At 45.9% G+C, this 72,089-nt stretch overlaps 2 protein-coding genes and 2 non-coding genes across 5 annotated transcripts in view; 3 read left to right on the top strand and 1 right to left on the bottom strand.

Annotated features, from left to right (window-relative positions):
- The window catches only part of LOC147018489 (PRA1 family protein 3-like), a 22,656-nt gene extending 20,600 nt beyond the window's left edge, over window positions 1-2,056 (bottom strand). Inside the window, exon 1 of the mRNA XM_085898216.1 lies at window positions 1,796-2,056. Within this exon, the coding sequence (XP_085754342.1) occupies window positions 1,796-1,974 (179 nt within the window). The 5' untranslated portion in view covers window positions 1,975-2,056. The remainder of the gene's footprint in view (window positions 1-1,795) is intronic.
- A 6,340-nt stretch (window positions 2,057-8,396) lies between these two features.
- On the top strand, window positions 8,397-8,537 carry LOC147018488 (U4 spliceosomal RNA). The gene has a single exon (XR_015049003.1). It is a non-coding gene; the product is annotated as a U4 spliceosomal RNA (small nuclear RNA).
- A 2,525-nt stretch (window positions 8,538-11,062) lies between these two features.
- LOC147018487 (U4 spliceosomal RNA) lies at window positions 11,063-11,203 on the top strand. Its single transcript, XR_015049002.1, has one exon. It is a non-coding gene; the product is annotated as a U4 spliceosomal RNA (small nuclear RNA).
- A 21,545-nt stretch (window positions 11,204-32,748) lies between these two features.
- LOC147018486 (ADP-ribosylation factor-like protein 8B) lies at window positions 32,749-52,560 on the top strand. Of its 2 annotated transcripts, none has more exons than XM_085898181.1 (7): window positions 32,749-33,138; window positions 33,606-33,686; window positions 33,855-33,928; window positions 42,257-42,350; window positions 49,686-49,753; window positions 49,918-49,988; window positions 50,103-52,560. In XM_085898181.1, the coding sequence occupies exons 1-7, from the start codon at window positions 33,016-33,018 to the stop codon at window positions 50,150-50,152; spliced, it is 561 nt and encodes a 186-aa protein (XP_085754307.1). In that variant the 5' UTR covers window positions 32,749-33,015; the 3' UTR covers window positions 50,153-52,560. The 2 variants fall into 2 exon arrangements, with proteins under 2 accessions (XP_085754307.1, XP_085754306.1); XM_085898180.1 differs by lacking the exon at window positions 32,749-33,138 and adding an exon at window positions 33,230-33,358.
- Window positions 52,561-72,089: the final 19,529 nt, after the last annotated feature.

Genomic DNA, 72,089 nt, shown 5'->3' with positions numbered 1-72,089 from the left:
ATAGCCTGATCGACACCAAATTTTGCAGACATGTTGGTATTACCCAGGGTTAACCCCCCTGTGAGTCAGCATGTGCCCATACGAGTGCTCCTGGACCACCTTTTTACGGTCGGCATGTGCCCATACGAGTGCTCCTGGACCACCGTTTTACGGTCAGCATGTGCCCATACGTGTGCTCCAAGACCACCTTTTATGGTCAGCATGTGCCCATAAGAGTGCTCCTGGACCACCTTTTTACGATCAGCACGTGCCCATGCAAGTGCTCCTGAACCACCTTTTTACGGTCGGCATGTGCCCATTCGAGTGCTCCTGGACCACCTTTTACAGTCAGCATGTGCCCATACGAGTGCTCCTGGACCACCTTTTATGATCAGCATGTGCCCATACGAGTGCTCCTGGACCACCTTTTTACAGTCAGCATGTGTCCAGACAAGTGCTCCTGGACCACCTTTTTATGATCAGCATGTGCCCATAAGAGTTCTCCTGGACCACCTTTTTACGGTCAGCATGTGCCCATATGAGTGCTCCTGGACCACCTTTTTATGGTCAGCATGTGCCCATAGGAGTGCTCCTGGACCACCATTTCACGATCAGCATGTGCCCATACGAGTGCTCCTGGACCACCTTTTTATGATCAGCATGTGCCCATACAAGTGCTCCTGGACCACTGTTTTACGGTCAGCATGTGCCCATAAGTGTTCCTGGACCACCTATTTATGATGAGCATGTGCCCATACGAGTGCTCCTGGACCACCTTTTTACAGTTAGCATGTGTCCAGACAAGTGCTCCTGGACCACCTTTTTATGGTCAGCATGTGCCCATAAGAGTGCTCCTGGACCCCCTTTTTATGATCAGCATGTGCCCATAAGAGTGCTCCTGGACCACCTTTTTATGGTCAGCATGTACCCATACGAGTTGCGTATGGGCACATACTGACCGTAAAACAGTTGCGTGTCACGTTTCAGTAACGTTTCAACAGATGTCACGCACCGAATGGAACAGGCAGGATCCAACTCAATAAATTCCCACCCTCTCTTGTGCAGTGTGTGCCAATGTTAAAGAATACGGGACAACCACACTCCACCGCCCCGAGATAATCAATGACCTAGCTCCGTTTTCAATCGACAATTCGAGAACAACATTGGAACTATGTGGAAACCATCTCGGTTTCCAGAAGCTTAGAAATCCAGGGCTGCCTCAAGCTGGATTTGAACCCACAACGTCAGGGATGCAAAGATGAGGAGTGCTAAAATGAGGAAATTAAAAGCAAAGACAAGGGAAGAGAGAAAGGTGATGAGGGAAAGATCAGCAGGCAGGAGTAAGCGAAGGAACGTGAATATGGAGCATTGGGAAACAGAGGGCCAAATGGGGGGGGAAAAAAGGGGGTTGGAATTGCACCACTTTTACAGACGTAATAAATGACCTAGTTAACGTAACTCCACGCTTTCCCACAAGATCAATTCATTTGAATATTTGTGAAAACATTGTTCCAAACCCCCAGCAGCTACATTCCGTTTCCATCGGTTTTCACTTGTTCGCAATCGGTGTTCTCCCTTCAAGCCACGTGGTACTTGGGAGATTCAAAACCCCATTTATAAATAATTCATGAATGCTCCACCAGGAGTAACACGAATTGTTAACGTGAACAAAACAAACATTAACACGCACGTGCTCTATTCAGTAAACCATTAACGAGAGTCGACAATAAGCAGCGCAGTCACTGCAAGCCAATGACGATGAAACCGCTTGTGGGTGGTGACAAAACGGCCCGTTGTTGCGTCGTGTTATCCTCACCCAACGAGCAAGAACACGCAGATCGCCAGCACGAAATAGTTGCTTTGATAGTAGTGCAAGTTGTTGATGACGCGGTTGTTCCACTTGTGAACATCTTGACTGTCCGGAAGACCGAAGCGAGCTGACGCCGAGACGAAGTCGTGAACGGACCGAAGCGGAGGAAAAATCATGTCCGGCATCGCCTCGCGAAACACGCCACCATCGAGCCGCCGATTTCTTCACCACGCCTCCCTATGACCACGCCTCCCTATGACCACGCCTCCCTATGACCACGCCTCCCTATGACCACGCCTCCCTATGACGTGTCGCTCGTTCCGTCCGCAGCCTTCATTACATGAATGGCCACGCCTCCCCGGGGCCATCCTCATTCCTCTATCCCAGTGACGTCATCTTTCCTCAGCTTCCCGTGAACGTCGCTCATTACTCCGTGCGCGTGACACTATCACTCGTTGGAGTCGTTACTCCCTCCTCCAATGGAAACATCGCAGCTTGCCCCGCCCTCCCAGTGACGTCACGGCATGTTCGCAAGGAATCTCAATGATTATTATCTTGCCAAAACGAAGTTTTTGCAAGATATGTTAGTCAGCTTGTATGTTTTTTTTGTTTGTTTGTTTGTTTGTTTGTTTGTTTGTAATCACGTATAAAAAATTCTGCAGAGCACAGTTATCATTGGAAATTTTTGTAACTTCGCACATCAGAGGCCTATAGAGGTCCCTTTCAGCGCATAAAATTTTGAATGTCAAGGTCAAAGGTCAAGGTCACTTTGTCGCAAATCAGGGGAGTCGACGAAACCCTTATTTTTTGAGTAATTTTGATCGGATCGTCTTAAAACTTCATGGGAATATAGTTTATGGTCTGGCGCTCAGCTGATTAATTTTGTCGATTTGATGTTTATGATAATGGTAACCATCAGAGTGGCCAGACCAATAGTAGGTGTAACAACCCGCCATGATCTCGCCACTATCCGGTCTCTGAACCTTAGAGAGAGCTGCAGTACCGATGTTCAAACGCTTGAGCTCAGATGATAACAGAGACAGGTGATCATCCTCTCTTGGGGATAGGACATTCCAGGCACCCACCAGAAGGGACCGCCTCAGGTTAACCCAAGAAGACCGCCGCCTGGTGGACGACACCTTGACCTCGGCACCACCCTGACACACACTACCACAATCTGACCCGGGAAGGGTACCCCGTGGTTTTCATCCTATCATCAAAGAGTGGGGGTCCCGAAGGCTTTGCCCCAATCCCGTCATCTGCCCTGCGGGGGAAGCTGCACAGGAGTTACCCCCACGGAGTGGGTTGTTCAGATTTCTTTGCGTTTTTGTGTTTTGCAGAGTGAAGGGTTTTCTGGTGGCCAGAGTGCAAATTGGGGTCATGCTGATCCTATGTAGCAAGTCTGGATGTAATCGGCCCACAACTGTAGAAGGAGTAGCGCAACATTGTCCAGTTGCCAGGTTGAGTACCTTGTTGTTGCGAGAAGTGTATTGTTTTTTGATGGTTTCGTACTCGCATGGGTCTATAGAAAAAATTTAGCTTGGTTGCCGGAGTGGTAACCTTGGGGAACTCCGATAATTTGTATAAATCCAAGATGGCCACCGCGGACGGAGGTGGAAAATAACTTTTCAACCAATCAACCTGCAATCACGTGTGATACATTTTTTCCGTATAATTTCGAGGTGAGGAATCGATTTCTGAGGTCAGTTCTGTGGTTCGGGGGTCAAATTCAGGGTCAAAGGTCAAGTTCAATGTCATTTTTGGACTATTGAGGGGTTTAAAACTTTTTGACCCCTGCATCAACTGCAGATCACTCCTACTCAATAGTTGATGAACGATCCCATTGATTCTCATCTCACCTCTTCTTCTTCTCAGAGAAACGTATGATGGCTGACTCGAGGTGTCTTCTCCCAGAGTGTCATGGAGGTGGAGAAGAAACGAAATTCACTGAGATCGGGATCAAGAAGCTCATCTCGTGCGCCAAATCCCATGGAGATGGGGACCTGCAGGCTAAGCTACAGAACATTATTGATGTTGGTGGAGATGCGGCAAGCATCGCCTGCCACAAAGGTTGCTACTGTACTTATACATCAAAAGAGAAAATTGAGAGAGTGAGAAAGTCACAAAAAAGAATGGCTGAAGATGAGGATATAAGGACAACTACAAGGCCTCATACAAAGGTAGCTGACAAAGGTGTGTTTGAATATAAACGTGATTGTATGTTCTGTAGCGAGGAATGTTTACCCATTGATGATAGACACCCAGAAAGATGGGACCACGTTCACGAGTGTATGACCAAAGAACGTTTTGACACAGAACGTAACCCACTCCCAACTATGAAAGATATGCTCCTTGATGGTGCTGAGCAGCGTAATGATGATGTCGCGAGAAGGGTCAAGTTGCACCTTGCTTTTGTTTCTGATCTACCTTCTGCTGAGAGCAAGTACCACGTCCGCTGCTGTAACAGTTTCACGAAAGTCCCCACATATTCCGATTTGCCAACTGGTAGTGCAGATTAAAAAGCTCTGAAGGAAGTCATTGAGTACATGAACCGAGACAGGTCCAGAATATGGAGTAGTGTTGAACTGCATTCCCTGTACTCGGATCGAGGTGGCAAGCTCGCTCGACGTGACATGTTAAGCAAGTTGACTGACTGCATGAGTAAGGATGTTATCGTTGTTCAGGTAGATGGCTGTGCTACCATTGTTGGTTTCCATGAGTCCGTTGCTAAAAGTCTCAAGATAGTTAAGGTAGATGATACGGATGAGAGGAGCATTGCTTCCGTGGTGAGGTAGATCAAGCATGAGGCACGGTCGGTCAAGTACTACAGTGCCAATTATGACCTATCAGAGTTTACACAGGCCAACACAATCAAGGCGACGAGCCCAAGTTTGTTGAAGTTGGTTTCGGACCTGGTCTCCTGTGGTAATGTGACAAAGAAACCTCTGAGCCTGAGCCAGTCAATTCAGAGTCACGTTACAGGAACCAGAAATCAGACAACATTAGGACTGGCCGTCAAACTGTTGCACCGGCACGGCAGTTCCGAACTTCTCAAACCCCTTCATGAACAAGGCTTCACGACCTCGTACGATGAGGACCTGAGATTCCGAAAATTGGCTGCTCGTCTACTACGTGACATATATACCTACACACATACAAAATACATACATACATACATACAAACATCCACATACAAACATACACATGCACACATACAAACATCCACAGACAAACATACACATACATACACAAACATACATACTCTTCTTCTTCTTCTTCTTCTTCTTCTTCTTCTTCTTCTTCTTTCGGCTGCTCCCGTTAGGGGTCGCCACAGCGGATCATCCGTATGATCCGCATAGTGATTTGGCACATGTTTTACGCCGGATGCCCTTCCTGACGCAACCCTGGTCGCCTCTTACGACACAGGGATATGGTACACCTATTTTAACCGGGGTATACACCGGCCCAGTATACTGGTACTCACTTCGCCGACCTCGGAAGGATAACAGGCTGAGTCAACCCCCTGGTGTATTAATTCAGTGGCCCAACGGGGCTTGAACTCGGGACCTTTTGGATCCCAAGCCGCTACCCTAACCACTGCGCCAACACCAGGCTCATATATACATACATACATACATACAAACATCCACATACAAACATACAAACCTCCACATACATACATACATACATACACACACATACATACACATACAAACATACATATATACGTACATACATACACATACATACATACAAACATACACATACATACATACACACATATATACATCCACACATACATACATACATACACACATATATACATCCACACATACATACATACACACACATATACATCCACACATACATACATACACATACATATATACAAACATCCACATACAAACATACAAACCTTCACATACATACATACAAACATACACATACATCCATACATACATACATACATACACATACAAACATACATCCATACATACATACACATACATACATACATACATGCACATACATACATACATACATGCACATACATACATACATACATACACATACATACATACATACATACATACATACACATACATACATACACATACATACATACACATACATACATACACATACAAACATACACATACATACATACACATACAAACATACACATACATACATACATACACATACATACATACACATACATACATACACATACATACATACACATACATACATACACATACATACATACACATACAAACATACATACATGCACATACATACATACATACACATACAAACATACATACATACATACACATACATACATACATATATACATACATACATATACATACACATACAAACATACATAATCACATATACTTGCTCCATTATGTATATCGATAGAGAGATATATTAAGCCTGCTGTCACTGGTCGAATCAGTAGTAGGCACGTGATAGCACTGGACCAATCATGTTCGGTGATGTATCTCGGGCTGCATAGTTTAAAGTTGGCGGCTTCGGCTTCACTTTCTAAGCCCCCCCCCCCCCTATTTTTGCTTATTCGTTCATGATAGTGAGATAAAAAGTACAACGATCCAGTCATGTATACTAAGTATAATATCGCTGAATTTCGTGTGCCGTTGACGCTTCGTTTATGAGGAGATAACAAACACTTAGCTCCATGATAGTATAGAAGATTATTAGTTTTTCTTCTGGCGCAGGTTGTCCTTGATATGCCTTAAATGTGTGGTGGCATTTCTGATCGTTCATAACCTTGAAGTACAACCACACACCGAGCTGGGGATCCTTTGGTCAGGTGTATGTGACAAAATAAATAGACGGTTGTGTAAGATCCTCTCACACAAGAGTATTTGTACGCCGTTGAAAGCCCATAATATATGGTTTTATATTCTTATTAAAAGATAATGCCGATTTGGCGGTAACTGCACTGATTGGTCGGTTATTCCTCTCGTCACTCGTCCACCGCTATTTTGCGGTCATCCAATGAAAACGCACCACCGTATCATTGTGGAGGCCACGGGATCAGAAGGTTTTTGAGTGTTTTCGAGTTCTCGCGAGTTTGAGAGGAATATGATCGTGACATGAGCTTAAGAGTACGCCAAAGGTCAAAGGTGCAGGGCCCGTGGACGCGGACCGAGAGCATAAACCACACCCCCATCTGCCAGGGGGCGTGGTTAGGAGGACAACCTTCACAGCTCGCCCCGCCTTCCACAACCGACCAATGACAACCACCAACTCATGGAAATTACGCGCTAATACTTTCACAGCATCGTTAGAAAATCCACGCTCGAGCGGGATCCAATCACATTAACGGTCTGCTGGTCTCTCTCTCTGCTGGTTGCATCATTACCGAGTTTTAATAACTGTGCTGCCGAAACAGTATACCCCAATACGTTATAGGGCAGCGATTTGGAAACAGTTTTAGTGATGGTATATGATGGTGTACAATAAATAAACAAGTGGTTGTGTTTGTTCAGGATTGACTGTTCATAGATTGTCTTTCGTCATTTACACACCACGAATGCACACCCTTTCGATGACGGGGATGTAGAAATCAACTTATACTGCAGTAAATAAAACGTCGATTGCCGATATACACTCCCCACCCTCAGACCCGACCTCCCACCTCCCCACTCCCATATCCCCACCTCCCAGTTCCCACACCCCTACCTCCCACATCCCCACCTCCCAGTTCCCACACCCCCACTTCCCACATCCCCACCTCCCAGTTCCCACACCCATACCTCCCACATCCCCACCTCCCAGTTCCCACACCCCCACTTCCCACATCCCTACCTCCCAGTTCCCCACCTCCACCTCCCAGTTCGCACACCCCCACTTCCCACATCCCCACCTCCCAATTAGTACACCCCCGCCTCTCACGTCCCCACCCCTCCACCCCTTATCCCTCAATGTCTCCATAGCACCTCCACCCACCTCTTATCTTCGCCCACCATTACTACCTTTACCCCAACCCTCACTCCACCCCAACCCCACTCCCACTCTCATCCCCAACCCCACTCCCACTCTCATCCCAATCCCATTCCCACTCTCATCCCCAACCCCACTCCCACTCTCATCCCCAAACCCATTCAGCACCGGTTCACCACCCGTTTACCCACTTCCACCTGAGCTCCACCTCACAATCCTCTTACACAACCACCTCTTTATTAAATCACTCTCATAAATTAATTATCTCGCACGTCGATGAAGAGCGACAATAAATATTTATTTAATTCCCACCTTCGAGAGAGTGCTCCAATTGGAAACCTGGAGATCCACTGAGTTGTGTGTCCATCCTCACGAGGTAAGGGGTGGAGTTATGTTAATAATAATACTTGGAAAGTGGAATTCGATCAGAAACACTTAAAATCTACTCAAATAATATAACACGGAGTTTATTTTGTACATCAACTTGTCGATGTTAAAGGATTAAAAGTAGAGAACAATATCGAGTGTGCTGTAGATCGAAACACACAGTGCAGTGAGTGAATTTCCGTTTACTCACCACGGATGTACGGTTGGATCCTCTGAACTTAAGCAACGAAGACCGATCAACGTCAGCTTTGCGCAGTGGCAGTATCGTAGCCAATGAGGTTTATCCGAGGCGCGATTATTGCTAATTGAAAACTTTTCCCAATACCCCGCCGTGACGACCTGAAATATGGTCGGCGTTGGCAATTTTTGCTCGCTTCTACGGAAGCTCCTTTAATGAATAAATGAAAGAACAAACGAGGTCGTCAAGCTTCCTTTTGGCTTGAAGTCACGTGAATGCTTTGCCAGGTGCTTTTTTTCCACTTGGGTCTTTCATTTTAACATCTTATTGAATGAACTTCGACAGCAGCAGCTGAGTTCCTCTCGGGCAGAATCAGGTTCTCAGCGACGATCATGAATGATCACTATTGTTTCTTTGATTGTCAGTTCAGCCTGGTGTAGACTCAAAGGTAAAGGTGACTGCTTGAAGATCTTGGGGTCATGAGTTTGAAAGCTCTTGTCTCTCCAGTTAAATAACAGCAAGGTGGGTTGACTCGGCCTTGTCACCTCTCTGAGGTGAGCAAAATGATTGGAAACTGGGACACTGCATCAGCGGCACAGCTGCGCCTCCAAGCAACCACAGGCTGCATACGAAATAATAATAATAATAACAACCTGATTATAATTATCAGTTTATATTTTTCGAGAAACAAAGTTAATTTTTGAGCCGAACAAGGAGGGCAAAAAGTTTTTAATTTTTTTAGATCCTCTTGGAGGATCTGTAAGTCGAACTCACGTTGTTGTTCTTCATCTTCTTCTTGTGGACTTTTTTGTTTCACAGCCTACTTACTGTTTCAATCGAAACTTCCTGAAACTTGACATATATATGTAAAAATACTCTGCGCAGACACGAACCATCTCCAATTTTGAAAATTCCTCCTCCTTGAAAAAAAGTTATGACGTCAAAATATCTCCGCAAATGGAAAGAAACCGCCTAAAAAATTATCTCCGAAACGAGGAAAGCTTTTTGAATTCTGTTTCCGTGAATCGAACAGGGCATTCGCAGAGGTTAATTACCGCACATATGATACATCACTATGACGTCATATCAATTTTTATGAAGTCATTCCTATTTTTTGACATTTTTTGTTTCACAACCCAGAGTTTTCATCGGATCTTCGTGAAACTTGCCATGTATATGCAGAAAGCCCACGCGCAGGCAGTGACCCTCTCCGATTTTGGAAATTCTTACGAGAAAAAAAGTTGACGTCATAATATCGCTGCTAATGGAAATCGCCTATACCATTATCTCCAAAACTAGCAAGCTGTTTGAATTGTGTTTGCGGGAATCGAACAGGGCATAAGCTGAGATGAATTACCGCACATATGATGCATCACTATGACGTCATATCAATTTTTATGACGACATTCCTATTTTTTGACATTTTTTGTTTCACAACCCAGAGTTTTCATCGGATCTTCGTGAAACTTGCCATGTATATGCAGAAAGCCCACGCGCAGGCAGTGACCCTCTCCGATTTTGGAAATTCTTTCGAGAAAAAAAGTTGACGTCATAATATCGCCGCTAATGGAAATCGCCTATACCATTATCTCCGAAACTGGGCAAGCTGTTTGAATTGTGTTTGCGGGAATCAAGCCGGGCATTAGCACAGATAATTTATCGCAAACCTGATACATTACAATGACGTCATATTCGTTTTTATGACGTCATCATTAAGAGGACGAGGATCTTAGCTCATTTGAGCTTGTTTAATAACGAAGTTGTTTTTGTGTTTTTAAAGGAGTAGTTTTCCATCCATGATACGTCAATCAATGACAGTTCAAGTTCAGTACACTTTAATCACTACCATGAGCATCGTATCATGAAGCACTGCCAACATTCAATTCGTCTCCCGCTCTACGCTGCGATGTTTAACATCTGTGTGTGAGTGCAAACGGGATAGCCAGCTTAATACCTGCACGATGTGAATGCTCCAGGACGGCGGTTTTAAAGCGGAAATCTCAACGCTCAGGATTGATCATAATATTATCGTGGTGGAGAGATGTCGTTGAAGGACGAAAAAAACGACATCGCTTTGTCGCTCAATGCTACGAGTGACGTCATAAGGGGAAACACAACCGGAAGTAATTCCCGGAAATGTTTTTTTTTTTTTCATGACGCGTCACCTTTCCCTCTTTCCTCGAATGGAGATGTCCTCCAGGAAGGGACAACGGACACGCGTTGTTGTACATTTTGTTTAACATTTAAAATGCATAATCGAATTGGAAAGTTGGAACAAATATAAAATAATTTCAGAATGACGCGGTGAATGTACCGCCGAAAGACCAATTGTTAAAACAACGCCGTATATTGTCTTCACATATTAAAAGAGGCGAGAGAGTTAAATGAAGCTGGAACCGAATACTGTAAATGTAAAGCCAAGCGCTGTGAACGTGACAACGGAAATTCAAACGACGGAAGAAGGAGCGTAAAGCGGAAGTTGAGCTCAGTTTTAGAAACCACGTGCTTTAGCTGAATGACGGGCGCGGGCGGAGTTAGTTCTTTAACGAGACGATCATGTAATATCGAGCAAATTAATGTCGTCAACGAATATACATATACATATATATATTTCTATAGCAGTATAATAATATATAAAATCACTCCTCGTGCGATACAGTGAATTTCCGTTTACTCACCACGGATGTACGGTTGGATCCTCTGAACTTAAGCAACGAAGACCAATCATCGTTAGCTTTGCGCAGTGGCAGTATCGTAGCCAATGAGGTTTATCCGAGGCGCGATTATTGCTAATTGAAAACTTTTCCCAATACCCCGCCGTGACGACCTGAAATATGGTCGGCGTTGGCAATTTTTGTAAGCTTCTACGGAAGCTCGTATGTTATCAAGAAAAGATATTGAGTTTTGTGTCGTTATGATTTACTGATCAAATTAATAGGTTTATGTGAGGGATGAGGATGGGAAAGATTTGCGATGGGGTGGAGGATGGATGAGGCTGGGAAGGATGTGACATGGGGGGGGGTGGCGGAGGAGGGATGAGGCTTGGAAGGATGTGACATGGGTGGGTGGTTATTAGGGTTGGTGGTGGAGGAGGGATGAGGCTGGGAAGGATGTGACATGGGGTGGGTGGTCATTAGGGTTGGTGGTGGAGGAGGGATGAGGCTGGGAAGGATGTGACATAGGGTGGGTGGTCATTAGGGTTGGTGGTGGAGGAGGGATGAGGCTGGGAAGTATGTGAGATGGGGTGGGTGGTGGTGGAGGGATGAGGCTGGGAAAAATGTGAGATGGGGTGGGTGGTCATGAGGGTTGGTGGTGGAGGAGGGATGAAGCTGGGAAGGATGTGAGATGGGGTGGGTGGTTATCAGGGTTGTTGGTGGAGGAGGAATGAGGCTGGGAAGGATGAGATGGGGTGGGTTGTGGAGGAGGGATGAGGCTGGGAAAGATGTGAGATGGGGTGGGTGGTCATTAGGGTTGGTGGTGGAGGAGGGATGAGGCTGGGAAGGATGTGAGATGGGGTGGGTGGTTATCAGAGTTGGTGGTGGAGGAGGGATGAGGCTGGGAAGGATGTGACATGGGGTGCGTGGTTATTAGGGTTGGTGGTGGAGCTTTGTGATAAGAAAAGGGGTGGTTATTGAAGAGAAGGCCATGTTTGTGAGCTGTTGAACTTGGTAGAAAACAACGGCCTGGTTATTTGGTGGGAGGGGAAAGTGGAGATCACGGGGAATGAGTTGTGGACAACGGAAAAGACCAATCGGGGTTTTTTTTATATCTTCTTACGAGTTATACCCAACTACCAAGTACAATATGATACAACACCACACACAAATGTACACACACGGGACTACAACTTAGCCGACACACAAAGTACCCTCCGAGTGGGTTTCTATCTCAAAATATTTTTATTTTCCATCTCCAGGGAATCTCCACATTTTCAAACCCTTCAGTGATACAATGGTTCATCCAACAGCACAGCATCCCGCCATTTTAATATGAACAAGTGTGGGCCCGAACGTGCAAAAAAAAACAAAAAACTTTCAAACCGCGTGCCAGAAACAAACACACAGGCTGTTCCTTCACTCTCGCGTGCTCGTACGTGCGTGGCCGAACGTGCAAAAAAAGAAAAAAAAGAAGAATCATTGTGACGTCATTCGTGATGTCATAGCACCGTGTCTTGTCATTGGTCGACAGATAAATGGCCGTTACTTGGGAACTGCCCGTCCGATTGATATCAAACCTCGAAAAGGCACATCCACTGGTCCCTGACAATATTCCTGGCAAGTTTCAATCAGATCAGACCGGCGGTCGTCGAGAAACGGCGGTCGCATACAGACAGACAGACACACACACAGATATCGCTGGAATTATAGAGACTATTGCGTGCCCGTAGGTGCGTGCCAGAATGTGCAGCTTCGTTCCTTCGCTCTCGTAAACGACGACTGGATTGGGGCATTTTTTCAATTAGATCAGACCAAACGTATCATAAATGGCCATAACTTGGGAAACACCTGGGAAACATACTCAGGTCCCCAGCGTCAATTGTGACATCATATCAAACGAAGAAGAAGAAGAATTGTGACGCCCCTCTTTCTCGCCCCCCCTCTCTCCCCCTAGTCTCGCCCCTCCTCTCTCCCCCTCTCTTGAATTGTGACACCCCCTCTCTCTCGCCCCCCTCTCTCACCCCTCTCTACCCCTCTCTCGCCCCTCCTCTCTCCCCCTCTCTTGAATTGTGACGCCCTTCCTCCAACGGTCAGGTACCCAGCTGGACTCTGGACCTCCAGCTCGTCTCTCTCCTCGGCTGTGAGGGTCCAATAAAGAACTCTGGGTTTATTTTCATTTGTGTGTGTGTGTCTGCATGTGGGCCTGTCTTTAAGTATAACTGAATAAGTGTTTTTGGATCATTGTAAATATTCCTTGCTTGCATATTCGCGTTAAGTCTTGCTTTGTGTCTTCATTTGCTGTAAATAAATCATCACATAAATGTTCCCAGTCCGTTTCCGTCCCTTCTTGCATTGGTCCAGCATGGTTTGGATCTGAGTATAGGCGGGGTTTTATCCACGGTAATCGGACAATTGTAGCCGGGACGTCCTGGGCAGGCCCGCTCGACTGCATCCGAGCCGGAAAGGTGGGCGTCAGAGTGGTAGTCGGAAGGTGTAATTTTACTGCTGCCGGTAGAGTGAATCCGGTTCGGCCAGACGTTCCGAGAGCGTGGATCCCCGGTAGCCGAGACCGCGTGGTTACTTAGGTACATTGGATCGAGACAAAATAACCCTACGCCACGCGGTCGAGATATTGGCGTTCCACGGTCGGTTAAATGACCCACCAGCTCGCAGAGTTATCCGAGCGACGGCCTACAATTCCGGAGAGTCTGGTGGAGATGACGTAGCATTCCCCACCTTGTGGTCGTTCTCGCCACCGAACCCAGGCCCGCAACAATATAATGGGCGTAAGCCTGGTATTTCTAACACACTTTTCTCCGAACATATTCTGTTCATACTTCCGAAATCTTCACATGATGTGTTCTATGTATTTACGCAGGTGATGGTCAGGTCAGGTCAGGTATGGGAGCATGTGCCAGAACAGTGCGTCGCTGCGTCCACTTTCCGCCGGTACTCCAGGGACCTTCGTCTGGCCATCCCCCAGGCAGATGCCAGGCCCATCCCCATCTCCTTGAGATGATGGTCAACCTGCTGCAACCACGAGGCACGTGGTCGGCCCACTGGCCTCCTCCACTCATGAGACTCCCTCGCTGAGAGAATCTGGTGAGCAGGATCAGCATTAGGAAAAACGAGCCACATGTCCATACAGCCGCAACTGATGCTCACGGACTATGCAGGTAACAAATCTCATCCGAGTCTCTCTCAGCAACCGCTCGTTGGACACAAAATCCGACCAGCGATAGCCAAGGATTCTCCGAAGAGACCTGGTACCAAAGGAATTAAGTCTCCGTCTCAGATCCTTAGTCAGAGTCCAAGTCTCGCATCCATAGAGCAAGACTGGAAGTACCAAGGACCTGAAGACTCGGACTCTCATCCTCCCGCACAGGCCCGTCGCTAGGGGGGGGCATTTGGGTGAAATGCCCCCCCATGGTGCATCTGGTGCCCCCCCCCACTTGTACGCCACCCATTTATGCCCTGTTGCACCGTGTGAACAACTTAGTGTTTAAGGATGAGCGCCCACTGTGAACGTGCTGTTTAAGAGTTCACCTGTGTGAACTAAAGCCCTTATTCCAGATGTTCAAAATGGTGACTAATAAGGCCTTCTTGGATAAACTGTTCTTTAATAATATCCTTCTTTGAATAACAGTCAAGAGATAAGTGTGCGCTTCCCAGCGCATCTACAAAAGCAATTGGCAAGACAATACAGTCCAAGACCACAAGAGAAGAGATAATAACACAAGCACCAACGCCAGCAGCCAAGACCTCGTGTCGAATGTCGATGTTGTGGGTGGTGGTTATATATCGTGGATCATTTAGTTTTAAGGAATAGCCAATCAGCGTATTCGATATGGAGACCCTATTGAGCAGGTTACCTGATTGGTTGTAAGTTAGGTATAAATGTAATATAGTCATAATATGATAATATGATTAAGGAAAAGACATAAATTTACATAATTAAAGATGAAGTGCACGTGCACCACGTGACCTTCACAACCCGTCAACCCTCCATGTTACAAAAGTAATTTTATAATAAAAATTAAAAATACGTGTGTTTGCAATCGTGCTTACATTTCAAATTATGCAGATAAAACCTGTTTTTGATGGATGGATCATTTAATAAATAAAACCGTCAACCGTCAAATGTCGCGAGTCGCGAGGGACGAATCACAGAGCACGAGCTCGCAGCAGGAGAAAAAGACGTGGATGATGGATATACGAAAATGGCTCAGAAAAGTAAAAAATGCAAGCGACGAAAATGAAGAAGATGATGAAAGACATGTTGTGGGAGGAGTTGGAGGAGGAGGAGGAGGAAAAGACGATCATGTCGATGAAATACCGACAGAAGCTGGCCAACCTGGCCAAGCCAGCAACGTCAGCCCTGCGGTGGAGCCCCAGCGCAGACAGCAGAGTTTCCATGCTCGGCGGCGGCCTCGGGATCGGGTGTAACTGTCAAGCCGCTTCCCGATGATCTTGGAAGTGAGAGACCGAATCAAGTTGTTCTACAGCGGTACCCTGGCTATCTGTTGCAGAACAAGTCGCTTGTTTGTGTCCTCGTGGTACCAGACTAATGAATGGCTGGAATACAGTGTGCAGACAGATGCAGCATTCTGCTATCCATTTAGGAAGTTTACCACCGCACGTGGCGCAGTGGACTCTACTTTCACAGTGCGAGGCTACCGGAATTGGAGACATGCCGTTGAGAAAGGCAGGGGGTTTCACAAACACACAACTTCAAAGGAACATTTAACTTGTGTTTTGAGATGGAAGGAGAATGAGAGGCGCATTGATTGTGGTAAGGAGATTTCCACACTCCTCAATGCTGACCAGCTCAATAGAAACCGGTACTATGTGTCTGCTTTTATAGATGTTGTGGGATTTCTCACCGAAAATCAGATACCTTTTAGAGGGAGCCTTGATAATTTTGAAGATATGTCAGACGGGCACAGTGGGCTCTTCCTCTCGCTTTTAAACTACACACTCAAAAAAGACACCAAGCTAGCCGAAATAATAAAGCATATCCCACGAAACGTAAGCTATACTAGTCCTGAAATGCAGAATGAACTGATCTGCACATTGAGTAATGTTGTGACGGATGCCATCGTGGAAGAAGTCGGCACATCGTGGTTTACCATCAAGGTGGATGGGACGAGGGACCCCACTGAATGTGAGAACATATCAATCATCATTCGCTTTGTATCCACATCAAATGAAGCAACAGAGTGTCTACTCACAATAGCTACTGCCGACGCTGGTGATGCAAAAACATTGACAGACCTAATAATTGCAGAGCTGACAAAAACAGGACTTGACGCATCAAAAATATTAAGTCAGGTGTACGACGGGGCTTCGGTAATGGCTGGGAAGCACGGTGGGGTGCAAAAGTTGTTGCAAGAGATATTGGAAAGAGAAATCCCCTATGTGCACTGCTTAAATCACCAACTCCATCTGGTAGTTATCCACGCACTGGCAGCAGAGAAAGCTGTCACTGATTTCCTCGAGGTTTGTTGTTGCCTGTACAAATTATTCAGAAAGCCCACTGTTGCTGCACAGTATAAAGGTGAGTGGTTAAAACGACTTCTTGATCAAAGGTGGATGGGACATTTAGCCACCGTGTCTGTGATCATAGGATCTTTTAAGGATATCACATCCTTACTGTCGGAGATTGATGCAGAGCGTGCCTACGGTGCAGAGATGAGGATGCAGGCTATTGGGCTTTTGCGGGAAGTCTCTGGGCCTGCCTTGATGTTCATTGCTGTCTTTGTACAAAAACTGCTGATGTTGTTAGATGGCCCTTACAGACTCTTGCAGGCAGAGGACATGGACTTGCTAACGGGGTTGGAACTGTTGGCGAGTGCTACAGAGTGTGTGAAGAAACTCCGCTCTGAGGATGAGTTCACTGATCTGTGGAACAAGGCCAACGATGCTCGCACTTCTACACCTGCACCACCAAAACGGAGACTCACAACGAATAAGAACTTGGAACAGTTTGTAGTTTTGGAGACGACAGGACAAAACAACGACAATGACAAGACGGAACTGCAGAGGGTTTTTTACAACACAATTGACACTGTGCTTGGAGAGATCGCTCAGCGCTTCTGTGAGCGCAACACACAACTCGCCCGTTCACTCGCTGCCTTGAATCCCGAAAATGGCACGTTTTTGGATCCCCACTTGCTCCAGCACATCATGACATTAACAAAGTCAACCATCAGTGAAATAGAGTGTGTGGTTGCAAAGCAGTTTATTCGCTCACAGACAGAAAAGCAGCCAAACGAGAGATTCACAACACAAAAACTCCTCTCAACTTACCACAAAATGCTGGAAGCCATGCCAAGTGTAGTGACTGCTATGAGACTTGGACTAACATTTGGTGCGTCCACTGCCATGTGTGAAAACTCATTCTCAACATTGAGGAATGTCTTCACTGACCATCGACGGTCCATGCGCCATGCACGCAAGGCACAACTGGTACGGCTGGCCTTCGAGAGAGACCTCACACGTAAATGCCTGAATGAATGGAAGGAGAAGGTCCTCAGAAGATTCCACACCGAGACGCGTCGCCTGCAGCTCTTCTGACAGTGAGTACAGCGGTATAAAAACTATACGAGGAGTTCAGATTGTGTGTGTGACTGCTGGCGATGCGTGTGTGGTTGTGGTTGCAGTGTGGTTGTGGTCAGCACCCGCCGTGGTCGGCTGCTTTGTACTTCTGATGTTTAAGTTAAATGTTGTGTTTGGTGCTTTGCATATCCCATATCTCGTGCTTTGTGCATAACCTTACCTCTGTGTGATTGACTGCTTTGAATGCGGACCTTGTGCTATCTTCAGGCTGGTCGTATTTGCTGTTGATAGTTTAACGTGATGATCGCAGGTCATAGCCTACTGTATCTTATTTGAAATTGCACTGATTCTGGTCCCAACCTCCCCCGTTTAGTCATTGTATCTCTGGTATATTAATTTTCTAATGCCAGTTCTTCACAACACCTTGTATAAGTGCACCCGAATTGGTGCCAATTGTCTTATCATTGAATATTTGCATTGTGAATGTGCCAGTTTGTTGCGGCTCTCCTGCATTCGAATAATTTTAGGCCAAAAACATCGGAACATATTAAATCTAGCTGAGATCAATTTGGTTCGTATGTGACTGCAACCTCAGTATAGATGTGTCAATGCTGCATGAATACAATAGTATACTGGGTTATCAAAAATATTAAATATAATAATTGTGCCCCCCCATCCAGTTCATATGCCCCCCTTAATACTGAGCCCTGGCTACGGGCCTGCTCCCGCACAGGTACCGGCAGCGCCACACCCCATGATCCAGTGAATCCATGACTTCCCAGGCCCGACCCAGACGTCTTTTGACCTGACTCGCAGCCAGCAGAGACATGAATATCACTGCCAAGGTAAGTGAATCTCTCCACGACCTCAACATCCTCACCAAAAACAGACACAGACAGGACAGCAGCATCCAAGATGTCACTGAAAGCCTGGATCTTAGTTTTGACCCAAGAAACCCGTAATCCCAGCGGCTCCGACTCCTCATTCAGCACCTTGAGGGCCCCCAAGAGGATGTCTAAAGTCTCCGCAAAGATGACTGCATCATCTGCAAAATCAAGGTCCGAGATCTTTACATTCCCAAACGATGCACCGCAGCTTGATCTCTCCGACATCCTCCCTAAAATCCAGTCCATACAAGTGCTGAAAAGTGTGGGGGCCAGTACACACCCCTGACGAACTCCAGTAACAACTGGAAATAAGTCAGAGATGGTATCACCACATCTCACAGCACTCTCAGTACCAGAGTAGAGTTCAGACATCAGATCGATCAGTTTTGGTGGCACCCCAAGAAGACCAAGAATCCTCCAGAGGACATCCCGATTCACTGAATCGAACGCTTTACAGAGATCAACATAGGCTGCAAGCAGCCCCTGCTGAAACTCTCGTCTGCGTTCGGTGAGGACACGAAGGGCAATGATATCGTCAATCGTTGACCTCTTTGGTGTAAAGCCTGACTGCTCTGGACGCTGGTGCTCAAGCAGATGGTGGCGAACCCTATCAAGAATTATCCGAGCAAAGACCTTGCCCGGCACTGAGAGCAGCGTCACCCCTCGGTAGTTGTTGCAGTCTTGGCGATCACCCTTCCCTTTCCAGAGAGGGACAACAAGGCCCCTCTTCCAGTCAGTTGAGATGATGCCTGTGTTCCAGGCAGAGCACAAAACTGCATGCAACGACACGAGTGCAGCACTTCCACCAGCCTTGAGAAGTTCAGCATGGATGCCACAGATCCCTGGAGCTTTGCCCCGTTTCAACTGGTTCACCGCAGCCCGTGTTTCCACAAGCAAAGGTGGACCACAGTTGATTCGAGGGTCAGCAACAGGGATTGTAACACCCTTGACGTCCAACTCGACAGCTGGGGGATCAGCCTGGTACAACCGCTCAAAGTAACCGGCCCAGCGGGCCTTCACTTCAGACTCCTCTGTCAAGAGCCTACCACTCTCTGCTCGAACTGCAGTGCTCCGAGGGATGGGCTTGGATGAACGCAATGCGCAAATTCCCCTGTAAGCGGGACGAGAATCACCTGTCCACAGTTGATGCTCTACCCTCTCACAGATTCCTCGCACATAGGCCTCCTTGTCCACCCTCAGTGCACGTACAGTTTTACGCCTCAGCTCCCTGAACAGCTCAGCTCTGCCATTCAGCCTGGCCCTGCGACTCTGGTCAATGGTATCCAGTGTCCCTTGAGAGACAAAATTCTTCTTTGCCCTGTGGTGAGCTCCAAGACATCCACTGGCAACATCAAGGACGGACCCCCCAAGTGTCCACTCAGCCTGTTCGCAAACTCCTCAGCTACTCTCTCATCCCTGAGCTTGGCAACATCCAGCCTAGGCTGGGATGGTACCATTCTCCAGGATTTAAGGTGCAGCTTTAGAGTTGCTACAACAAGCCTGTGGTCAGTATTGAGGAACTGAGCACTCCGGTAGACCCTGCAGTTCTGGATCATCCTCCAACGACCGTCAATGAGGACATGGTCAATCTCCTTTGCCACACCGCCAGCGTTGGAATACCAAGTCCAGCGATGAGCTTGAGGGCGCTGAAACCATGAACCAGCCACCCTAAGTCCATGACTTCTTGCAAAGTCAAGGAACTTAGTGCTATTCTGGTTCATAGTTCCTGACCCATGGGGACCAACACACACCTCTTAACCATCCCTATCAGTTCCAGTCGATGCATTGAAATCCCCCAAGACTAGAAGTGTATCTTGTCTGGGGCACTGATCAACCACAGACTCGAGCGTGGCGTAGAATGCATCCTTCACGGAGAGATCACTCGCCTCAGTCAGAGCATAAACAGAGACCAGGGAAATGACACCTAAGGAGTGACGAATCCTTAATCTCATAATACGCTCGTTGACCGGTGTTACCTCAATTATCATTGGGGTCATCTTATTGGACACAGCTACAGCAACTCCTTGGGTATGGTAACCATCAGAGTGACCAGACCAATAGTAGGTGTAACCACCCACCATTATCTCGCTGCAATCCTGATGTCCAAACGCTTGAGCTCAGATGATAACAGAGACAGGTGATCATCCTCTCTTAGGGATAGGACATTCCGGGCACCCACCCGAAGGGACCGCCTCAGGTTAACCCAAGGAGACCGCCGTCTGGTGGACGACACCTCAGCACCACTCCGACACACTCTCCCGCAATCTGACCCAGGGATGTTACCCTGTGGTTTCCCTCCTATCATCAAAGATTGGGGGTCCCGAAGGCTTTTCCCCAATCCCGTCATCCGGTGAGCTGCCCTGCGAAGGGAAGCTGCACAGGAGGTACTCCCACGGAGTGGGTTTTCAGATTTTTTTGCGTTTTTGCGTTTTGCGGAATGAAGGGTTTCACGGTGGCCGGAGTGCAAATCCTGCCACCAACCTCCTAATAAAAAAGTAACCCAACTGCAGGAGGACGTCCGCAGACACAGTTGGGCACTAGATATGGATGGCCGTTGGCTCACAAGGAGCTCCTCCGCCCTTTGACAGGTTTTGTTTTTAATCCTGCTGGGTGTCCATATCCAAACACCCTCCTCACCAGAAAACCTGGTGGGGGAGACGGTTTAGTCGCCGACAACCCGACCATGGAACAGGTTAGTACAGGTTTACATGGTACCTGTAGCAGGTCACAGATCGAACCTGACCTGACATAAAATGGTGATGGTGGATTCAAAAAATCGAATACAGATAGAAATTTCAGAGGGAATTGATGACCTCGCAATCAGCAGCATTCGGCAGCAAACCGACGGCCGGGTCCCAGACGTCGTGCTTTGCTTAACTAAGTCCATGAGTTCAGGACATTTGTTCAACTCAGCATTTACGACTTTTATCCTGCAATGTCGTTAATCTGTTAATGGAGGTAATATAGAAATGATATGTCAAATCGTTTGTGTTACTCATCCGGCACTATCTGTCAAGGCCAACACTCTAAAGCAACCGGTCTCAAACACTACCATGGGCACCCAGATGTGCCGCCAATATGAACTGAGCTGTTTATTACAAAGGCGGGGAAAAAGAGGAATGAGGGAGTGAAGGTGAGCAATGATTCATGATTTTGGTATTTTTTACCAAATGGGGGTTGCTGGTGGACCTTGAGCACCTGGCAGAAATATGAGGGGGGGCGTCATATTGCAGACAGAGTAGGGGGGGGCGACACCGGAGAGGAAACGGAAGAAGACAGAAAAACCACCGAGCTGCTTGCGGTGAGAGAGTGAGAGGCCCAAATACTCAGCCTCACCGCGGAAGATACCAATGATCCTAAATGCCTTTGTTTCTACATCGTGAAGCCGAGAAAGGTGACAGGCAGGAGCACCAGCCCAGAGGGGAGAGCAGTACTCCATCAGGCTGTGGACGACAACTTTGTACGTGGTCAGGAGTGCCAAGGAAGGACTTTGCACGATGGAGGATGCCCTGTTGGCGACTGGTTTTGGAGGCGAGGTTGGAAATGTGACTTTCCCAGGAAAGATCAAGGCAGATAGTGAGACCCAGAAGCTTGAAAGAAAGGACTTCTTCAGAGGATTGTTGAGAAAGTAGATAGAGGAGTTTTCCAAACAATCCTTTCGGAGAAACAGAGTGTGAGATTTGTCAGGATTGAAAGACATGTTCCACGTGTTGGACCAGTTTGTGATTTTTATCCAGATCTGCAGAGAGCAAAGAAGCTGCTGCTTGCTTGTTGCTGAGGGATGACAGATGGTACGGCAGAGGGTGGAGTCATCAGCAAAGAGATAAAGAGGATTTTCCAGTGTCGGAGAGATCATTGATTAAAACTAGAAAAAGAACAGGGCCCAGAACGCTACCTTGAGGAACTCCAGCCTGGACAGGAAGGGGGGATGAAAGAACTCCATTTCGGGCCACACGTTGACTGCGACAGGAGAGGAAGTCTGCGAGTGGTGAGTGGAGATGGCCTTGGATACCATAGGAAGAGAGTTTGGTGAGCAGGGCAGGGTGCCAGACCATGCCAAAAGCACATGATATGTCGAGGGATATGGCTGTGATTTCATGCCTGGCATTGAGGATCTCCATCCATTGTTCGGAGAGCAGAAGCAGTTTATCTCGGGGAGAGTGCATGGTCTGAAACCAAATTGATGATCGGAAATCCAGCCATTGGAGAAGAGGAAGGATTTTGATGTCTGAAGCAATGATGGATTCCATAACCTTGCTGATGATTGGAAGAGGGTTGATTGGTCTGTCGTTGCAGGGATGTTTTTTGCACCTTTTTTATGCAGGGCACCTTTATGTTTTTACTGCTTTCCAAACAGATGGCAGATGACTTTGAGCAAATGAGAGGGTGAATAGAACAGAGAGAAGGTGAACAAAAGGAGAGGAGCAGGTTTTTTTTTTAGGACACGTGCTCTGATGCTGTCTGGACCGGTTGCAGAATCTGAGTCGAGGTTTGACAGCAAACTGGGGTGTTCAATGTCAAGTGGACACATTTTTCAACGAATTTTTCACACATCGTCTCAGATTTCACTGTTTTTTTGTGTGCAAGTGTTTGTATCCACAGTAAAACATTATGTGTCAATTTTCAGACCTGGGGGCCCATTGGGGCCCATTTGACCCACAAACTTCCAGTGGTCATATCACAGGTTGTAGTGGTCCGATTTGGATGATCTTGGTATCAAAATGCTCGAAAAAGCGAGATCTTTCGAATCGTGTAAAGTAAAATCACTCCGAAACAGTAATTCAAAAAGTTTTAGTTTGGGCACCCTTTGACCTTGGGCCCCTGCCCCCCAGCCAAACCGATGATCCCGATGTCATTTTTTTTGTGTGTGAGAATACCCCTTCATATACTCCAACACCTCAGCATAAATTAAAATGGAATCTCAATGGGTTCAAGTGTGATGATGGTTTTATTGTTCGGGGTCCACATATCACTAATTCTTGATTCGACATTGGGTGACGTTTGCCGTCATCGTTCCAATGACGTCACCTGCTGGCAGGCGACTTTATGTCTGAAATTGACAATCATCATCTCTGGACTATCATATATATATATATATATATATATATATATATATATATATATATATATATATATATATATATATATATATATATATATATATATATATATATATATATATATATACACTGAAACGCAAAAGAAACTTACCACCTTTTAAACCTATAAATATCAACAATAATACTGCGTGTAGTAAATGTGTGAACTTATTTGTGGACAATAGTGTCCTCACTGTCAGACAAAAAGGTCACAGATGGTCACTTGAACCTTCAGTTGTCACTTCATAGCACAGCTGTTGAACAGCCGTTTTGACTGTCAGTCATTCGCCAAGGGGTACGGGATGATTTTAATGAGCTGCACGTGATGTCTTGATATTGGCTGTAAAAAGGCCGGTGCAAAATGGGCATTTCAATCAACATGCCACGAGAACCTTTCAGCATGACAACGCTCGTCCCCATGCTGCTCGCTTTACCACTGCATTTCTCCAAGGTGAGAACATCAACACCATGTCGTGGCCTGCGCTCTCCCCTGACCTGAATCCCATAGAGCACCTGTGGGATGAGCTTGGGAGACGCGTAGTTGGCAGGGCCAGGACATGGGCAGAGCTGCTTCAGACATTGAGAACTGAGTGGGACAGAATCCAGCAGCAATCCATCCAAAGACTGGTAGGCAGTATGCGCCGACAACGCACTGCCTGTATCCAAAACAATGGTGGCCACACATGCTATTGAAAGGGGACTGACATTGCACCCTGTGCTGTTCTGTATTGTAGAACAAACTGATGAGATGGTGTATCTTGGTCAAAAACTTGACATGTCATCAATAAAATGCCAATGTTTCAATTAGCAATTGTTGGTTTGTTTTATTTTGAACTGTTACAATTTTATTACATTTCAAACAAGTGGTAAGTTTCTTTTGCATTTCAGTGTGTGTGTGTGTGTGTGTGTGTGTGTGTGTGTGTGTGTGTGTGTGTGTGTGTGTGTGTGTGTGTGTGTGTGTGTGTGTGTATATGTATATATATGTATATATATATATATATATATATATATATATATATATATATATATATATATATATATATATATATATATATATATATATATATTGTTACAGATTCGCGCCCGCCGGCGTGCTGACGGCCACGTAACTCGAATCGTGGCACGTCGCCCACCGGACGGACAATCCAGTCGTGACCCTCTCGGACTAATGCCAGGAACCAGTCACGGGTGGACCTTTCGGTCTCACCGCGATCGAGCCAATCGGCCCCCGCGTGGGATAGGGTTGCTCGCCAAATTCGACCTACCTCAGTACCCACACGGAGGGGAGACCGGGCGATCGCACCTCGCCGCAGGTCGACTTCGGACACGGGCCACTTAAGCGACCCGTTCCGTACTATCGGGATAACCGAGCGGTGTTATTCGTCGGCCTCGACGGTTCGATTAATTATCGGGCGTATTCAGCCCACTACCAACCCTTTACGTGAAGCAAGATGAGGATTCAATGAAAGAAATGACGAAGCGAAGCGGGAAACAGTTCAACATTAAGCACATTTATTCGCGATGAACGGAAAGCACACATATACAATTCCACCAAAAGCACATAGAAAAGAAGACAAAAAGCAAATGCGACAATGCAGATCTAATACCGATTACGCGAGCACACGGCAACACTTATACAATTTTACTTCACAGACGGCGCCGACAACACACATTCCCAAAGCAAAAGAAAAGAGAACCACCCTCCAGGATGAGGGGGTAGGCGGGCCTGGGGCCGAGACCGTGTCGGGCCTACCCGTCTGGTGATGAGACGCGGAGCGGCGGTGGTGCCTCAACTCCGCGGGCCTCGCGGACAGTGTCTGGTAGGGGGTGGGAAAAGGGGCCCCCTTGGTCGCACTATCTCAGCGCGGGGGGAAACAGGAGGGGGTTGCTGATGCTCGGGGAAAGGAGGATTTTTACTCTGTCTCGGGTCCCGCGACGAGCGTCTCCACCTCGACCAGGTCGCGCCGTCGGCCTCCCGCCTTCAGCTCCTGGCACCGACGCGAGCACCCCCTCGTCTGCCTTCGCCGCCGCCGCCTCTCCACAGCTCCGTCCTCTTCGCTCCGACTCCAACTCCGAACTCTTCCTCCTGCGAACTCCTTCCAACACACACACGACCCTTTTCTGACGAACGCAGCCGCTTATATAAGCCCCGTGGCTTCGCCTTTGACCCCCTGCCTTCGACCTTTCACCTCGCTCCCCATTGGCCCGAGAAAAAGTGGGCGTGAATGCATTTTGATCCATGAATTTGCATATAGCGACCGCCCTCCAACGCCCTGGAGGCGGGGCCAAATCGCCCCTCGCTCACCGATTGGACGGAACAAAAGTGGGCGTGTGTCGTTTTTGATCCGTTTTTGGAGCGGAAAGTCCGTGGTTTTGTACACGCTGTTCGGCGCGCGCCCTGCACGAGTCCAATACCGGTACCCACAAGCGGCGCAAGAATGGTGGCGATGCGACGGTTGCGAGGTGTGACGTGAAGCGGCGCCGCGGTGGGTGGTTGATGTTGTGATGACTGTTGAGACGCGGTTGGCGGTGGTAATCATGGCAGTTGGTCCAAAATAAAGATAGTAAAAGAAAAACGGCTATCCTGAAGAGTCGCAGCACGCATGAATGACATGTATTCCCACTAGACAACGGGTTTGGGCCTAACTACACATATACTTACCGAGATATCTCACCTAAGGGACCTGAATGGTGGTTTGCGAATTTGGTAACCACAACAATATATATATATATATATATATATATATATATATATATATATATATATATATATATATATATACATATATATATATATATATACATATATATTGTTGTAGATTCCCGCCCGCTGGCATGCGAGCGACCACGTTTAGCCAATGGCGGCCGCCTCGCCCACCGAACGGACAATTGAGTCTCAGCCTTCCGGATCGAACGCCGGAATCCCGCTACGGGTGTGTTTTGAGCACACCACAGCCTAGTCAACACTCTACCCGCGCGCTGCAGGGTCAATCGCGAAGCGTCGATACACCTAATTAATCGCGTGGGTAGACTACCGAGAGACTGTACCTCAACGGGGCCGCTTGGAAACGAGCCGCTTCAGCAGCTCGCTTCGTTTTGTTATAACCGAGCGGGGTATTTATCGCGCAGACCCGTTGGACCCGATCACTTCATCGGCTTTTTAAAAACCAACTATATTCCGAACGCAGAACGGCAGTTCAATTAGGGAAAAGGACGCAACGAACGGGTTAACATTTAAACAAGCACATTTATTGAATAAGCGGCACATATGCAGTCATGCAGTTATGTAATCAAGCAAGGCAAGACACGCATGCAGTTTGCAATCGACAAAGGCAAAAACAAAAGCACGCATGCAATTATGTAACAGGTAAGGGACAAACCACGAGCAATGCAAAAGAGCTACTACCGTCTATCTATTATGTACACACTTAACAATTCTACTTAAAGACATGGCGCCACAACGTTCACGCAAAGAAAACCAAAGGAAAACCCCAGGACAGACGAGGGGTAGACTGGAACCCTTGGGGTCTTTATAAACACGGAGCCGTGTAGACCGGGCTGGCTACCTGTCCCTCGTGGTGACTCGCTCGGGCGACCCTCGACGTCCCCTTGTCAGCGACACACGGTCCGGCAGGCCACGTGCCTTGGCTCCGCTGCGCTCCTCTCTCTCCAGCTCCTCACCGACTGCAGAGACTCCCGACTCCAGGCTGATTCAGCTCACAGCGCGGCTCCACACAACTGTCCACAACTCTGACACGACACTCTTTCCTCTCCTCCACACTGCTCCAAACCCCGACCGACTTGACCACCCAACTTGGCGCTCTGCACGCTTTTTTATAGGGTTCATGAGGCGAGATTTGATCTCCGCTCTTTCACCTCTGACCCCCACTGGCTCCGTCCCTCTCGATCTCCTGATCCGAATTCCGAGGCGAGGTTCGGGGCGAGCGGACGTGGTCGAGATCATCGACGCTGCAGGGAGAGTGGACGTGGTAGAAATCACCGTCGCTGGCAACGAGGAAACCCCCGCGTTTGTTTGCAGCGATCTTGCCGTGGCCGGCGCAAAGATGGCGGCGCCCGCGGAGCCGAAGGTGAAGCGATGTTGTTCGTTGTTGGGTATTGGGGAAGATGCGGTTTAGGAGATGGTGGCTGTGGTTGGCGTTGTGGAGAAGGTGGTTGTGTGAGGGTGGTTGTGGAGGAGGTGGTTGTGTGAAGAAGTGTAACTTTGTAATTGCAATTGCAATATAATCACACACCAAGTTTATTGGCCTCGGCCTGTGTTAAATTGTCGTGATTCTGATTATTTCAGAAAAAAACTATAAGGGCACTCAGTGGAGCACATGCCTCCTCCACATAATGCCTGATCCATGAGAACATATCGGACCCAATACATTTTTGAAGGGTTGAAGCCGTAGCCAGAGGTATTCCTGGGGGTGTGGGGGGAGTGAAGGTAGTGCATGGAGAGTGAGGAATAGAGTTTTTGATGAAGAGAGCAACTCCTCCATCAGGACGAGGCGCAGGTCTGTCATACCGGAGGAGGGAGTAACCAGGGAGAGATACTTGGGAGTCAGAGACGCCTTGAGGGAGAAAAGTTTCTGTTAGGCAGATTATGTCTGGTTTGTCAGTGGCAATGTTTGTGGAAAGATCTGTAAGGTTTGAGCGAAGGCCCCGGATATTTGAAGTCCACACTGTTAATGAAGAGGGAGGGTGGAGGCTTTGGGTGCAGGGTATGGGAGTGGAGGGGGAGGGTCGTACAAGGGAGGAGGGGTGGAGGTAAGGAGAGTTGTTGAAAGAGTGTGGGGGATTGCAGAATAGCTCAGGGAGGGGCCGGATGAGAGGGAGAAAAGGCTCTGTGGTGATGGAAGAGAGTGGGCAGAAGGCAGTTTAGGATTTGAAGAGGTGGAGTGATGAGATGGAGGTGAGAGGGCAGGGGAAGGAGGGAGCTTTGTGGATGCGGGGGGGGGGGCAACTTTGAAAAGAGTGAGTGAGGGGGGTGAATGGTGGGGAGAATTGAGGGAGAAAGGTGAGGGGGGAGTTTTTGAGAAAGGTGAGAGGGAGTCATGAGAACCGAAGGTGTGCAAGAGGAAGAATGAAGCATTATAACAGATCGTTATTATTATTATTATTATTACTAGTACGTGCCCATAAAAAAAAATCATAATAATAATAAATAAATAAACCACACAGGCCGTTTCTTCGCTCTCACGTGCCCGTACTTGCGTGACCCGGAAGTTCGATATTATTCACAGTGTCGATTATATTCGCAATTTATTTTTAATACCCAATTATTCAATTAGCACCAACGTATTTTATCTTTTCGCAATGTCGTGGCAAGGAAAAACAAGAAGAGAAGAGAGAGAAAAAATTTACTTCCTGGTTCCGAGCATACCAGCACTCTGATGTTCCAGAAATTTATACACCGTCTAATATGAAAACGATCATAACTTGGGCCATTGTGTTTATCTATAAATGCGCAAAAGAAATCGAGAAATTATTAGAATACACGAAGTCATCACTCTCCGGAAGCCCGTATGTTGTAACCCGTAATGGGGAACGTGGCTGTGCTTCCCTTCCCGATCGGCCACGCCCACGCAACAACGTGTCTTGTCATTGGTTTGGTAAATAAATGGCCATAACTTGGGAAGCACTTGTCCGATTAATATCAAACCTTGAAAAGGCACATCCTCAGGTCCCCAGCAATATACCTGGCAAGTTTCAATTAGATCGGAGCAGAGGTTGTTGAGAAACAGCGGTCACACACACACACACACACACACACACACACACACACACACACACACACACACACACACACACACACACACACACACACACACACACACACACACACACACACACACACACACACACAGATTGCTGGAATTATAGATAGATAGATTTTTTTGTTGAGAGAGAGAGTTTTCATCAGATCAGGTAATGGAGTTCTGCAAAAGACTTCTGTGACTCATTGGGACTGACTCAATTGGAAAAAAAATCGGGAGATGAATGGTGAATTTGGATCGGGAAACGCAGATGGTGGAAACAGTTCACGTGGTTGCAAGGGAAGCACGTGGCCAAGGGTGGTGTGTTGCCAAAAGTAAATTTATTTATTTATTTATTTATTTAAAATCAGGACTGCGTAACATTCGTTAACAGGAAGGTTGAAGTAAAATCGTGGAGTTGTTTGGTTAATTTGGAACGGTAAACGTGGAGTGAAGCTGATGGATCGATGAATAGTATCAGAAAGAGGGTCGAGAGACACATGGTTACAGGAGGTGTATTGACAGAAAGGATACAAGGAAGATTCTTATTATTTTTTGATGGAATTTTGAAGATTAGGTAAGATTCGGGAATGGAAGGTTGTCGGAAGAAATTGTGAAGCTAATGGTGAGACTGGGTCAGCCCAAGTATAAGAAAGATGGTATGCTGGCAGAATGAGGAGGAGGAAGAAGAAGACGAAGAAGGATCGGGTCTCATGGGTATGCAGGGAGAAAGGTTGGGGTTTTTTTTCTTTCTTTTCTTTTGAATTTTAGACAAGAAGCAGTGTTTAGTTGGGAGGGATGGGGGCGTTGGGAAAGTGGGGAAAATAGGATTTGAAGGTAACAGGGAGAGAATACAAATAAAAACGATCGTACACCGAGACGGGTAGGCCTCAAGGAACCCGGTAAGACAAGGTCGACGAAAACTCACAAAATAGCACGATTTTTGAAACAAAACCGAACTAGGAACACACTAAGATGTAGGTGAGAAAATAAACAGTTAAAACGGGAAAAATAATGACAAGAAACTTAACCTTGAGAAAGTCGGCAGAGACGCCTGAGAGAACCTGTTGTTGCTGCAAACCCAGAACTGGAAGTGGAAGTGGAGAAGTGGAGCGGAAGTCGAGGTTGGCAGACAGAAGACCGCAATTTCTCCTTCACTGGGTACGTCGGTTTAAAAATTGAGCGTGGCGGCTCAAGACAATGTGTGCATGCCTTCTCTCCTGTTCTTTATCTCCTTCACCTCCCATTCTAAAACTCTGCCTTTGCGTGGTGGAGGGTTGTAGTTGTAGTTGTAGTGGAGGAAATCCGTCCGCAACTTTTTAAGATATCCTGTTCACAGACAGACAAACAGACAAGAAGGCGTCAGGTGGTAGCCTGACAGGTATGACTAAAACCATGCAAATGACGTCACTGTCACCTTGACCTTTTGACATCTACAGTGAAAAAAACATCGACAGTCTCTCTTTTGTCCTTCGGAATCCTCTGGTAAAGTTTGATGAAGATAGCTGAAAGCGTTCGCGAGTTATCGCGCTCACATACATAATACTTACATACATACATATATACATACACTCAGTGCCTAAAGAAAGTCTACACCCCCTTTCAAAATTTTCCCCATTTGTTGCCTTATAGCCTGGAATTAAATTCATCAAATCAGACTTTTTCCACCTTTATTTACACATTGTAACCCACAACTTCCAAGTGAAAAACAAATCCAACAAATTTCAGAAAATTCATTAAAAATACAAAACTAGAATATCTTGATTGGCTAAGTGTCCACCCCTTATATGAGCAATTGTAAAATATCTCAGGTGTAACCAATCACCTTCAAAATCACACACCAAGTTTATTGGTCTCGACCTGTGTTAAATTGTCGTGATTCTGATTATTTCAGAAAAAAAACAAAAAGGGCACTCATTGGAGCACATACCTCCTCCACATTATGCCTGATCCATGAGAACATATCGGACCCAATACATTTTTTAAATATCATGCTATATATCGTTTTTGGCACTTTCAATGGTGAAGAATCACGTTAAAAATTAAATAAATCTCGTATCCAGATCCAGATTCGGATCTTCACCAAAATTGAATCAATTGGTCCTTGCGACACACCCAACCTGTCGACCAAGTTTCATCCGAATCTGTCCACAACTTTTTTGATATATCCTGCACGCAAACAAACAAGAAGAAGACGTCGTGCATAGCATGATAATTGCAAAATCCATAAAATAAATTTGACCTCAAAAATAATTGGTGGTTGAATTCATGACCAAATATGCAAATCCTCTTCAAATTTCAAGTCAATCGGATGAAAATTGACAATTTTAGAAATTCAACCTATGTTGTCATTTTGGCCTATGTTGTCCTTTTGGCCTTTTGACCTCAAAAATAAATGGCTTGTTGAATTCAGTGACCTGAAATATAAATCCTCTTCAAATTTCAAGTATATCGGATGAAAATTGAGGATTTTAGAAATCTCACCTAAGTTGTTGACCTTTGGCCGATGTTGACCTTGAAAATAACTGGTGGTTGAATTCAGTGACCTGAAATATAAATCCTCTTCAAATTTCAAGTCAATGGGATGAAAATTGAGGATTTTAGAAATACCACCTTAGTTGTTGACCTTTGGCTGATGTTGGCCTTTTGATCTCAAAAACAATGGACTTCTTCCTTATGACAAACTACCATGTGGTGAAGTTTCGTGAAGATCAGTTTAAAATTGCAACCTGTCGGCGACAGACAGAATAACAGAATGGACTGACCAATATCCTTTAAAAACCTTCGAATTTGCAAGTAACAAACAGAGAGAGAGAGGGGGGAGGGTGAAAACATCACCTCTTCACCTTCACCTTCGGTGGTGGAGGTCATTATCACAAATCAGATCATCATTCCCAATAGGTAGCGTGCAATGTTCACACGGGTACTGATCATCCACACGAACACTCTTACATGGACAGCCAGCACGACCACGAGGTCTGCCTTCATGGCTTCATCATGAGAACAAAATGTGAGGGTTTTTATACATGATCGAGGCTCATGGAAGAATAGAATGTAAAAGGGAGCAAAATGAGAAGGGGGAAACATCAACATCAGTGTTATAGAAGTGAGAGTAAGATCAAGGAGAGAGGAAGAAGGACAGATGGGGGTGAACAACCGAAATGAAACACAGCACAAAGAGGAAGGGGAAAGCGAGGATGAAACAGAAAAGGAACACAAACAAAAAGAGGAGAGGGGTGGGGGCGATCACAATAACCTGGGAAGAGGGTGCTTTTGGGAATTGGGTCACTTTGATTAAAAAAAAAAAAAAAAAATGTTTTGATGAGATTGGAATGAAGTGACATAAAAAGAAAGATACAATCCATCCATCTCCATTCCGAGTGCACAAAATAACCCCTTCGAGATTACCCCGGCTTTTACACCGCTTCATTCTTGTGCGCCACACCTTAAGATCTACGACAGAGCACCAGTTTTGGGTGGTGCAACCCGTCAACAAAGTGTTTCGCCATTGGAAGCATCCCTCTTCGTTTCTCACAAGCTCGACAAGTGACTTAAGATATAATTAGCACGACTGCGGTCTCCATAGACACGAGTGCGGGAAAATGTGCCTTTGGAACGCTCCGTGTGCACGAGGGGTGGGGCTGTACGTGTGACGCAGCGGGCACGCGTCGGGGTGCGGGCCATTGTTGGACGGACGCCCGGGCGTTCTCTGTGCAGCCGCAAGCATGCTGGGGATCATCAGCAAGCTGCTCGACTGGTTCAAGTCGCTCTTCTGGAAGGAGGAGATGGAGCTGACGCTAGTGGGCCTCCAGTACTCGGGAAAAACAACCTTTGTCAACGTCATCGCAGTGAGTACCCCCCCGCCCCCACCCCTTAAGCTGCTTCTCCAATCTGTGTCCCTATCGACACTCCAATCCTTTCCTCATCGGTGGATTGCTGCCAATGACTCGAGGGTACGTGGAGGGAGACGCACTCCATATTCGGCCCCATTCTCAGGATGCGGTTTCGTACTGTTTAAATGGGCACACGAAACACCGGAGTACAGCTTGGCTCCAAGCCTCAAACCTGGTAGTACTGCGGGCGGATCTTACCTCCCTTTTCCTCCACTCCATTTTCGGCCCCACATATCACCCTAGGCCCCACCCTACCCCCACCCTACCCCCACCTGTCTGCTCCCCTCACCATTTCAACAATACCTGGCTATGGCCACTTTGTAATTGCAATGAGGCGACGGCCTGCGCTGTCCATGGTGCTGAAATATCATGCGAGCAAAATCCGCTAATTTTTTACATGTGTCTGTTTATTCTCCTCGTAGTCGGGGCAATACAACGAGGACATGATTCCCACGGTGGGGTTCAACATGAGGAAGATTACGAAGGGCAACGTGACCATCAAGGTTCGTGAACGACGCTGCTTGGACGCGGTTGATCGTGTTGGACAAACCTGTGAACGATCCTGAGAAATCTGAATTTTATTGCAGTTTCCAGGAAGAATAGTCGCATTAATTATTTATAACTTTGGTCTTCTTCTTCTTCCTCCTCCTCCTCCTCACTGGAATTTACAGCTGTGGGACATTGGAGGACAGCCTCGTTTTCGGAGCATGTGGGAACGATACTGCCGGGGTGTGAATGCCATTGTGTAAGGATCACCTTCACGGTCTCTCCTTTTTCTTTTTTTTTTTCTTTTTTCTTTTTTCTTTGGATTTATTGTGCTTCATCTCATGATGCTTGAAAAAAAAAATGATCAGACTTCATCGTGCAACGAATGGTGTGTTTGGAGTTCCCATCTGAGCACGAAGCTCATGATGCTGGAATCCAAGCTTCACATTCTACGTACTGTGGTCATTTTTGTCCATTGCTTCCTAATGGTCCTGTAATTGATATAAAAAGTACACCGATATCGACTGTCTTTTACTTCGCTTCTGATTATATTGTCGTCGTTGTCGGACTCATCCCAGTTGCCTGGTCCAAATCCCGACAAACAGCATCAAAGCGGTCGTGCTGGCCAACTGATATATGTGCTCCAAATAGGGTTCCGGGTCTGTTTGCGATGGTACTGTATTAAGATGATCACTCGAGCCAATCGGGTAACTTGTTGAGAAGTACCGTGCGGTCGGTTAATAAAATTGGTGATCCGAGTGGATATCGCTGGGTGCTATTCATCACAACCCAATTGGTCCTTTTAATGGATGTACTAGCCAATATAACTCACAATCAGAACACTTGAATCACTCCGAGACCAAGTTCATTTGTAATTGTGCACTAAAAACAGGCAAAGAATGGGAATACAGTAAGATCTCGATTATATGCGGTTGTTGTTCCTGAAAATAGCTGCATATATCGAAACCACATAATTCTAATTTTTTTCCCACATACATCAAATTTTGGTGAAAATATGTTAACCGCATAACTCTAAATCCATAGATAATGAATACATATATATATATATATTTTTTTTTTTCCCTGTGTCGTAAGAGGCGACCAGGGTTGCGTCAGGAAGGGCATCCGGCGTAAAACATGTGCCAAATCACTATGCGGATCATATGGATGATCCGCTGTGGCGACCCCTAACGGGAACAGCCGAAAGAAGAAGAAGAAGATATATATATATATATATATATATATATATATATATATATATATATATATATATATATATATATATATATATAATCGAACCCCCTAACTTGACGAGGCAACAGGACACAAATTGATTCCCATCACAGCGCTTGCTACATGACCTACCAGCAACAAGTGCCGCCTGCCACGCGAGCACATTGTCTCTGCCCTGCTGATCACCAGTCAGGAGATTTGCAGCTAGGAATAATAAAATAAACCAAAGAATCACACTGACCCTATGACATTACGCTTTTTATGACATACGTATGCGAATGCATGAAATATGGGAAATAACTATCGCTATACTATGCAAAGTTACCCCCGAGAAGGCATTCCCACAACACAATGTCCAGGCTCCTCCATGAGCCTGACATCATTTTATACCTGCTTGAGGCCAGGTAATACTGCACATGATTTTTAATTTTTTTTTTTCAGTAGGCTAGTACTGTACAAACAATTCACCTTTTTTAGGTTGTCTCGACATCGATATAAACTGTTGCTCTGGTGTTTCGCATGCATTTTGCATGCAGGGCAATTATATCAATGTGTGCTCTGTCCATAGGATGGACATTAAGTCAGAGGACCCATATGCTAGCATTAGCTGGATACTATAGATTGTCGGTGTCCCTTTTTTTGTATACAATGTTGAGGCTTGTGGAGGAGCTACAACATGGAATGAATCAGGATGTAACAGAACAAAAGGATTAGTAACAAGAGAGGGGGGACGGGACACATGCAGCATGGACAAAATAGAGAGAGATGTGGAAAAGAACGGGGGGAGGAGGGTAGGGGAGGATTCACAGGATGGATACAGAAGCAAACTCTCAGGAAAGAGTAAGGGTAAGGGAGTTATCGCCAGCACCCTGGCCACATTCCAAATTTCTGCCACAGCCAGTAAAATGCCAGGCCTGGCCAGCCGGTTCCTGAAAGATGGGTCAAAAATGTTATTTGGCTAACCTAGCAAGACGGTGGGAGTAATTGGAGCTGTTAAAGTAGAAGTTGAAGTCGTAGGTGTAGTAGTAGTGGGAGTAATAGTAGTCGTAGAACGATGTTTTATTTTAATGCCATGGGACTAAGTTGTGGAGACGTATGAGCATGTACTCCTCTTACGGTATGCTCTTCATCATGAGACAGGTTGCCTGCTATAAGAGGTTGAAAGAAAGAAAAAACATTGGGGTTGGGCTTTTTCTAGATTCCATCTGAGTACTTGTCTCATAATTTTATGACCCCTAATTTAAATCCCACATACAATGTTAATTTGTTCATTTTTTACAGCGCATGCGCTGTATACAATTGCACCGAGTTTGAAATGTCCCCGGCATCGTCTACCACGTTTCCGGTGGGTCCGGTGTCCCCCCGTCCCCCCGTCCCTCCCCCCACCCCACGTGCCTCATGACGGCCGTCCGGTAGATGCAGTGCGTAACCTCGATGGAAATGGCGATAATTGACGGAAATACCCGAGTATTTCAATGGAAATTTGTGAAACTAATGTGTTATATATGTGAAAACCATTTAATTCATTGCTTGACGGAAAAAAAACGAAGAAACGCTCCCCTCATGTTCGAACGAACGAACGGAAGACGTCATTTCCGTCCACCATGGCATTTCGCATCAAACGCAGAAAGCTAAGTTCTTCTTACGCCATCATTCTCTTTAATATTACCCATAAACAAGTGTTTCGTCATGCATTAGTAGTTGAAATTTACTTACAAGAACGAAAAAATAATCTCCTCAGATTCAACAAGAACGAAAAAAAACCCCGAAAACATCACGTGCAGGACAAGACCAATCGAGCTGAAGGAAACGATACTGTAACTGCACTGCTCCTGATTGGTCAAAGGACACCACGTGTGTTGTGTGGGCGGTGCTATGCACGAGGATTCCAGGCTAAGTTCTTCTTATGCCATCATTCTCTTTAATATTAGCCATAAACAAGTGTTTCGTCATGCATTAGTAGTTGAAATTTACTTACAATCATTCTTTTGCGGCCTCCTGCCACGCTGTATCGAACGATTTCATTCCTTCTGTTATATATATATAAAGGTGCTTATCACAATAATAACAAGATTTTTACATTTCAAATATTAATTACGCTTTTTAATTGTTTTTCAACTGAAAAAGCATAAATTGCATATTTTAACATTAGTGTACTCATTTGATTCACCACACGTGCTGTATTGAAGGATTTCACTTGTTTTTTTTGCATGGAGATCTCAGGCTCATTCATGAAAGAGTTGTACCACATGTAGGACAAGACTGTTGGGGGACATGAGTGTGTTGTTTTTGATTGATTGTTTGTTTTTCATGATCTACAAGGACCACTTGGCAAACTCCAATCCATTGGTGCAATCAACCTTGAGCAGCAGTGCAGTTCTTGGAACTCCTTGGCTTAACCAATGTGTTGAAACCTATCTTGGGCCACGCACACCACCAAGTATCAGAATTGAATACCTGATGTAGCTTCCAGAACCTGATGTAGCTTTGGTATATTTCAGAGACTTTTTCTTTTTCCTCCTCGACAGCTTTTAACTCTAAAAAGCATTCATTCATAGTGCCGTGGAAGATATGACGCTCCTCTGTAGGCTGCTGATGTGCCATCATACTTCATGTCCTTGGAGGCAGTGGAATCTGAAGACCTGAAGGTCATTGGTATATGTTAGCAAGAGGTCAAGGCATATGGTATGCTATTCTCTCACCATAGGCAGGTTGTTACTTCTGTGGTCCTCTTCTTCCCTTTATCTGATCCCTCATTTTCTCTCCACTTTGACCCTCTCTAGTCCCCATTGTAATTTCAACTGCCCCACTGGCAACCCATGTATTGTTCACTTTCACAAACTGCTCACCTCTTCTCTTTGATATGTGGACCCACCTCCTTGAGTATGTCCAATTGTGTTCTTGTGTTGTCACCAATCACTATTCATTACCTGTCCTATTCTCACTGACATTTCATGCTTTTTTTTTTTTTTTTTTTTTTTTGTATACCTTGGTCGAGGCTCGTATGAGAGCAAACACACAACTCACAGCAAGGAGGCATGAGACAAGAGGGGCGGGAGTGGAAGGGACAAAACAGTGGGGAACAGACACATTAGGTGAACTGTGGAAGGGAGAGGGATGGGGATGGGACGGGGAACATGGCGAAGAGAAGATGGACATTTCAGGGACTTTCAGGAAGGAAAGCAGGAGAAATGAAGGAAGTGGGCTTGGGTGGATTATCGGGGGTAGAAAAGATAGAGGATTTGGATGGGGGAAGATAAGAGGTGGTGGTGAACAGCTGTTTTGAAAGCCTGGAGGGAAGAATGGGAAAGAATAGAGTGAGGAAGTTTATTCCAAAGGCGGGAAAAAAGAGGAATGAAAGAGTGAAGATGAGCAGTGATTCGTGATTTTGCTAGTTTTACCAGAAGGGGGTTGTTGGCGGACCTTGAGCGCCCTGTCGAAATGTGGTGGGGACAAATCGCAGAGAGAGCAGGGGGGCAAGGCTGGAGAGGAGTCGGTAGAAGACAGAAAGACCACCGACCAACCTGCGGTGATTGAGTGAGAGGCCCAAAGACTCAGCTTCATTGCGGGAGATGCCGATGATCTTAAATGCCCTGGTTTCGACAGCGTGAAGCCGAGAAAGGTGGGAGGCAGGAGCACCAGCCCAGAGGGGAGAGCAGTACTCCATCAGGCTACGGACAAAAGCTTTGTAAGTGGTCAGGAGCTCAAGAGGGCCGAGGAAGGACTTAGCACGACGGAGGATTCCCAGTCGGCGACTGGCTTTTGAGGCGAGGTTGGAAATGTGACTTTCCCAGGAAAGGTCATGGCAGATAGTGAGACCTAGAAGCTTGAAAGAAAAGACTTCTTCCAGAGGATTGTTGAGAAAGTGGATGGGGGGGTTTTGTCAACGGTCCTTTCGAAGAGACATAGTGAGAGTGTGAGATTTGTCTGGATTGAAAGACATGTTCCACGTGTTGGACCAGTTTGTGATTTTATCCAGATCTGCAGTGAGCGAAGAAGCTGCTGCTTGCCGGTCTGAGGGATGACAGATGGTACGGCAGAGGGTGGAGTCGTCGGCAAAGAGAAATAGAGGATTTTCCAGAGAGTCCGAGAGCCACCCCCTCCACCCCCTCCCTTTACTCACAGCCACCCCCTCCAATCACCCCAGTCTCCTCCATCGACTTGACATATGCACTCCTTCCTTGTCTGCTTGTACTGTATCCTTATTACCCTCGCCAAAGGAGAGGGTATTGCATTTGGGTCCGTTTGTCTGTCCACACAAGACTTTCGTGTTTTTCTCCACAACTGCTTATTGAATTGAGAAAATTTTCACCACAGGAGTGACTACTCATGTAGGATGTTTTAATGATAATTATGATGTCATAAGGTCATGTGGTATGGCAGCAATGTTGGAAAAATGGAAAACTTTGGACCTCTATCTCTGAAACTGTACCAAGGAAAAAAAATTGAAACTTGGCACACAGCAAGTACTCCTCATGGGGAATAAGTATGATTTTTATGATGTCATAGGTGCCTTCGTTATGATGTCATAATTGCGGGTGAAGAACGCTACATCCGATCAGTATGAAAATTTGAGGGTCATCTACGGATAAATTGGTCCACAGAAAAAAAAATTGATGATGTCATCGGTCACATAATTTGACAGCCATATTGTCAAAAAACCTCCAAAAATCTTCTCTGAAGTGGCTTAACAGATCGAGGCAAAACTTTACACATATGAGCACCTATCCATGAGAAACAAAAGGTTCACATGTCATAGATCACATGGTTTGGCAGCCATATTAGATTGAAGAAAAATATTAAATTGTGTTTTCTCTGGAACCACTAAATCAATCGACGTGAAACTTCACAATTATCATCTAGTTGTGATGGGGAATACATATTTTACATTTCAACTTAATCGGATGCATGGTCTGGCAGCCAGGATTATTTAATTTCTTGATATGGGCTCTTTATTTTAATTTTTTTGAATAAGGCTCACTTGGTTGTGCCTGGGTGACTGGATGGGTTTGAGGCTAGAGGAGTAGCAGCTGAAATCTGAATCCTATCCAGGTTCCTCCTAATGACTTCATCTTTGCTTTTTTGCTTGTTCTGATTCCTTCTGATTACTCCAATGCAGGACTGTACCTATTTGGTCTTCCATTTGAGTTGAATTGAATTTATTTTAATCCCATTCTAAATTAAATTGAATAATAATAATGAACGTCATGGGTCAGGGTCAAGTGTCCTATCAAAGCGGGACGTCTTGGTTCCTGGTCATCGCTACCAGCAATTATATAGTGGCAGTTCTAATTATGTCATTAATGACCTAACACACCAGTACACAAACACCACACAAATCTAATCACAAAAGAAGTCCTGGCAAGGGTCTTGAATCTCTGATTGCTCTTTTTCTTGTTTCCTTATCTGCCAATGTGACCCATAATCTGTTCCTTCCTTGTACATCCATTTAACACTATCCTGTTGTTATTGCATTGACCTCTCATCATCTGACAACAGTTCTTCCACAAGTCTCAAATTTTGGAGAAAAAATGGAACACAATGCCTGAATCAACGAGAGTTTATAGAACACGATACTCCATTCAGCTTTAAAGTGTAATACTTCAAGTCTAATCAAATAATGATTAAAAAAAAATCTAAGTTTAGCGCTTCTGAAGCAGTCTTATATACATCACTTTTTTTTCTACCCTTGTTAACCTCCACTCCAATCCCTCCTCCTTTCAAATTTCCAGTTTTCCTTCCTGAGAGGAACCTTCTGTATCCATCTAGTGCACTGCATGCATCCTCTCCTACCCCTCATTCCTCCCCACACCCATTGTTTTCCAAGTCAGTATACTCTTCCACAAGCCTTGACTATGTATACAAAAAAAATTGCCTTTATACACTGTAATAAGATGACGTTGTCTCAGTTTAGGAGATGGAGACCTTGTTGATCACCATCACACGCAGTGTCAATCAGGATCTTCTTCACGCCGTCCCTCACATGCCATGCCTTCTCATGCTATACTCTATATCAATAAATAGCATGGTTCTTGGAAGTATTATGAAGGTGATTTGTGTTCTACAGTGTTGAAGTATATAATTCAGTTTAAAGAGGTGTGAAGGCGTATAAGTACATTAATTCCGGATTTTACCCAGTGCCTATTAAATCAACTTAACGCGTTGCATTCGTTTTTCGTGCTTGGTGTTTGTGTCCTTTATAACGTCCTTAAAACAGTAAGTCTCCTGTTTGGAATGTTTTTCAATTTTGTTTAACTGCTAGGCAGGCAGACAGAGTAAGAATAATATCTCACTTCTCTCTGCGCACGTGCGGTCGAGATGAATTCAGAGCCAAAGTACGGTAAAACTAGAAACTTGTCTTCATCTTCAGATTCGTGTTCAAAATAAAACATTTAATTTAAATAAGCTGTTCCTCGATCATAAACTGATAAGATGCAGACGGACATGAACCAAATGCTTAACCCCGCTTTTCACTTCGCATGCGTGGGGTAACTAGAGAGTTCATACTATACCTTACCCCACGCAGTCTGGAGAAAATGGATATGGGAAGGGTCTTTTCAACTCTTGATTTATGTTCCCGAGCATGAGCTATATTGGCTTTGTTTGTGAAATTTGAATAACAGGTGCAATGGCAACCATACGAAGCCGATTGGTCAAATTTGATCAGTCAAGAAGGCGTAATAATTTTTCCCCAGTACTGCTGAATATTTTTGGAAGTGCAAACACGGTGATTTGTGTTCTACAGTGTTCAAGTATTATTCACTTGAAATAAAATAAAAGTTTTAAAGGCTGTAGAAAAAAAAATAAAAAAAATAGAAGCATTTATTCAGAGCTTTACTGCCAATACTTTCACCATGACTTTACTTTCCACCATCTCTTACACCACCTTAATTTTCATTTTTTTTGATAGACAGACTGAAGCAATTTCTTTACCATAAGTGTAGAATTTGCTATATTCAGAGCCAAAGTACTGATAAACTGCTCGGTCGTGTTCTGCCGTGTTACAAAATATAAAATTTAATTGAAATGAAGTCGTTTATCGATCATGGAATTGGACTGATAGAGTGAATAAATTGCTCAATCCCGCTTTGCACTTTGTGTATAGGGTAACAATGTAGGTAATATGGAAGGTGAACCAAGGATACCATGAGACATGGGTTCAGATAGGAATGCCAAACAGGCCAATCCGAAAGTTCTTGTGAGCCAACTATCAGTACTTTGTCTCCTCCTGCATGTCCTCCTCCTGCATGTAATAAGTGTGCAAGCTCTGTCATTGAGCCGCACATAATCTAGTAAAAGCTCGGTGTGTACATAAATTAACTATTGGTTTAATATTCTAACTTGGGGACTGCAGGTTCATGGTGGATGCAGCAGACCATGACAAGTTGGAAGCCTCCAGGAATGAACTTCACAACCTGCTGGAGAAACCGCAGCTTCAGGGAATTCCTGTAATGTCTTTCAATCCATATTCTTCTCTTTCCATCCCGATGCACTCAGTATTTGATTTTACTAACTTGTTTTGCTCTTTAAAATGTTTTATTTGTGCTTTTATCAATTTATTCTTCTTGACTCCTGATTTTGGCCAAAGGATGGCCAAGGTGTCTTGTCAGGATTCACGTTAGATATTTTTTAGAGATAAATGCAAGCTTTTCCAATTGCCTCAACGAACCTCAAATTCAAAGTTTTGTAATAGAGGGCCATATTTTGAAAGATTCTGCTCTTACAAACCTGACAGTGTGATGTGCTGTGTGAGATAGACACACAGGCTGCTGAAGAGAGGTTCATGTTTGGATACCATCTGCATCAGCTTGAATACACCCGATCTTATCAAATATCAAAAGCTAAACGGGGTCAATCCCAGTTTGTACTTGGATGGCAAACCTACCTGGAAGGCCAGGATTTTAGACTGAAGGACTAGCAGAGCTACTTTTGGTAGCATGCTCTCTTCTAAGTTAATGCAAATTTGAAACTAAGTTGTTCCTCTGTGGAATCCAACAAAATCATCTGTTCTATTGGGGGTGCAATAGGGTGGGTGCATTGTATCTTAGAATTGCACTTTGGATAAGAACATCGAGTCAATTGTTTCAACTCCATTTAAAATGACAGGGTATTTGATGAAAACAGTAGTGCATTGAATGGGATATGAAACTTAGTTATACATGTTGTGTCATGTTGATGGTAAACACAGGATTTAAGGGACAGAATGTACAGGGTGTCCACAATATTTTTTTCACCCCTGTGCATAGACTCCTATAGAGAAGGACTGGAACCTCCCATGCTCGGGGTTTGTAACTTGAGTCTGAAGGATTAACTTGAGTCCGGGGCTAAAATGACTTCTAGAAGGGCTAGAGACACGATCTCGGGATCCATATAGGGGTTTTTGAGGACGGCGAGTTCAATAGTGTCATTTTCAACACCACCTGAGGTCATCTTCAAGGTCAAAAGGTCATATTTCAAGGTCAAATTACTGAATTTTGGTATTTTTTGTGTCTAACTCATAAAGGGTGAGAGATGGCTGATTGTAATAAGATGCAAGTGTGTGGAGCTGTCAAACTTTGATATTTATTGTCATATATCGTATTACATAAACATTATATGCATGCCACAACACTATGCCTATTACAACTATGTCTATGCCTATCACTAGTTGGAGAGCTTTTCTTGCCTCCTGAGGCATCCCAAAGCTTTTTCTTTGTCACTTACATTGAGGACATGAGCTCTCAATATAATGTTAGCTAAAGTAGTACATGCAGCATTACTACTAGCTAAAGGTGCATCTACAGAGGATAACAGCTCAGCAAAATGAAATCTGCCACGCATTTTAGTCTTGTCATACAAATTATATGCATTATGTACAAAAAAGACGGTCGACATAGTCGGCACACTCAATCCACCTCGATTCAAATTATCTAGAAACTCAGATGACACCTCGTTACCATCTTCATCATCAATGATCTCCATACTAGTGCTATCGCCATATTTATGAACAAGGTGTCCGGCCAAATAAACTACTTTATGCTTATTGGCATCGTCAGACCCCAAGAGATCCTGAGTGTCTTGAGGAGTAATCTCGTCAATGAGTTCACTTCGCTCATCTGGATTTATGGAAGTTGTACAGTTCTTGTCGCAATCAATCACACGAGAACTAGATTCGGGCATAATGTCATGCTTAATGAGTGTTTGCAAATTTACAATTTTAGCTGCAGCCATAATGTCAACTACGTCAATGTAGAAGTTTCCACCACTTCTTTGCCTGGCTTGGCTGAAAAACCTTTCCAAGGCTTCATCTGCAAATATAGTAGGAAGAACGTAGTCAAAGTCTTTCTCTGCCAGAAGCAATTTGGCAGCATCCACATTATTACGTGTGGACACAGTGAAGGCTTCAGCAGTTTGCTGAGTTAGCTTCAGCTTATGACCACCACCTCCTTGCCATGCACAGGTAGATATAATTTGGCAGGCCTGCTCCAGCCTAGTGAAACTTGTACAGTCTGATGTCCAAGGCTGTCTGGATTCGTCGTGCAGATGGATAGCTGAGAAATGCTCTTTCACGTTCATCATCTTGAACCACTCACTCATTATCTGGGTGAGGATGATTGTGCCTTCGCTGATGCCCAGTGAATCCTTGAAGGTCTTGAAAGCAGCGTCAGTCTTGTCATTGAACACTTGGCATACCAATGATATGCTCTGGCGTTGAAGGGGCTTGGGGAAAACAGCGGTGTGCGTTAGCTTGGTTAAGTGAATAGGAGTAGCCCGGTCGATCTCATAAACCTTCTGAATATCACTCCAGTAAGCTTTGTACTCATTACCATCTACGACAAATGAGAGTGTCTTGCCATCAACAGTAATCCAGTTGTTGCGAACATTTTTGAAGATGTGCACGTAGTCGTACACTAAGAACATAGATTGCTCTTGAATTGACAGCACTTGGCAACTTCCTGGTCCTCCAAGTTTTGAATAAACACTGCGGTTGGTATTGCAATTATCACATATCAAAGAAATCACAGTACCGCCAGCACCAACTACAACTGATGCAGCTTCGATAAGGAGTTCCTTCAGCTGATCGGCAGTTAGTTTTTTGCAGGGCAAAATGCGTAGAATATTGCGTGGACCACCGAAATGGCAGGCAACTTCAACAACCATAGCATGTGAAGCAAGCATTTCGTGTTCACCACCCGCTGCTGCATTTTGAGCATATCCTACAACATGCCCTCCAGAAAATTGCAATGTCTCGACCAGCTTTACCTCATCAAACATTAAATTGACCAAACGCTGCTGTGGTTTAAGCTGGTCGAACAAGGTTTTGAGGTTGGAGTCCTGCTGACGACGAGCAAGCATCTGTTTTACCTTTTTTGTTGATGGTAGAATGATTAAGCCGGATCGACGAATCATTTTGTATGCACTGGGTGATATGTTGTGAAGCTGCATTGCGAAAATCATAGTATCAGTATCAAATCAGCGACTTTCAAGAGGTTTGAACATAAGATGCAGCTGCGACAGAAGGAAGGTGAATTGAGGAAGCTCGTGTGCCTCAGTCATCCAACAGAGCTGGCTTATTACAAGCTGAAGAATTTCCTTGCTTATGCATTAATAGATGTTTACCTGGTTAGTTATGGATCTAATCTGGGACCATTTTGAGAGCAGGCTGTTCTTCTGCAAAGGAAAAAGTCGTTTGGGCACCTCAATGCCATCTTTCTCAACTCTATTCAAGAATAGAAATCCAAAAGGTGAGTGAACTTGTTGGAAATGAAAGAAATGCTTGACAATTTGTCCAGTAGCATCAGTTCTTGATAGGTAAAGGTTTTCTGGTCTTTTATGACGTTAAAGCCAGGAAAATAGGAGCTGATTTTAGCACAGAAGTGGTCGAAATCTTGGATATTGTCTGCAGCCTCATAAGCTGCCTGCATCTTCTTAGCTCTTGATTCCGACATAGAAGATTATGTTGGGCGTGGGGCTGAGGTCACCTGCTTCAAAGCTGATTTTGGTACTCCAGGAAATATTGATGGGGGTTCTTTGGGTCGTTTGCCACCCCGAACTGACACCCAATCACAACTGAAATGTGTCTCACAAATATATATCTCCTTTAAGCACCTCAAGCTTTCTTTCTCATTTGGCATTGCCAATATCCATCTCTCCCTCTCCTCAGAATCTTTTGGGAAGGATATGACCTTTACATAAGGTGCCCCATCATAGTTTCCTCTACAACCAAAGCAGCTGCAACGACGTGGCATATTGTCACCAAAGCAGGAAACAACACAAAGATCCTGTGAGATCACCAGCTGGACAGTTTCTGAAAGAGAAACAAACAAAAAATACATGAGTTCACGATGATATAAATCAGCAAGTAGGTGCAGTAGGTGCACAATGTCATGTTTTGTCATAGACTTTACAAAAGTTTTCCTCTTTGAGTTAGACACAAAAATGGGCAAAAAAATACCAAAATTCAGTAATTTGACCCTGAAGATGACCTCAGTTGGTGTTGAAAATGACACTATTGAACTCGCCGTCCTCAAAAACCCCTATATGGATCCTGAGATCGTGTCTCTAGCCCTTCTAGAAGTCACTTTAGCCCCGGACTCAAGTTAATCCTTCAGACTCAAGTTACAAACCCCGAGATCGTGAGGTTCCAGTCCTTCTCTATAGGAGTCTATGCCCCTGTGTAACTTAGGATTTATCTCTACAGGTGTGTTTTTGTTGCATATACATTTATTACATATCTACTATAATAAATAGAGCCTGTATGGCTGTAGCTATGTCGGCAATATTCACTTGCCGATTGGGTGTGGCACTGACCAATCGGTGTGTCCGTTTTTTCCCCTTCATTCGTCGATTGGTCACGGCTTAGTGTTTACAATATTGATGATTATGGTACGATGTCTTTATCACATGCTTTCCTCACCGAGTGACTCATCATGGTGATTACTATATTTATTGCGGTGCTATACTTTACAATTCTACGTTTATTTGACCCCCCAGACACAAAGCAGCCATCAGTATTGGGTGGACCGACACAGGTACTCCCACCCTAAGGGCAGGGGTGCCCGCTAGTACCTTTAATGTTCCATAGCTCATTCTCATTACACAGAACATGGTGCAAAATCATTCTCTGTCATGAGAATGACAGTGCACAAACAGATCCATTGGATGTATGAGATTTGCAACATTATTGAAGGTCCTGTATATATGTAATATTATGCAATAAATATATGCAACAAAAACACAGTACCAGAGATAAATCCTAAGTTACATGGAGGTGACAAGACATTGTGGACACCGTGTAGCTACAAGGGGCATTCAAAAAGTGATACGACCAAGAAACTCACAATAGTCAGACATGCCAACATTTTTTTTGTTTTTCATTCTAGAGAGCATCGAAAGCTGGTGTACCTGATGGTGAGGAATGGGATGGCCATAGCTGGTTCATTCTTTCAAAAGTGGGAGATTTACAGGGAGATTGGTGAAATGCCGGCTTCGATGGGCTGGGCACTTGATGCGGATGGGGGAAGAGAGAATGGCAAATAGAGCGGGTCGGTCGAGGGAGCAAGATAGGAGGAAAATAGGTAGACTATGGTTGAGATTGGAGGATTGTGTGAGGGGGAATATCAGTAAGTTGGAGGTGGTTGGAGAGTGGAGAGAGTTTGCTGAGGACAGAAATAAATTGAGTATTGGGGTCAGGGCAGAAGCTTGCTACCATTGGACCTCACCCCTTATAAAGGGAAGAGGAAGAGGAGGAGGAGGAGAATGAACATATAAAATTAGTTAGAAAAATGGGCTGGAAAGGTAGCCTCAAGCTGTGTAAACTTGCCTCCGAGTTGTCTCACCTGGTTTTAGCCTGGGTTTGAATGTCAGCTCAGCTATGAACTGTCATCCTGGTGTTTCTCATGCAGGGCAAGGCATCACTTTGTGTCGTCCCTCGGATGGACGTTAAACTGGGTGTTTCATCTGCCAGCATTAAAGATCCCACTATCTTTTGAGAAAAGTAGGTGACTTTGAGAAGGGTAGGCTCATTTACAAATTCTTGCTCAAACCTACAGGGGGCGTTGCATTAGCTGCACAGCCATGCTCCCAGCAATGATGCAAACCAGCAGCTGCGTGCTGCACATGAAGTGATGTGGAAGAAAATACACAGAAAGTTGAATAATGAAGGCAATATAAGTGATAGAAATTTTAAGGTCACCTTACCTTGTCTGGTTGCTTTGCACCCTCTTTGCTCATCATGCTTGATATCACAGAAAGAAAAATCCTTCAGCAAGGACAGGTGTTACAGTAAAAGTTTTATAATTGTAAAAAGCTCGACTTGCTAGTCGGTAAAGCCAACGTTTCTGCGAGAATCCACTTGCCTTGGTCACGGCAGATGTTTCAGTTGAGAAGAAGCTTGTTGAAGAAGCTTTTCCTGTTTTAATTTGACTGGATGAATAATAACAACCTACATCGATTTAAGGACGTTATTTAAGACAGATACTATTACAAAAGTGAAGATTGTGCAAACGAGGCATTTGGTGATGTAGAAATGGCTGGAAATCCATGAAACCAGATGTGTTCCTTTTTCTAAGTACCTTTCTTAGGAAATGCTAAAACACGAGGCACCATACCTGTTTCCCTGCTCCAAGTAGAAAGGTGTTTTCATCAGTGCAAAAACCATCTGTAGGGAGTGGTTGTGTGAAGACCATTCCGATGACATATTTTTGGAGGTAAGGGGAGGCTTCACCATTTTTGGGTAACAAATGTATTTCATAAAAAATAAGTCGTGCCAGGAAATTTGTCAGTTGGTTGGAAAATGTGAGATTGATGGTTTAAAACGCCTGTGATGGTTTAAATTGCTGTTAAATGAGTTTACAATTTTTGGCCACAAAGATTTGTTGTTAAATTGTATTTTTTTTGAAGAAGAAGAAATAAACAGTATTGCGCTTTCTTTTGTAATTGTGTATTAACATTCTGCTAACCACCAAAGTTATACAAGACAAAGTTTATATGTCTCACCCAAAAAATAAAAAGCCATTAACACTTAAAATTGACTCTCATGTGTTGTATATATTAATTAACCAATCCATTGTGTGCATCAAATAGGTATAAACTGAGCACGTTTTATGAGCGCAGGTTATTAAATCAATCGCAGGGCCTTGGGAGACCATAAAACAGGTGCCTTAAGGGGCATGGCTACAACACGAGGCCAGAAAATGCAAAATGATGCAATTCCTGATTTCTTCTTCCTCACCTCCCCCTTATTCCCATCTCTTCCCTTGCAACATTCTTTTCCCTTTCAACAACATACACACACATCCCTCTATTCTCTTCCCTATCCTCCCAGCTTATCTCCCTTTTCTCCATTTGTTTTCCTTAATTTATTCCCTGTGCCACCATACTCAGCAGACGCAATATGCCAATGGCCTAACTCTCCTCAATCTCTCTCCCAACAGTTATCTGGCCGAAACATACATGGAAACAGTAAGGTCACAAAGTAACAGAAACAACATAGGTACGATGAGATTCCATTGGGACCATACTCTGTGCAGAGCGTTGGTGCTGCCTAAGCAGTCTCCTTCACTATTGGGCACAATCCTGGACAGGTCGTCTCTCCGACACAGGAGACCAGCAAGCTGGCACTCATTTTGCCAACCTCAAAAGGATGACAGGCAGAGTCAACCCCGCCTGGTATTAATTCAACTGCCGAGAGGGATTTGAACTCGGGATCCTAGGATTCCAAATTCCACCACCCTAACCATTAAGCCAACACTAGGCATATACATCGGTACGGTACAAGTTAAAACTTATTTCCCTGTTTGCAGGTTTTGGTGCTTGGAAACAAGAGGGACTTGCAAAGTGCTCTTGATGAGAAGGAGCTTATCGAACGAATGTGAGTCAACCATGCTAAGGGACATTATTGTCTAGTTTTTGTATTTACTTTTTTTTAAAAAAAATTATTTTTATTTTTTAATGCTTAGAAATTTGATAAAAAAATGCAAACGGTGACTGAACAGAACCAGAGCTCTGAAGGTACAATGTTCGACCCCACCACAGGAATCTGTCTGCAATTCAGGACCGGGAGATTTGTTGTTATTCCATATCCTGCAAGGAGAAGGACAACATCGGTGAGTTTTATCAAAGGGCCCCAAAAAAGTGACCTCACCATCATCTACCTAACCTAAGATGGAATTGAAAAGTCTTACTTTAATATCAAGTAACGAGTGTTGGTCTCTCTTCAGACATTACCCTTCAGTGGCTCATCCAGCATTCTCGATCACGGAGAAGCTGAGAGTCTTTTCAAGGACCGCTGAGTTGAGACTCTCTCTCAACGCTGACCACCCTCTTTTTGTACTCCTCCTCGGATCACCGTGACCTCCACCCAATCTCTGGTTTAGTGTATTTTATTCGTGCCAGGAAAGAAATCCTCTAAATGTTTGCAAAAAACAAAACAAAAAAACCCACATTCTTAGATGCATGTCTTTTTGTTGTTGTTGTTGTTGTTGTTGTTGTTGTTGTTGACAAATTGTTAATACGATGCTCACCTTTATCTTACAATTAGTGGGAGAGCCTTTTTCTGCAGAATGATGTTCAGTTTTGGATCAAATCATCAGCTGGAACGATAGTTGTAAGATATATGAGTATAGGGAAGTAAATTTTCTGTAAGCAGAGTGTGTCCATCCATCAGAGCACAATTATTGTACACAATCTCAGCACCAGAGTAAAGCTTCTTATGAATCGCGTTTATTTTGACGCAATTTTAAATTGCTTATTCTGTTTGAACTGCATGACAATTTTCTATCCATTTGTCAAATTGCAATATTTATTACAGCAGATGCAGAGAAATCCTTTAGCATTTGGAAGAACAGGGAAGCGAACGATGGAAGCTGAGATGGGTCAAAACGAAAGCTTTGGAGATGTTTCATTAAGGCTTACCTTCAATCAGTTCCAAACTTTACAGGACACGTGGTGGGAACCTATATGTCACCACGTGCGGCTATCAATTAATTCAAACTTTTCCATCGTGTCGTGCTGTACATCAGTGCACCCTTGTACAATAGTTACAACCATTGCATGAAATGTAGGCCGAGGTTTGTAATGGCATGCTCACATTTATTTTACTTGCTGTTTTATCCATGTAATGCAGAGAATCCATTACGTGGCTGTGACCGAGTTATTTTTTATTTTTTATTTTTGTTAGTGCTTCAAGAAAGAGTGAGATGAATAACAGCAATCAGCAAAGTTGTTTTGGATAATGCATGTGATTCTTTTCGCTAATCCAAAATGGTCACTTCTTAAATAGTTACAGCTAGTTATAGGCAGATGGTGGGGAGGAGGTCTTGACCTCTTCCTTGTTTTTATTTTTTATTTTCAGGAAAAATAATTTATTATACTTTAAAATGACGATTATAACCTCATTATTACACAACTGTCATATTACAGCTTGTTAAGCACATGTGGTGCTGGATCTGAATTTTTATGACGTGTAGACGCCCTCTACCCATAATCATACTTTTGCCTCTGCTCGCCTGAGTGGCAGTAGCATTTGCGATTCAACACTGATCCTTCAATTCGTATTTGCTTTGGGTATTACATCTGCCCATATTTGCTCTCTACAACATAACACATACTTTGGCAACCAGGAAAAGAGGACGGTATGTGTATGAGAATTTGGCAGGTTCCTTCTTATTCTCCATGTTGGTTAAACCAACAGTGATAAAGCAATATGGTTTGGAAATACTCATCTCAACATATTCTTCTTTCTAATTTGTTTTGTCCTACTTCATCTGAAGCTCACGAAGAAACTTGCATACATATCACATGTAGGATAAAGGCACGAGAAAGCATTGACGTACTTGTGGAGGAATTACGACAACATTAGGAGATAATGAAGAAATCGTCAAAGTTGTACAGGATTGAACCTGGGATTCCACAATCATAAATAAGCTGCTCAAATGGGAATCGTAAACAGGCCAACTTTGAGGGAAAATTTGAAACAAGAATATGGAATTAGGCAACAGCACCAGCCTCAAGGTGTACTTCAGCAATAGATGTCAAGGAGTTCTTACCTGTCATTCGCAAAGGAGCAGAAGAAAGGACATTCGGCTTATTTTTTTTGCCTCCGAAGAGCAATGTTCCCCAATATGTAATGCCATGCTTGCGCAGCACCATGGCAACATTTTACAACACGGTCTGATTCTAAGCAAATTGAGTACACATTGTTACCATGGGTTGCTAGCTAAAGGAGGAAAGGGTGGGAGAGATTTTATGGTTGGTGGATGCAAAGTTTGGGTTGGAGTGTGTGCTAACTTTTGCAGATCCTAAGAGGTGCAGCCATATAAATTGAATCTTCTTCCACTTGTATCTTGATGAACCCAGCTACATCTGAATGATTGGGATACTTTATAAAACAGCAAGGCACTTTTTCATGCAATAATCGTAACTTCTTGTTTTATTGGAGGCAATGTAATGTAATGTTTCCCATAATAATGCATATTTTGAAGTGCGGGATGTAACGACATGAAATGGTCAAGTATTTTTTTTTCCTTACATAATGGATTTTTCTTTCACTGTGATAACATACTTTTGGGTTATTGTGCCTCCTTTCAGCCCCAGATTTGCACCCTCTGCGTAACCAAATAATGATGTGTAGAATACTTTTTGCACATCACTTATTTGGGAAATAAAATGTGCAACTTAGGTTTCCTGTTTTTATGCCATTTTTAACCAGTGTATATGGATGCACAAACCCCGTGTGTTTTACAATATCGTATTGTTATGAGGTCATTTTCTAAAACGAAAGTACCACCAAAATGGTGCACGTTTGTAATTCTGCTTGTTTTGATTTACGTCAAAATAATTTCTTGATCTGGGCTCGCAGGATAGTCTAAAGGTGTGTGCACTGATTTCTGAGGTCTCAAGCCTGAATTCAGATCTCCACTCAACTATAAACTGTCACCATGGTGTTGCATCGATTTGTGCACCGTATAGTATGGTACATTTGACTGATAATGATGCAGGCAGATACACACACACACACACACACACACACACACACACACACACACACACACACACACACACACACACACACACACACACACACACGTATATGTATGTATCATGGTATATATATATATATATATGTATATGTATAGTCGAGTCAAAATATGATCCGTATCACCTAACCCCAAAAAAATCGCAACAAAACGTTTTATTGTTTTAAATGTTTTAATAGGTCATGCTGCGTGCCAGAAAAAAAGTCTCGGGTAATCTGACCCCGGAAAAGGAGTTAATTTGCATATTTTCAAGATGGCCGCCAATGAAAATTTCAATCTACTACAAACTTTTTTATGGTTGATTTTAGACCCTATAAATGTATTAGCAACATATAGGAACATTGGGTTTCTGATCAAATGAACATAGTTTCTCCCGCCTATGACGTACTATGACGTAACTATGACGTTTATGACGTCATAGCGAAAACCGAAAGCCAACCCCCTTTCTTAGGATGAAAGAGCACAGACAAAAAGCCCCACCAAGAAGATCACAAGGTGATTTTGAATAACTGCTGTTTAGGCCTCCCATATGAACTTGTGCTGCCATCTGTGACTTTCAACTAAAACAATAGAATCTCTGGAACTGCGGATATTCACCTTTTCAATGTCCTTCAAAAGCATTGTCATGATAATGAATTAGAACCTAGCAAGACTACAAAGACCAGGTAGGGATTAACACAGAACATGTATAATTTCAACATGTGGAAGTAAATGGAAACCACATGTGGCCACGCCCTTGAGCAGAAGTATATATGGGCAGCCAATTGTAGAAAAATTCACCACATGTTTTTAAAATGAGTGCACCATGGAGGGGGGGGGCAGGGGGGGTAATCCATTTGGAGACAAGCAATCCAGCAGTATATAGTAAGTACCAGGAAGGCTGCCATGTGGTTCGCCAGAGTGATCAGTTCTGGGCTGGACTTGAGTCCGATCTTGTTATCGAACAGACACTTATGCGATCACTCGAGTCAAATGGTGGATTGACCAGGGGCAGTGGCATGACGGAGGAGCAACGTGCTCTGTGGACACTCTCGCCCCCCCGTATGTTTGGAATATAATGCAGCCATGCAAGAATTCAATGATTGCACTAACGTTGAGTGAACAGCACAAGGAGGCCACCAAGTCCAGGATGGAGAGGGACCAGTCAGATCTAGCAAAAATCCAAGAAAAACTTCAGTCATGCAATCCGTTCTCTGATGATCCAGCTTGAGAAATGTTGTCACTGTTGTTGTAGCCAAGGATGAAGTGAATGTCGACAAGTTGCAGGTAGTGGGGAAAGAAGTTGCTGAAAAGCTGACTGGACAACCAGTTTTCACCTACACATGCAAAAGGAAGGACAAAGCGAAAACTCTGGGAGATTCATCTGCTGTCCAGGTTACTGGCGACTGAACTCTAGACCCTGCTCTTCTGTTTCAGAGGCTACTTGTCATTTCTCGGGCAGGGAACCTCTCATTGGAGGATGTTCTTGAATATTAATTGTCTCCATTTCCCCCAGCTCTCTTTGAGGCGAAGCATATATTCAGGAAAGCGGACAAGCCACAGCTTGCGAGAGCAATAGATGAATATGCAAAAGGTTTGTCTACCGAGGATGAGTCGAACGATGTACCCAAGACGGACCACTATGTGTTGGATGGTGGCTCACTGATGCATCGCGTTAAGTGGACGAAAGGGAGCACCTACGGCTCTATAGCTAACGGCTATGCTGACTTCGTACTCCGCAATTACGGGAAAGCTACTGTTGTCTTCGACGGTTATTCGGATGAACCAACTATCAAGTACAGCACACACCAGCGTCGTCAAAAGAAACATCATCCCAAAGTCAACTTCACAGAAGACACCGTGTTCATGAGGAAAAAAGATGAGTTCTCATCGCATGGTTCCAACAAGCAGGAACTGATAAACATCATTAGCCAAAGGCTAAAGGAAAAGGGGTGCACTGTGATAAACGCAACAGGTGATGCAGACTACGACATCGTGCAAGCAGCAGTACGAGCTTCCCAGCTGCAGTGAACAACACTGATAGGTGAAGATACGGACTTGCTTATTCTGCTGCTTCACCATTTTGCTGAAGGTGGCAACCGGGACTTGCACTTCCGATCTGACAAGACGCAGGACCAAAGCACAGTGTATCACATAAACAGACTGAAGAGCCTCTTAGGATCCCAGGCATCTACCATAATGCTGTTCATACATGCCTTTACTGGATGCGATACGACTTCGCGCATATTTGGGGTTGGCAAGAAATCTCTCTTCCAGAAAGCCATGAAAGGTTATGGTGGTTTGAGGTCATGTGCCCAAGCATTTGCTACACTCGGTCAAAGCACAGATGCAGTTGTAGAGATTGGATACAAGGCAATGGTCCAGGTGTTTGGTGGAAAGGGAACAGATACTCTCAGTTCATTGCGCCACAGCATCTTGACAAAGAAAGTGGTATCGGCTGTGTCGTTTGTTACCCCAGAGCGTCTACCGCCAACTGAAGCGGCTACGAAGCACCATTCACTCCGCACGTATTTCCAGATCATGACATGGATGGGAGAAGAGGCAGATTTGGAAGCAACAGACTGGGGGTGGAAAACAGAGGAGAATCAGTTCATCCCAGTAATGAATGAAATGAATACCGCACCAGACTCTTTGCTTAAGGTAGTTCACTGCAACTGCACTACCGGGTGCAGTACTCAACGTTGCAAATGCAGAACCTACGGTCTACCATGCACATCAGCTTGTGGACAGTGCCAAGTGCAGTCATGTAGCAACCCTTTCAATCAAATGTTGGGGAGATGAGAATGATGACAATGACAATGCTGAGATGATCTAGGGTGACAATGAGCGTGGCTTATGGTTAGGCTGTGTGGCATACATACAGATTTCTTTTGGATTGATGATGTCCCATCTATGTAATTACACGAAAGGGACAGCTTAACTAGTTCAAGGAGTTAAATGATAGCATCACGTCATTACATATTATAAAACAACTGATTTTCTATGGCATACTCATTTATCTTTTAACTATGACGTCATATACGATTATACGTCATAGGCGGATGGAACTATGTTTATTTGATTCAGAAACCCCATGTTCCTATCTGTTGCCAATACGTTTATAGGGTCTAAAATCAACCATAAAAAAGTTTGTAGTACATTGAAATTTTCATTGGCGGCCATCTTGAAAATATGCAAATTAACCCCTTTACCGGGGTCAGATGACCGGAGACTTTTTTTCTGCCACGCAGCATGACCTATTAAAACATTTAAAACAATAAAACGTTTTGATGCAATTTTTTGGGGTTCAACCGTATATTGACTCGACTAGTATATATGTATCTATGTATATATGTATCTATGTATATATGTATATATATATATATATATATATATATATATATATATATATATGTATATATGTATATATATATATATATATATATATATATATATATATATATATATATATATATATATATATATGTGTGTCTACTGCTGGGTGAAGGAGGAGAAGGAGACGGAAGGCGGGTCCAGAGGCAGTGGGAGAGGGGGAAGGGTAGAAGTGTGGAGGTGAGAGTTGGAACTCTGAATGTTGGGACTATGACTGGCAAAGGGCGAGAGTTGGCTGGTATGATGGAGAGAAGAAAGGTGGACATACTGTGTGTACAAGAGACCAAAAAGGCATATGGCTCGGAGCGTTGGAGGTGGTTTAAAACTGTTCTACCATGGTGTGGATGGGAGGAGAAATGGTGTCGGTAATCCTGAAGGAGGATTATGTCAAGAGGGTATTGGAGGTGAGGAGAGTGTCGGACCGAGTGATGAGTGTGAAGTTGGAAATTGAAGGGGTGATGATGAATGTCATCAGTGCATATGCCCTGCATATGGGGTGTGAGATGGAGTATAAAGAAGATTTCTGGAGTGAGTTAGATGAAGTGGTGGAGAGTGTATCCAAGGATGAAAGAGTGGTGATTGGAGCAGATTTCAATGGGCATGTTAGGCAAGGGAATAAAGAGGATGAGGAGGTGATGGGTAGGTACGGTCTCAACGAGAGGAATGTGGAAGGGCAAATGGTGGTAGATTTTTCAAAAAAAATGGAAATGGCAGTGGTAAATACGTATTTCAAGAAGAAGGAGGAACGCAGGGTGACGTACAAGAGTGGAGGAAAGTGCACACAGGTGGATTACATCTTAAGCAGGAGATGCAACCTGAAAGAGATTATCGACTGTAAGGTGGTGGCGGGGGAGAGTGTAGCTCGACAGCATTGATTGGTGGTCTGTAGGATGATTTGGAGGTGAGGTTGAGGAAGAGAGTGAGGGCTGAACCAAGGACCAGATGGTGGAAGCTGAAGGAGGAAGATTGTTGCGTGGAATTTAGGGAGGAGGTGAGACAGGTGTTGGATGGATGGTAAAGAGGGGTGGGATGATTGGGCAACTACAGCAGAAGTGGTGAGGGCGATAGCTAGGAAGGTACTTGGTGTGACATCTGAACAGAAGAAGGAAGATAAGGAGACTTGGTGGTGGAACGAGGAAGTACAGGAAAGTATAAGGAAGAAGGGGTTGGTGAAAAAGAAGTGGGATAGCCAGAGAGATGAAGAAAGTAGGCAGGAGTACAAGGAGTATGTCTAGTTTTGGGTCCAGCCTGTCGGATGTCTAGTATGTTGGATTGCGTCCAGCCTGGCGCAAGGCAAAGAGAGAGGTGGCAAAGGCGAAGGAAAAGGCATATGGCGAGCTGTATGAGAAGTTGGATACAAAAGAAGGGGGAAAGTATTTGCACCGATTGGCAAGACAGAGGGACCGAGCTGGGAAGGATGTGCTGCAGGTTAGGGTGATAAAGGACGCAAATGGGAATGTGCTGACAAGCAAGGAGAGTGTGTTGAGAAGCTGGATGGAGTACTTTGAGGAGCTGATGAATGAAGAAAATGAGAGAGAGAAGGTTGGAAGAGGTGGAGATAGTGAATCAGGAAGTCGGGTGGATCAGTAAGGATGAAGTGAGGACTGCTATGAAGAGTGGAAAGGCAGCTGGCCCAGATGATATACCAGTGGAGGCATGGAAGTGTTTAGGAGAGATGGCAGTGGGGTTTTTAACCAGATTGTTTAATAAAATATTGGAAAGTGAGAGGATGCCGGAGGAGTGGAGATTAAGTGTACTGGTTTTGATTTTCAAGAACAAGGGTGATGTGCAGAGCTGTGATAATTACAGAGGGATAAAGTTGTTAAGCCACACTATGAAGTTGTGGGAAAGAGTCGTGGAAGCTCGGTTGAGAGGAAAGGTGATGATTTGTGAGCAGCAATATGGGTTTATGCCAGGAAAGAGCACCACTGATGCGATGTTTGCTTTGAGAATGTTGATGGAGAAGTATAGGGAAGGCCAGAAGGAGTTACATTGTGTGTTTGTGGATTTAGAGAAAGCTTATGATAGGGTGCCAAGAGAGGAGTTGTGGCATTGTATGAGGAAGTCGGGAGTGGTGGAGAAGTATGTGAGGATCGTGCAGGATATGTATGAGGACAGTGTGACAGCGGTGAGGTGTGCGGTTCGGAATGACAGACCGGTTTAAGGTAAAAGTGGGATTGCACCAAGGATCGACTCTGAGCCCTTTCCTGTTTGCAATGGTGATGGACAGGTTGACGGATGAGATCAGACTGGAGTCTCCATGGACTATGATGTTCGTGGATGACATAATGATCTGTAGGGAGAGTCGGGAGCAGGCTGAAGCGAGCCTCGAGAGGTGGAGGTACGCACTGGAGAGAAGGGGAATGATAGTCAGTCGGAGTAAGACGGAGTACATGTGTGTAAATGAGAGGGAGGGTGGTGGTATGGTGCGGTTGCAAGGAGTTGAGGTGGAGAAGGTGGATGGGTTTAAATACTTGGGATCAACTGTCCAAAGTACCGGAGAGTGTGGGAGAGAAGTGAAAAAGAGAGTGCAGGCAGGGTGGAGTGGGTGGAGAAGAGTTGCAGGAGTGATTTGTGACAGAAGGGTAGCTGCAAGAGTGAAGGGGAAAGTATATAAGACGGTAGTGAGACCAGCTATGTTGTATTGTTTGGAGGCGGTGGCGCTGACAAAAAGACAGGAAGCGGAGCTTTTGGTGGCAGAGTTAAAGATGCTGCGATTCTTGTTGGGAGTAACGAGGATGGACAGGAAAAGGAATGTGAGTATATAAGAGGGACAGCGCAGGAAGGACGGTTTGGAGACAAAGTGAGAGAGGCGAGTTTGAGATGGTTTGGACATGTGCACAGGAGGGAAGCGGAGTATACCGGGAGAAGGATGCTGAGGATGGAGCAGCCAGGTTGGAGGAGAAGAGGAAGGCCAAAGAAGAGGTTCATGGATGTGTTGAGGGTGGACATGCAGGTGGTTGGAGTGTCAATGGAAGATGTGGAGGATAGAGCGAAATGGATCCGCTGTGGCGACCCCAAACGGGAGCAGCCGAAAGAAGAAGATATGTATGTATGTATATATATATATATATATATATATATATATATATATATATATATATATATATATATATGTATTTGTCTACACCCCCTCTCAAAATTTTCACTTTTTGTTGCTTTGTAGCCTGCAATTAAATTGTATTAAATCAGACTTTTTACACCTTCATTTACCCATCGTAACCCACAACTTCCAAGTGAAAAACAAATTTCATAAAATTAATTAAAAATACAAAACTAGAATATCTTGGTTGGATAATTGTCCACCCCCTTATAATAGCAATTGTAGATTAGCTCAGGTGTAATCACACACCAGGTTAATTGGCCTCCACCTGTGTTAAATTCTTGTGATTCTGATTATTTCAGAATAAAATTAGCTGTTCCTGTAGATTTCCTCTGCTGGGTAGTGCATTTCACAGAAAAGACTCAACCATGAGAACCAAGGAGCATTTAAAAGACCTCCGGGATAACGTGGAAAGGCACAGATCAGGGGATGGGTATGAAAATATTTCAAAGGCCTTGAATATCCCTTTGAGCACAGTCAAGACAATTATTAAGAAGTGGAAGGCATATGGTACCACCCAGACCCCACCTAGATCAGGCTGTCCCTCCAAACTGGATGACCAAGCAAGGAGGAGACTGATCAGAGAGGCCACCAAGCGGCCAATGACAACTTTGAAAGAGTGACATACCTTTTATGCCAAAGACTGGTCACTGTATGCATGTGACAACAATATCCCAAGCACTCCACAAGTCTGGCCTGTATTGTCGGGTGGCAAGAAGGAAGCCATTACTCAAAGCCCAACTTGAGTTCCGTTTGAAAAAAAAAAAAAGAAAAAAAAAACATTCTAGAGATTCTGAAGCCATGTGACAAAAAGTTTTGTGATGTGATGAAACTCATCGAGAGCACTGGAGGCCCAAATTTTTTTGTGTTCATTGTTTATTTTTCTCCATTACAATTCATTATGGTATTTGAACCTTCATGTTTCTTTTGGTTCGAAAGAATGGGTTGATTATAGACTCGGTTCCTTTGGTATTTCAGGTGTACTGGGAGGGCTTTTCTTTGTGATGATTTTGTTTTGCTTGTCTTGTCAACAGATTAAGTTTGTTTTGAAATTGTTTGAATTTGGATTCGTTGTCAGTTGAAGGTTTATGAAAGAAATTTTATACAACCTCGTTTTGTGCTTGATCAATTTTGGCAGCCCATCAGTCATCTGGTGTTCAGTTTAATATCAAGTTTGTTTTGGAATTACAAATTGAGAAACCTTTATCGTACAAGTCTCGTAGTCTTAATTTCAATGCATTATGAGCCACCAATGTAAGTGAGAGTATTCTCCTAATTTGTTTTTCTAACTCCTTGAATAGATCAGAATTTGTGGAGTTAATGAGTCTACATGAAGTGAAAATATCAGAGTCCATACCTTTAAAACCAGCAATTTTGAACAGCAGTATAATTAAAAACCAGTATGATCGGTTATATCACAGAAAGGTACCACCGTTGGTTATTGATATTGTTGCGGATTCGCGCCCGCCGGCGTGCGAACGGCCACGTAACTCGAATCGCGGCACGTCGCCCACCGGACGGACAATCCCGTCGTGACCCTCTCGGACTAACGCCGGGAACTAGTCACGGGTGGACCTTTCGGCCTCACCACGATCGTGCCAATCGGCCCCCCGCGTGGGATAGGGTTGCTCGCCAAATTCGACCTACCTAAGTACCCACACCGAGGGTAGACCGGGCGATCGCAGCTCGCCGCAGGTCGACTTCGGACACGGGCCACTTTAAGCGACCCGTTCCGTACTATCGGGATAACCGAGCGGTGTTATCGTCAACCTGGACGGTTCGATTAATTATCGGGCGTTTTAGCCCACGACCAACCCTTTACGTGAAGCAAGATGGAGATTCAATAGAGGAAAAGACGAAGCGAAGCGGGAAAACAGTTCAACATAAAGCACATTTATTTCACGATGAACGGAAAGCACACATATACAATTACACCAAAAGCAAATGTAAAAGGAGAAGAAACACACAATATTACACAAAAAGCAAATATAAAAGAAGAAGACAATGCAGAGCTATCCGACTACCGAGCACACGGCAACACTTATACAATTTTACTTCACAGACGGCGTCGACAACACATATACCCAAAGCAAAAGAAAAGGACCACCCTCAAGGATGAGGCGGGCCTGGGGCCGAGACCGCGTCGGGCCTACCCATCTGATGATGAGACGCAAAGTGGCGGTGGCACCCCAACTCCGCGGGCCTCGCGGACAGTGTCTGGTAGGGGGTGGGAAAGGGGCCCCCTTGTCGCACTATCTCAGCGCGGGGGGAAACAGGAGGGGGTTGTTGATGCTCGGGGGAAAGGAGGATATCTCCCTGTCTCGGGTCCCGCGACGAGCGTCTCCACCACGACCTCGGTCGCGCCGCCGGCCTCTCCCTCCGCAGTTCCCCGAATCCGACGCGAGCACCCCCTCAACCGTCTTCACCGCCGCCGCCTCTCCACAGCTTCGTCCGATCGCCCTCTCCGTCTCCTCTCTTGACTCGTCCCAACTCTTCACTGGCTCCGCGAACTCCCAACTGCGAACTGGCTCCGCGAACTCCCAACTCCCAACTGACTCGAGTGACGAACGCGGCCCCTTATATGCCCCGTGGCTTCGCCCCTTCACCTTTGACCCTTTACCTCCGACCCTTCACCTCTAACTGGCTCCCCATTGGACCGAGGAAAAGTGGGCGTGAATGCTTTTTGATCCATGAATTTGCATATAGCGACCACACTCCAACGCCCTGGAGGTGGGGCCAAATCGTCCCACGCTCACCGATAGGACGGGACAGAAGTGGGCGTCAGTCGTTTTTGATCCGTTTTCTTCGGAAAGTCTGTGATGTTTCTGAACACGCTGCTCGGTGCGCGCCCTGCACGAGTCCAGTATCGGTGCCCACAAGTGGCGCAAGAATGGTGGTGATGCGATGGTGGCGAGTTGTGACGGTAAAGTTCGTGGCTGTTGTTGTGAAGCGGCGTTGTGGTTGGTGGTTGTTGTGTGATGGCTGTTGAGACGTGGTTGGTGGTGGTAGTAATGGCGGCTGGTCCAAAATAAAGATAGTAAAAGAAAAACGGCTATCTAGAAGGGTCGCAGCCCGCATGAATGACATTTATTCCCTCTAAACAACGGGTTTGGGCCTAACTACACATATACTTACAGAGATATCTCACCTAAGGGACCTGAATGGTGGTTTGCGAATTTCGTCAACCACAACACTACCCCCTCCCCTTTTTACAGACTCGTCCCGAGTCGTCAAATTTTCGTGTGCCATCATGTGTAGTTTTCCCCTAGTACATTTTACCTACGGATCCCTGAGTGCGACATTCATGGTATTCGTGTCCCCAAAATAAATAACCTGAGGGCTGAGTAACTAACTAAACAAACTCACTCACACGGACGACTTAAATAAAATTGCCGGCGCTAAGACAGACATGCCGGGGGCGCACTCATATGTACAGTACATCTTACCTTAACTTACAAATTTTACACTAAACCATGGCCCAGGATCAATGGTCTCTGCAAAAAGAAAGCAGTTAGCAGGGAGCCAGGCTGCTCGCATGCAGTCTCTGACTCAAACAATGCAGGTGACAGGGAACGTGGCCGGCTGCTCACACGCAGTCCAAGGCCTTCCCTTTTGAACTGAACGCAGTGAACCACAACGGTGCATGGGCTGCACAAACGTAGTCTCCGTGCCAGCTCAAGTGGCACACGCAATGAGCACAACGAATGGATGGATGAATGAATGTACGCAAACACGGTGCACGGGCCGCCACTGCAGGCCCGTGTTGTAGCTGCCAACAGGGCAGTTCTCGCAGCTTGCAAACTGTTGCTTTTACGATCCTGGCAAACATGGCAATGAACAGGGGGGGCAAAGCAAAAATTGAACGGGGCTGGTGAACAGGGGCAGTGGGCATGGCATGGCAAAGGCAGCAGGCAACCACAGCCCGCAGAAGAAGGCCGCTGCAGGCAAACACAGCCGGCAGATGAACTGGCCGGCACAGGCCTTGAAGTACCACAGCTGCAGATGATCCGGCCGGCACAGGCCTTGCAGCAAAACAACAGCTGCCGATGAAGTTGGCCGGCCTTTGCCTTGCAGCAACGCAGCCAGCAGATGAAGCTGGCCAGCCTTTGCCGTTCAGTGGAGGTTGGTGGAGGGAGTGCGGTGGTGCTGGCCACTCGGAAGGCGGGCTCGGACCTACCTACCTGTCTCCCTCCCAACCTGTCGCCTTTGCCTGTCACTGTCTATACCCACTCCCTTAATTTGTCAAACCCCAATTTAGCCCCAACTTATTTTTTTGTTATTTTTACTTCCCCACTATAAATCGTCCCCGAACCCCCTTTACTGTCCTTGTTCGGCTAACCTATCCTGTCACCTAGCCTACTCCCAACCCCTACGTTCCCTTCCCGGAGGGGAATAAGGGAGAGCTAACATCCTGTGTCGAGGCCCAATTCAAGCCTCAGGATGGCCTCCCTAGAGTTCAGCGATCTATAACCAAAGTGGGTCCAGCGGCCCACAACGAGAGCGAGGGGATGGATGGTGCGGAGGGGTACACTTCCTATCTACCCTAACCATTTAACTGTTAAACTACCCCGGGGCTTTCAACAAGCGCCTCTCGCTTAAACTATTGGTTCTAACAACCCAGATTCCCGTCGCCTGTGTTAGTGTCCTCACAATTTCGGGCCTCGCCCCCCAATTTTCTTCCCGTGCCCTCACACGGTCTCATGGCTGGGACACGTGGCCCCCTTTGGCAGGCACGACCCTCTGCCGATTCTCCGACGATGGCACCCCCGGGCACTACACTGCCTCCGAGCCTACCAGCTCCCTAACACCGGGGAGTGCCCCCCATGGCACCTCCCCTGAAACGCACACGTGGCAGGCTGGCTTCCCAGGCCCCTTTCCGAGGGTCACCCGTGCCCACAACACTGCCCACGTGGTTAATGGCGCCCCGGGCCCCCGCACCAAGCAGGCGCACCCGTGCCCACTACGCTATCCCGGCCCCCCATGGACCCTTGGCCTACCACGGCCGACTAGCCTGGTGCCCGGGGTACCCACTCAGCGATACTCACCTTTCGCAGCCACGCTCCCAGCCCGTCAACAGGGCTCCTGCACCCGTCCAAATGGGTTTCGAGCCTACATTCACACCAACAGCAAAACGACTTCCATTTTTGTTAATTTGACTAACCCCCTAACTCACTCTACACTGACCCCGGGGTCCCTTGGGCGGGAGTCACTCCTCCCCCCAATCACTCATCGCACCATGCAGTCCCCATTCGCTCCATACACACAGACCCGCTGGCCTCACTCACTCACCGAGCACATGCTTCCACTTCACTCACCAACTCTTCAACACACTCACCGCTGAACTCTGCCATCCTTCTAACTACCTCCCCTAACTAACTCGTGCTCCCACGTCGTCCCTTAAACTATAGCACGTTCCTTTTAACACTACGTAGCTAAACTACGTCCCCTCTACACATTCCCAAGTCTGTCACTGTCTCCAAATCTCTAAAATAACTTTCCCAACCTAAATCTCGCTACAATCCCTCTAACTAATCCATTCCACGGACTCCATGAGGATTTACCCCTGCCCCATGAAGTCGGTCTAACTAAGCTAACCCTTCCCCCTAACTAGTTTTCATCCTGTGCCCTGGGTCAAGGGGGTCTTCCACCCCTTGCCCAGGAATCCTGTGCACCCGAAAGTGAGGCTTGCTGTTTTTCTTTGTTTTTATTTTCTAATTGCGCAGCACCAGCACGGTAACTCACAGCTCGCGCACTTTGCCCCTGCCCGTGACGTCATGCAGCAGCACGTGTACCTCGTCCCTCCTTGGACGGTACCATCCGGCAGGGATACCCCTCCTGCCGGATTCCAACCCCACGTGCAGCCATGACGTCACCGTGCGCATAAAAAAAACACAAGCCCCACGTCTCGAGGGGTTCCCCACGCGAACACATGTGCTTTGCCCGTTGGAGCTTAACACACACGATCGCGTGGAGAACCCGTCCGGTCCAAATCCGTAATCCTGCCTAAACTTTTTCCGTCCGCGGGATCGGCAAATCCACCGCGTGCGTTTCCGGACCGGGACTTCACTCTCGCAAGCGAGCATGTGGGGGCCTCGTGCGTTGCACAGCACGGACCTCGTGCTCACTGCTGGGTGAACCCGGCACGGTCCCCGAAACAATTACAGCCGCTACTCGGCTTTCTTTCCTCTCATGTCGCCGTCGTCGCCATTCGACCCACGCACACCTGCGTGTTACGACGCTCACACTCCATTCCATTACATTCACCCCGGGAGACGCGGCTGCATGTTCACACATGCCGACCGACATCTCCTTTACGTACCGCTCTCTCACACACACGGTCTCCCTTGCACTCGGCCGTTCACTCACGCATGCCATCTCCCTCACACAAACCATACTACTCACACACGCGGGGGCACTCATCCGCGGTGCCTCATCCACACATCGTGCCTCACTCACACACGCGGGGGCACTCATCCGCGGTGCCTCACTCATACACCGTCCCTCACTCACACACGCAGGGGCACTCAACCATGGTGTTTCATCCATACTGGCCGTTTCATCCACACACACGGCCTCTTCCACTTGCGGTGCCCCTTTTACACACGGCGTGCTGGGAAGCACGTACTCCGGCACAGTCGCCACCACACCACTCACACACGGGGTCGCTTCCACACACGGGGACGCACTCACACCTTGCACCACACACACAGGGACAACCACACTGGGGATTTGTGTCCCCACAAGGGTCTCCGGGGCCTCTATACCCCCCAAGCTCTCCGTGCACCTGTCCACAGCACTCGTCCCCTCGACCTCGCAAAGCACGACCGAACCCACCTCGTTCCTGGAGGAGGCCATCCAGCTGCTCGCACCGGGCCTCCACCCAGTCCACCAGCTCACCCCCATTGTCCTCCACTACCTCCGTGTGTGTGTGTGCGTCACTTACCTCGTCTTCATCGTGTTGTCTTCCCTCTATCGTTCCCATCTCCCGTGTCTCTGCCAACTCAGTCCCCTCTTCTCCCTTTACCTCCCTTGTCTCAACTATCATTTCCGTCTCTTCCCTTGTTATCTCCCTCGTGCACGTCTCCGTCACCCCAATTTGTTTGTCCCTCTCAGTTACTGTCACTTTTTCTGTCACGACCCTCGCCCAACATGCCCCCCGAATTATTTTGTCACCCGCCTCCACCGCGGGCCCGACAGCCGTTGCACCCCCTTCCAGCTCGTTCGCTCCCACATGTGGAGTCGCCATTTTTAGCTCCCTGGTCACTGCCTTCATGCCCGCCTGCAGGCTTCGGCCCATGTTCTGCGTCTCACCCCGCAGCTGTTTAGTTTCTTCCTTCATGTTTGTTTCCATTCTGTTCATTTGCTTGTTCATTCCGTTCATTTGCTTGTTCATGCCTTTCATTTCGTTTTTCATTTCCTTTGTGTTTGTATCCATCTTTTCGTTCATTTTTTTTATTCCGGCATTCCAGTAATCCAGTTTGTCATTTATGCTCTGCGCGAGTTCCATAATCTGCCGCATTGTCACCTGCCCTGGCCACTCCCACTGACTACATTTAGTGGTGGAGTTATAATTAAAAAAACCGACCAGATGAACGGCATCGATGCCTTTCCCAACCTTCTGGTACGGGTTTCTCTTGCACGGTGATCTCGTCCTGAGCCATGGATTCTACATTACTATTACACATACCTAATCCACCCGGCACCCGCTCGCCTTGAGACGCCATCTTGCTTCTCGTAAAGCGTTAATTTAGCTCGCTCGTAATTTGGAGGGAATCGGGGGTCGCTCCTCTCACCCCTGGACCGATTCCCGTGAATTTAGCTGGAGACAGGAGAGCCCGTTTTCCCGTTCTCCGATACCAGTGCCGCGAGGAGGGCGATGGGTTTATATCCCACTCCTGACACCAGTGTTGCGGATTCACGCCCGCCGGCGTGCGAACGGCCACGTAACTCGAATCGCGGCACGTCGCCCACCGGACGGACAATCCCGTCGTGACCCTCTCGGACTAACGCCGGGAACTATTCACGGGTGGACCTTTCAGCCTCACCACGATCGTGCCAATCGGCCCCCCGCGTGGGATAGGGTTGTTCGCCAAATTCGACCTACCTAAGTACCCACACGGAGGGTAGACCGGGCGATCGCACCTCGCCGCAGGTCGACTTCGGACACGGGCCACTTTAAGCGACCCGTTCCGTACTATCGGGATAACCGAGCGGTGTTATCGTCAACCTGGATGGTTCGATTAATTATCGGGCGTTTTAGCCCACGACCAACCCTTTACGTGAAGTAAGATGGAGATTCAATAGAGGAAAAGACGAAGCGAAGCGGGAAAACAGTTCAACATAAAGCACATTTATTTCACGATGAACGGAAAGCACACATATACAATTACACCAAAAGCAAATGTAAAAGGAGAAGAAACACACAATATTACACAAAAAGCAAATATAAAAGAAGAAGACAATGCAGAGCTATCCGACTACCGAGCACACGGCAACACTTATACAATTTTACTTCACAGACGGCGCCGACAACACATATACCCAAAGCAAAAGAAAAGGACCACCCTCAAGGATGAGGCGGGCCTGGGGCCGAGACCGCGTCGGGCCTACCCGTCTGATGATGAGACGCAAAGTGGCGGTGGCGCCCCAACTCCGCGGGCCTCGCGGACAGTGTCTGGTAGGGGGTGGGAAGGGGGCCCCCTTGTCGCACTATCTCAGCGCGGGGGGGGGGGAAACAGGAGGGGGTTGTTGATGCTCGGGGGAAAGGAGGATATCTCCCTGTCTCGGGTCCCGCGACGAGCGTCTCCACCACGACCTCGGTCGCGCCGCCGGCCTCTCCCTCCGCAGTTCCCCGAATCCGACGCGAGCACCCCCTCAACCGCCTTCGCCGCCACCGCCTCTCCACAGCTTCGTCCGATCGCCCTCTCCGTCTCCTCTCTTGACTCGTCCCAACTCTTCACTGGCTCCGCGAACTCCCAACTGCGAACTGGCTCCGCGAACTCCCAACTCCCAACTGACTCGAGTGACGAACGCGGCCCCTTATATGCCCCGTGGCTTCGCCCCTTCACCTTTGACCCTTTACCTCCGACCCTTCACCTCTAACTGGCTCCCCATTGGACCGAGGAAAAGTGGGCGTGAATGCTTTTTGATCCATGAATTTGCATATAGCGACCACACTCCAACGCCCTGGAGGCGGGGCCAAATCGCCCCACGCTCACCGATAGGACGGAACAGAAGTGGGCGTGAGTCGTTTTTGATCCGTTTTCTTCGGAAAGTCTGTGATGTTTCTGAACACGCTGCTCGGTGCGCGCCCTGCACGAGTCCAGTATCGGTGCCCACAAGTGGCGCAAGAATGGTGGTGATGCGATGGTGGCGAGTTGTGACGGTAAAGGTCGTGGCTGTTGTTGTGAAGCGGCATTGTGGTTGGTGGTTGTTGTGTGATGGCTGTTGAGACGTGGTTGGTGGTGGTAGTAATGGCGGCTGGTCCAAAATAAAGATAGTAAAAGAAAAACGGCTATCTAGAAGGGTCGCAGCCCGCATGAATGACATTTATTCCCTCTAAACAACGGGTTTGGGCCGAATTACACATATACTTACAGAGATATCTCACCTAAGGGACCTGAATAGTGGTTTGCGAATTTCGTCAACCACAACAATATATTATCAATCACTGCAGCTGTTGACCTCGTAAGTAAGGGATCAGCTGGGATCAGTCAGGCACTGAGGAGCTGTAACCAACTGTCACCAGCGGTCAAAGCTGTCACCAACTGTCAGGAAAACGGTCTTCCCATCCTTTTTATAGACGACCAGTCTGGGTGGAGCCTCAAGCAGACTTCAGCCAAATCCCCCTTGCCTATTGGCACATCGTTGCACGTGACCAACCGTCAACCTAGCGATCATTCCTTCCTCGTTCAGCCCGACTCGAACAAGAGCCAGCCAGCATCCATAGAGCTGCCAAACGTTACGTCAAACGTCGATGGAAAAAGGTGGATGTCAACGTTTCTGAAAGAGGTGGGTGTTGAACATCAATGAAAGATAGAGGGGTGAGGTAAATGATCCACAGCCATATTTGACCGTCAGAATAACTGCTCAGGAAAAGCCCACGGTGTGCTTAATCAAATGTCCTGTAAGTCCAAAGTGTAAATAAATCATCCACCTCCAAGCCAATGTGTCCTGATGGAAAGGGGGTAGACGAGCCTCCGTTGGGATAACTGCTATCTCACGTGCATGAATGTGTGTGTCGTAAAGAGAAAAAGGCCATCCCATAAGAAAGGGAATCTGTTCTTTACCCTTCTCAACGCATCAAAGTTAGAATCCCACCAGACATGGGGATGGGTCTATCCTGGACATGCATTTCGGGAAATAACTGTCTGAGGACATAAATGTTTGTTTGCATTAGCTGGATCCGATTCTGAAATCCATAACAATATTAAGTTGAGGTACCTACCAATGAAAGTGGGGGCTTTTTTTTGTTTGTTTTTTAGATGTCAAACTAACCTGACTGGGACACTATTGAAATGGCCGTCATCCAGCATTCTTCTCCTTTGAGCGCTCGCTGCCATTATTGTGGGTGAACTTGTGTAAGGGATGTATTTTCTCCTTTAGGAACGGGGTACGGTGATCATTTGTAATATAATTATTCAAATTTGTCCTGACAGGAAAAAAGGGGGGATGTGGAAGAAAAATAATTACATTCATGTATTCTCAATTATATTCACTTGTTGCTGGTACTTTATCAATTTAATTTTTGAACTGGAGTCGAATTGACTATCAATATAGTTTCCCTTTTCCCGACAGTCTTTTGACCCATATATTGATAAATGAATATGTTACGATGAAAAAGGTCTTGCTTGCTCCCCGCATAGAAATAGGCTGACCTGGTTGATAACACTGCAAACTTTCGCCTTGTGTTTCAGCCCTTCCCGTCGTTGAATTGCCAAATGTCTCACCCCCCCAACCCCCATTTTTTTGGATGTCAAATGAGGATAAGATGGATTGCTTCGGGATTCTTGTTGGCGGAGATCATTGAATACCTTTCACTTCGTGTTCTCCCTTCCACATACGTGAAATTAAAAATTCTCTTTCGATGCACTTTGCCCGAGTGAACAATTGAATTCTTGAGATCCACCACACATTGCATTACTCTATTTGCATGCATTTGCATACGATACTGTGCATTGAAGAGTGGGGTGTGTGAATTGGCATCAGCATTCGGATGTTAACTTCGCTCGGTCACATGTGACTGCCTAAACGGTACGACCGCACACGAGGTACGTATCGGTCTCACGAACACGTCAATCAGGACCTCAGGAACAATAGGTGGTACCTCGAGCCCGCTACCCAAGGGCTAGGTCGTAACACGATGTTTTGTTTTCTACGTTCACGCTGGGTGGGATAATATGGTCGAATGTGAGCATAATAGAATTGTTACGGATTTGGAAGCCATCTGCACACAGACAGTCAGCAGTCTCTGTAGTTCAGTTATTTCGATAAGTACGTGTTTATATAATAGTTAGAATCCATCTTCTTCTGTCTAATGGGAATTTTGTGTGTGCGCTACGAGTTATTTTTTAGTCAGGTTTATTACATCTTTTACAACAACAACAACAACAACAACTACTACATCCACTACAACAACGCCACCGTCCCTCATTCTTCCCGGTCGCCAATGCCCACGTGTTTTTGGCTGAAGGCGTGGGCGGAGCCTCCATTGCCTCAGATCGAGGCTCCGTCCCAAGGAAGGGCATGGACCGTTTCCTCCAGCCAATGAGCGAAGGGTGAGCATGACACGCACACTCCAGCCAATCGGGAGGTGAACACGAGTCATCCGACAACCCCTCGTCCAATCAGGAGGTGGGTGGGAGGAGAAGAGACCCCTCCCACCTCAGAAGGATAGAGTGGTTGTCTGGACCATTGTGGGGCAGACAAGGGTGCATTCTGCAGGATCGTGGAGATTGCGGTCTGCGGTCTTGGTGGCGAGTGTGGCTTGGTCTGGGTCGTGGGTTCGAGTGCCACCATAGTGGTTTTCGTTGGAGCGCTCGAGCTGGGATCCCCGTTCCCGTCACGGACTCCGAGCTCCACAAGTGCGGGTCCGGTGAAACCGCACGAGGCGGGGAGGTACCCGAATAGGCCCCTGCCCTCAGCTCGCCTTCCCTCCGAGCTGAAAGGCTGAAATAAAGACCCCTTGAGGTCCATTTTCTTTTGTGTGTGTGTGTGTATCCGTGGGCCCTGTCTTTAAGTCGGATTGTTAAGTGCTTTTGCTCATTGTACATTGCCTGCCTTTTATTTGTGATAACTCTGCTCTGTGTCCCCCTCCCCGATTATTGTTATAAATAAACCCCTGTTAAATGTACCAGCTCGTTTTCTGTGCTTTCCTCCATTGACCGAGCAAGGTGCATATTGCGAATTAATGAGGCCATTCGTGCCGTAAATTGTTCATTTGGTCCGGCGTGGCTTTGGTAAGTTCCGCTCGGTTACGCCGGATCTGAGTCGGTGATAGCAACTCGATTTGGAAGAAGTCGGCCGAGGGTGTGGCTTCCCCGGTAGTTGGACGACGTGGGTATTTAAGTATATTGAAATTAGGCAATTAACCCTACCCCACGCCATCGAAATATTGGCGACCACGGTCCGCTAAGGGATCCGTGAACTCTCGGACTTATCCGAGTCACGACCTAAATTCCGGGTGTTCGGTGGGA

This window comes from Eptatretus burgeri, chromosome 10 (genome assembly GCF_056783735.1).
Source record: "Eptatretus burgeri isolate ZD-2024b chromosome 10, Ebu_testis_v1, whole genome shotgun sequence".
Classification (NCBI taxonomy): Eukaryota; Metazoa; Chordata; class Myxini; order Myxiniformes; family Myxinidae; genus Eptatretus; species Eptatretus burgeri.
This window is presented reverse-complemented; position numbering and strand designations above follow the sequence as displayed.

What these genes read in the sequence shown, in the direction of transcription:
- LOC147018486 (XM_085898180.1), top strand. Translation starts at nt 33,233, where the DNA reads ATGACTCGAGGGTACGTGGAGGGAGACGCACTCCATATTCGGCCCCAT. An exon ending in GGCTCCAAGCCTCAAACCTG is followed by an intron (nt 33,359 to 33,605) that starts GTAGTACTGCGG and finishes TTCTCCTCGTAG; the next exon opens with TCGGGGCAATACAACGAGGA. An exon ending in AAGGAGCTTATCGAACGAAT is followed by an intron (nt 49,754 to 49,917) that starts GTGAGTCAACCA and finishes ACCCCACCACAG; the next exon opens with GAATCTGTCTGCAATTCAGG.